The sequence below is a fragment of the Pseudopodoces humilis genome, chromosome 32, assembly GCF_049639895.1.
Source record: "Pseudopodoces humilis isolate 2021_Gansu_Grassland_sample_001 chromosome 32, ASM4963989v1, whole genome shotgun sequence".
Taxonomy (NCBI): Eukaryota; Metazoa; Chordata; class Aves; order Passeriformes; family Paridae; genus Pseudopodoces; species Pseudopodoces humilis.
Window position 1 is genome coordinate 2,100,632 of NC_142231.1, and position 68,328 is coordinate 2,168,959.

The 68,328-nt window shown below is 48.1% G+C and overlaps 5 protein-coding genes across 5 annotated transcripts; all 5 read right to left on the reverse strand.

The window, feature by feature from the left end:
• Positions 1 to 3,691: 3,691 nt before the first annotated feature.
• On the reverse strand, positions 3,692 to 8,328 carry LOC102108244 (keratin, type II cytoskeletal 75-like). The gene is made up of 9 exons (XM_005532009.3): positions 7,746 to 8,328; positions 6,582 to 6,796; positions 6,012 to 6,072; positions 5,723 to 5,818; positions 5,315 to 5,479; positions 5,013 to 5,138; positions 4,562 to 4,782; positions 4,289 to 4,320; positions 3,692 to 4,182 (listed from the first exon to the last, which is right to left on the reverse strand). The coding sequence occupies exons 1-9, from the start codon at positions 8,238 to 8,240 to the stop codon at positions 3,986 to 3,988; spliced, it is 1,608 nt and encodes a 535-aa protein (XP_005532066.1). The 5' UTR covers positions 8,241 to 8,328; the 3' UTR covers positions 3,692 to 3,985.
• Positions 8,329 to 15,201: 6,873 nt separating this feature from the next.
• LOC102108422 (keratin, type II cytoskeletal 6A-like) lies at positions 15,202 to 21,775 on the reverse strand. Its single transcript, XM_005532010.3, has 9 exons — positions 21,124 to 21,775; positions 20,344 to 20,558; positions 18,649 to 18,709; positions 17,954 to 18,049; positions 17,539 to 17,703; positions 17,029 to 17,154; positions 16,604 to 16,824; positions 16,274 to 16,308; positions 15,202 to 16,101 (listed from the first exon to the last, which is right to left on the reverse strand). Exons 1-9 carry the CDS (start codon positions 21,691 to 21,693, stop codon positions 15,797 to 15,799), a joined length of 1,794 nt encoding a protein of 597 aa, XP_005532067.1. The 5' UTR covers positions 21,694 to 21,775; the 3' UTR covers positions 15,202 to 15,796.
• Positions 21,776 to 26,359: 4,584 nt separating this feature from the next.
• On the reverse strand, positions 26,360 to 32,932 carry LOC102107991 (keratin, type II cytoskeletal 75-like). The gene is made up of 10 exons (XM_088068727.1): positions 32,626 to 32,932; positions 32,198 to 32,394; positions 31,156 to 31,376; positions 30,268 to 30,328; positions 29,654 to 29,749; positions 29,383 to 29,547; positions 29,141 to 29,266; positions 28,652 to 28,872; positions 28,505 to 28,539; positions 26,360 to 28,087 (listed from the first exon to the last, which is right to left on the reverse strand). Exons 1-10 carry the CDS (start codon positions 32,930 to 32,932, stop codon positions 27,603 to 27,605), a joined length of 1,914 nt encoding a protein of 637 aa, XP_087924853.1. The 3' UTR covers positions 26,360 to 27,602.
• Positions 32,933 to 37,169: 4,237 nt separating this feature from the next.
• On the reverse strand, positions 37,170 to 44,380 carry LOC102108180 (keratin, type II cytoskeletal 4-like). The gene is made up of 9 exons (XM_005532078.3): positions 43,789 to 44,380; positions 42,474 to 42,688; positions 41,367 to 41,427; positions 40,997 to 41,092; positions 40,045 to 40,209; positions 39,516 to 39,641; positions 38,719 to 38,939; positions 38,334 to 38,362; positions 37,170 to 38,219 (listed from the first exon to the last, which is right to left on the reverse strand). The coding sequence occupies exons 1-9, from the start codon at positions 44,332 to 44,334 to the stop codon at positions 37,807 to 37,809; spliced, it is 1,872 nt and encodes a 623-aa protein (XP_005532135.2). The 5' UTR covers positions 44,335 to 44,380; the 3' UTR covers positions 37,170 to 37,806.
• Positions 44,381 to 58,687: 14,307 nt separating this feature from the next.
• Positions 58,688 to 64,870, reverse strand: LOC102108361 (keratin, type II cytoskeletal 73-like). Its single transcript, XM_014260588.2, has 9 exons — positions 64,358 to 64,870; positions 63,149 to 63,363; positions 62,740 to 62,800; positions 62,024 to 62,119; positions 61,281 to 61,445; positions 61,076 to 61,201; positions 60,613 to 60,833; positions 60,324 to 60,352; positions 58,688 to 59,854 (listed from the first exon to the last, which is right to left on the reverse strand). Exons 1-9 carry the CDS (start codon positions 64,817 to 64,819, stop codon positions 59,379 to 59,381), a joined length of 1,851 nt encoding a protein of 616 aa, XP_014116063.1. The 5' UTR covers positions 64,820 to 64,870; the 3' UTR covers positions 58,688 to 59,378.
• Positions 64,871 to 68,328: the final 3,458 nt, after the last annotated feature.

Genomic DNA, 68,328 nt, shown 5'->3' on the forward strand with positions numbered 1-68,328 from the left:
GAAAGAGGTGATGGAGGGAGGGCGAGGATGGTAATGGAGAAGTCTTGGAGCACCAGACACCAAAAATCAGCTGGGGAGTGGGAAGGATGTGGAGGGAATTGTATGAACAGTGTTCTCAGACCTTTTCTTTCTGTGAAAACTGTCTACATTCCACACAAGCGTAGGGTTGGAAGAGACCTTCCAGCATGACCTAGTCCAGCTGCCAGCCCAGCACCACCATGACCACCCTAAACCATGTCCCCAAACGTGCCAAATCACCCTGATTTGGACTGACAACAGATGGTGAAATATCAGAACCTGCCCCAGAAGGGAATTTCCATCATCTGTGATGCCACAAATGTTGACTCGGCAATTTCTCAGGGCTTCGCCTGCAAAGATTTTTGATCTGTGTCCTGACTCATGGGATGACCTTGTCTCTACATGGTGTTACCAGGCTCCCCTCCCCATGCCTGTTGTCTTTCCCCTCTGATATCCGTTACTCACCAGGAAGTTCAGTGCTTACGACATTGCTCACAGACACCTCTCTTCACTTCTATTCCCTGTGGCTTCCAGGGAAAGCCAAGCAGGTCATTTCCCTGGTGAAGGACATGGTGTCTCAGCTCTGGCACACAGGGAATTATCCTAGAGCAGGCAATATGCTCCCAAGTCTCTCCCGGTGCCTTGTTTGGATGCCCAGGGGTGGGCATGCTTTTCCCAGCTCCTGCAGCCTCTGGGGTTTGTCACAATTTGTCTCTGCTGTGAGTGCCCAAGCTGAGCACCCACCCCTTGGAGGAGGTGCAACCCTCCCACAGAGCATTCCTGGGAATCCATGGCTTTCCCCATCCATGTCCAGGCACTGGGATATGCCGCAGGTTTTGCAGGTGCATCTTTCAAGAGTTTGTCCTGGTACATGTGGCAGCCAGACAGAAAAGTGAGTGTGATCAGAAGGTCTCAGGGGGGAAATGGGCAGTTTCCCATCGTATCTTTTTGCCTTTCATCCAAGCTTTTTTATTTTTATTTCTATTTTTCTCTCTCTCTTCTTGTTGCATTTGCATTACACACCATGGAATGACAATAACTGTCTTGGGAGTGTTCCAGCTCCTTTGTGTTACAACAAACAACTGTTTTTAAGAGAGAGGAGCTCCTGTGACTGAGCCTCAGGCTGTCCTAAGGAACTCTGTAAAATCCTTATGGGCACCAACCTGCAATCAGCTCCCTCCACACACTGCAAATCCAGGCCCCTGAGTGCCAGCACCATCCATGTCATTATGACTAAGGCTTTAATCTTGGCTGGGCTAGAATTAATGGGGATCATCTTCTCCTACTGAAATACCAGCCCTAGGTCATGGCTGCAATCTGTCAGGATGCAGGAGGTGACAGCCTGGTGACCAGGGCCTTACTCTTGAGCAAGGACAGCTATAGGTTGGTTAGGTATCCAGAAGTGTGATGCCCGGGAAGAACAAATATTCTGTCCTTGGCATTTCCCAGGTTGGATGAAAGGCTTTGCTCTCTATGCTATGACCCAGGTGTGGATGCAGTGGGCGGCATGTTCTGATATCCCTGTTGGACGTGGGACCAAGTGTTGGTGTCACAGATGATGGAAATTCCCTTCTGGGGCAGGTTCTGATATTTCACCATCTGTTGTCAGTCCAAATCAGGGTGATTTGGCACATTTGGGGACATGGTTTAGGGTGGTCATGGTGGTGCTGGACTAGGCAGCTGGAAGATCTCTTCCAACCCTGATGCTTGTGTGGAATGTGGACAGTTTTCACAGAAAGAAAAGGTCTGAGAACACTGTTCATACAATTCCCTCCACATCCTTCCCACTCCCCAGCTGATTTTTGGTGTCTGGTGCTCCGAGACTCCTGCTAATGCCCCATGTATTGACCTTTCACAACGTTAGGGGCTGGAGCATGTCGAGAGATGGGAATGGAACTGGGGAAGGGGTTGGAGCACCAGGGAAAGGTCTGGAGAGCTCCTGAAGGAGCTGGGATGGATCAGCCTGGAGAAAAGGAGTTTTTGGGGAATTCCCTGACAGGAGCGGGCAGCCAGGGGAAAGTCAGGCTCTGATCCAAAAGAAAACAGGACAAGAGGAAGCAGCCTCAGGCTGTGCCAATGAAAGCTTAGGTTGAACATCAGGAGGAATTTCTCCATGGGCATTGGAAGGGGCTGCCCAGGGAGGTGGTGGAGTCCCCCTTCTGGAGGTGTCCAAGGAAGAACTGGACAAGACACTTGGTGCTCTGGGCTGGGTTGCAAGATGGGGATTGTGCACAGGTTGGATTCAATGGCCTGGGAGGGCTTTTCCAACCTCAAGGGTTCTGGGATTTTATGATCCCAAATCCTCATCATTAGAGAGGGTGTGTTTGGACATCAGCAGAAGGAAAGCCATTGGCTGACCTGGTCCATGCTGCTGTTCTGAGGGAGGATATTGCTCCTTCCCTGGAGGCTGCTGAGAGTGGTGGTGGAGCAGGAGTGGGGACCCACAGCAGATCCACAACCAAGCCTGCAAGATTTCAGGAAGGAGATTTCCTCACGGATACACAGGGCATCCTAGAAAATGATGGGAAACTACTGGTCCTGAAGGAAACCCCGAATCCAGTCTGTCATTCTAGCACTGCCAATTCCCTTCTATTTCCCCAAATCTGTGAATATTTTCCTAAGAGGGCTTCTCTATTCATTACTTGAACCTCTTAAAATCCAGGGAGTGAGGGCTCGAATGTTTTTTCCGTTCACATCTGTTCATTCAAGTGACCTTCCAGCAGTGAGATCTGTCACTGCAGATGTTTCTCTGCTTTTACTTCTCCATTAATTTCTCCCAATTAGTCAGAACCACATCTGAAATCCCTATGCCTCCTCTGGTTTTTCTCTTACCTTCTCAAAACAAGACCTTGTCTCCAACATATCCTAAAAACCCAAAGAAATGCTGGATCTTGAAGACTTTCACTTCTCAGCAGCGAAATAAATCCCTTTCTTGGGATTTATTTATAGTTTTTTTATAGTTACTGGGTCAGTGACATTTAATTGAGTGTAGGACCATATCTGGATCATAATTCCTGTTGACCCAATTGTGGACCTGATCCTGCCCCTCTGTATGGTTAGAGTAGAGGGAACACCAGCACCAGGACCCAAACTGAGCACCTTAGCCAAGGAGGGCTCTCAACATCTCAGATGTTGGCACTGCTGGCTCCAAGGTGTGGGTGAGACCAGGGATTTGGGTTAGATGATTCACCTATCAAGGCCAGGGTGGTTGCTCTGGCTCCCCTGGGAATTAATTCCCTCTTGTTTGAGGTTTGTGCAAGTACATCAGACATCTGGCACTGGGATCCCACCCCCAGGATCCAGGCTCTTGGATGCTTGATGGGCTGGGAGCTGCAATTAAACTCAGACCTTTTCCTCTATGCCTAACTCCTGCCTTAGCGTGTCTTGGTGTTTGGCTTCCAGGTGTTTTCCCTGAACAGTGGGGAGGGAATGCTGAAATCAACACTAAGCCTCCCTTTGAGGCTCTGCTGCACTGGGGTGTTCTGGCTGCTGACAATGAAATTCTGAGTGAAATTCTGAGTAAATTTGAGTGAGGAGCAAAAATCTGAGCTTGGTCAAGACCTGAGGGAAAGTTCTTGTTACCTGTGTTTGCATTTGCTCTTGCACCTCTTTAATTAAAAGGACCACAAAATAGAATAAATTACATGTGCATTTTTATTAGACAAACCCCAGAAAGTGAAGAGAGATGAACAGTCATGGGACATATTTTATATACAAAATCCGGCCAAAAAATTGCTGAGCTGGAGCAAGCGAGCTGCAAATTTAACCCAGTGAGATTCAGGTTCCAGGGCTGAGCCCAACAGGATGTGTGCGAGACAACACAGCTGAGAGAGAGTTCCTAAAGTAGGGCTCCTGTAGGACAGGACTTGGGGTGCAGGTGGCCCTGGTTGTGCTTGACCCCACCATGCCCCAGTAAAGGACCAGTTTCGGTGCTTTGTGGTGCATGGTGGTGACTGGAAGGAGAATTTTAGCTCCTGTAACTTCTTCTGGTGGAGGAGCTGGAGACAAACTTCATGCTAGAGCTGCTGCCAGCTCCGAGGGTGGTGCTGCTCATCCCGGGAATGCTCCCACAGTTGAAGCTGTTCCCCAAATTGCAGATCCCCCCTCCCATGCTGAGGTTGCTCCCTCCTCCGTATCCTGTTCCCACTGTTGTTCTGGTGACAGCTGCAAGGAGGAGAAGGAAATGTTTTAGTATCTCTAGGCATTGGCTTCTTGGTGCAGAGACACAGGAATTTTTAAATAAGGTAATTTTTATATTTTAGAAACTTACAGATATTCACTGGGACCCCATCTCCAGCCAGCCTGTTCAGGGATGGAACACAAGGAAGAGGATTAGAAATCTGTTGATATTGGGAGGGGACAATAAGGTACATTTCCCAGAGGCCTTTGGGGAGAAAAATAAAATCACAGCACAATTTGCAGATTTTTGTTTTTTGCATTATCTGGGACAATCTCCCTGGTCTGTGCCCCTATTTAGCATTTCAGAAATGCTGAGCTTCTCCTGTGCCATTCTCAGCCCCAGGGCTAGATGTTTCCCACCCACCTGCACTCCTCGCCCTCCAGCAGCTTCCTGTAGGTTGCAATCTCAATGTCCAGGGCCAGCTTGACATTCATGAGCTCCTGGTATTCCCGGAGCTGCCGAGCCAGGTCAGCCTTGGCCTGTTGCAAAGCGTCCTCCAGCTCGGCCAGTTTGGCTCTGGCATCCTTGAGGGTCAGCTCCCCGCGCTCCTCAGCCTCGGCAATGGCAGCTTTCAGGTTTGCACACTACGGAACACAAAGGTCTACTCAAAGTCCCCACCCCAGACTCAGGTTGTTCTTGCAATCACAAGGCTTTATCCCAGCGCCATCAGCTCCACCAGCTTTAGTGACAGTTTTCTTTTTGAATGAAAAAGAGTCAAACTGAGCTGAACTGCCCAGGTTGCTCCAACCTTGTCCTTCCTCTCCCTGCAAGTCTGGAGGTAAATTAGTTAAAAGTGGGGTTTGCTGCCCTTTACCTGTTTTTTCACGCTGTCAATCTCAGATCGGAGCCGCTGGACGTGGCGGTTGAGCTCCGAGATCTCCTGCTTGGTGTTCCGGAGGTCGTCCCCATGCCTACCAGCCGTGGCCTGCAGCTCCTCGTACTGTCACAGAGAGCAACAACCAGTCAAGGAAAAATACACCATTTTTGGAGTTACCAGGGGCCTGAAAATCCCTCCTCAAGCCCAGATCAGCAGCTGGGAAGGTTTTTTCAGAAGAGTCAGTCTTTATCTGTTCCAGACAAGATAAAGAGATGTAATGGAAACCTCAGATCCTTCACCTTGGTCTGGTACCAGGACTCAGCCTCAGCGCGGCTCCGGTTGGCAATGTCCTCATACTGTGCCTTGACCTCAGAGATGATGCTGTCCAGGTCCAGGTTCCTGTTGTTGTCCATGGTGAGAACCACAGAGGTGTCAGAGATCTGGGTCTGCATCTGGGACAGCTCCTGCAAAGAGCACAGGGAATGAGGTAATTCCCTTGGGAGATGCCTTTTCACCCTTCCAGGTGAGCTGCAGACCTGGGAGAGGTTGTTACAGATTGTTATCTGGACAGCTCAGGTGTTGGTGCAACTCTACAGTGGGGAAGGATTTAGCATCTCCCGGGGGAAGGAATTAGAGGCTCTCAGAGGAATGGAGGGAGAGAAGCTCTTCACCGAGGGCCAAGATGTTTTGAAGCTGGTTGTACTCACTGCTTCATAAAGTGCTCTCAGGAAATTAATTTCTTCACTCAGTGCATCTGCCCTGGCTTGGAGTTCCACCTTGTTCATGTAGGAAGCATCTACATCCTGGGGGATGAGAGATTTTCTGGTGGTTTACACCCCTATCAGTAAATTAGGACCACACATTATGGTAACAGTCTAGGAAGGAAACCATAAGAAAACTAAAGGGGTTGGAATTGTAATGGGTGGATTTGTGACTGAGTGGGTGATCAGAGCTCTACAGTGAGCCATCTCACAGTGTCCTGGAATTTGCTCTCACCTTCTTGAGAGTCACAAATTCATTCTCTGCAATGGTCCTTCTGTTGATCTCATCTTCATACCTAAAGAAGGATAGCACAGGGAGTAATTGTTTGGGCAGGTAACAGGGAGATTTGAGTTTCCTGGAATGAATTTCCTTCAGAGCATTTTGCATACAATGCTCTTTTCCTTTAGTGAGAGACCAGGAGATGAACCAGTTAAAACAAGTACCTCAAAATAATTTTAACAAATCCTTTATTTTTTTACTTTTTCTTGGCCATTAGTCATCCTCCTTCTGCTGTTTTAAACAAATGAAGTGTGCTGCCCTGAAACTTTCAGACCTACTGTGTAATTTTTCCCTCTCAGCAGGTAATTTAGTTAATAAGTCTTTGATCATGCTCCAAAGTATTCCCTAAATGTTGGTGTACTTGGATCTGTTACTAGGTTACTGAGAAAATCTCTCCTTGAGAAAATGTCATTGCTGGGAATTCCAGGATCCCAGACTCTCCTGGACTGCCCATTTGGTTTAACAATGTTGAGAGGAGAAAGGCTGCACCTGCCCAGGTGAGTAGAGCATTAGCTTGAGACTTACTTCTTCTTGAAGTCCTCGACCAGGTACTGGGTGTTGACAAGTTCTCCCTCCAGCCTCCCCTTGTCGCTCAGCAGTGAGTTCAGTTGCACCCGTAGGTTGTTGATGTAGGTCTCGAAAAGCGGCTCCAGATTGTTCCTCACTGTTTTCATTCCCTGCTCCTGCAGCAAACTCCACTTGGTTTCCAGCACTTTGTTTTGTTGCTCAAGGAATCGGACCTGGAAGGAGAAATATCCTGAAGAGGCTTTGAAAGAACAGACTGGAGAGAATTTCTCTGCAAAATGGGAGGGTCTCAGAACTGGCTGAGAGGGTGAAGTGTTCCTTCCAGCTGGTTTTCAGAGCCAAATTCTCAACTGTTGGGAAATTTGACTGCAAGGACCCTGTTCAGTGTTACAAACTGTGGAACAACCCTTGATTTTCTGCCTTCCCATTCATTGTTTAAATTGAGACCAGGTACAGGGATTTTGTGTTAAAAATGTGAGCAAAATCAGATAAGGAGCAAAACAGGGCTTGCTCTCTAATTAAAATATCACTGTTAAGGTGCTGCTCCTCCTTCCCTTCAGTAGAGCTCCCCTACCTCACTAAACGTCAAAAATATTTCAGCATTTTCCTTGAAACCAAGGAGGAGCAGTTTGATCAGAGCAGGAGCTGAGCAGATGTTCTTGTGCATCAGTGAAATACGGTGGACAGACAGATTTGGATCAGATTTTGATATTTTGAACTAAAAATCCAAACATTTTGGTAACAGATTTAAATGCCTTTGAGGGAATTCAAGAATTGAGAAGCTGCTTCTTCCTTGTGCCAATTTCTTGGTAATTTTAGGTGGGTTTCTGGAATTCATTTAATCATCTACAAAGCTGTTCCCAAGGCTCCTGAAATGCTCACTGGAGGAGCCTTAAGTCTCCAAAAGGGTGGGATTGTCCTCTGGAGATTTCTTTCCCCACAGCCTGTGATATGTGGAGCAGCAAATGAGGAGGAACTCAAACACTGGATGATTAATTCATGGCAACCGCTATGGAACAGGTGCCATTCCCTGGAGCTTCCAGGGCATCTTCCAGTCTCATTCCTCACTTCTGTTCCTCCTTGATCAGCTTTTGCCTTCATCAAGCAGAAAAGAAAACTGTCCCTGTCAAAAAAATCAGGTATTTAGGAAAGCTCAGATCTCACCTTGTCAATGAAGGAGGCAAATTTGTTGTTGAGGGTTTTGATTTGTTCCTTCTCCTCTTTTCGGATTCTTTGGATGTTGGGGTCAATCTCCAAGTTGAGCGGTTTCAGGAGGCTCTGATTGATGGAGACTTCGTGGATGCCCCCAGCTGGGAATCCAGGGCCACCCCCAAAGGCCCCATATCCATAGCCAAGATTGGCTGGAACACCAAAGCCGCCCCCGTACATGCTCCCGGCGCCACCACCAAACCCTGCAGAGCCATAGAAGCTGCCACCCCTTCCAGCCACGGAGATCTTCTTGCAACCACCAACATTGTAGAGGCTTTTGCTTCCAAAGCCACCCCCAACCCTGGCAAAGCCACTGCCAGCATTGCAGCTGCCCAGGCGGGTGATGGAGCAGGAGCTGAAGCTGGTCCGGCAGGTGTTGGGGACCACGGCTGAAGCAGCACTGAAGCCACTTCTCCCCCTCTGAATCCTCACAGTGGACTGGCGAGACATTGCTGGGGCTTTTTGGATTGAGGCAGATGCTGAAGCTAGAATAAAGGAGCAAAGGTGCTGGCCTGGAGCAAGGAGTAGGAGGGGAAGGAGAGAGGTGAACCTGTGCTCACAAGGGCTGGGGAGAGCCCTTTTATGCATGTATGAGCCTGGGATGGGTTGGATGAGGTGGATCATCTTTCTGATGAATTAGGCTTGGCATGTCCAACAGCATTCTGGAGAGTGAACTCACTCTGCACACACGCCCTGCTAAAATAATACAGCCCAGGTTCTCAGCAACAGGGAATTGTTTGGGAATAACTGTCGCCGGTCTTTGTAGACAGCCAGACTCGTCCCCATTTCAAAGCTGGAAAGTGCTGATGAGTCACGTTGGGCACTGGCAGCAAAACACCGCTCAAGTGCCTGTCAGTCAACACCTCTGTCACTGGAAAACTTCATCCCTCGGGATTGCTTTCGCCCCTTCTTTTGTTCACAAGCAGGGCTTGGGAAAGTTTAAATCCTTTTGCTTTAGGAGCGGGACCAGTGCCAGTTCCACAGCCAGCCCTGCAGTCAATTGTTTTATCCTGGGGTTTTGGGATATCTCTGTGATACGATTCTTGTGAAATTTGCCCAGAGAGGTTGTGGACTCCCCATCTCTGGAAGTGTCCAAGGCTGGGTTTAATGGTACTTGGAGCAAGCTGGTCTATGGCAGGTGTCCCTGTCCGTCAGACTAGATGATCTTAAAGGTCCCTTCCAACCCAAACCCTCTTGTGATTCTGTGGACACGCAGTCCCCTCGGAGCCACCACAGAAATCAGCAGATACAGTTTTGCTCCCCATCCCTAAGAAGCTCAGGTCCCTCTGGAAATCTTGCTGGAAATCCTGCTTCTCCAGGCTTATTCCACTGTCTTAAAGAATATATTTATGTGAATAAAAATGGAATATTTTGACAAGATCTTTTTGTTCCTATGTGGATTTTACAGCTGCCACTGAGCTCTGTCACAAACACGTGCTGCTACCTCGGGTTTGAGGGTTTGGACTTTATTTTAGCAGGATGAAAACAAATAAGCAAACAACTAAGAAATAAATACATAGGAGGAAAGATTGTGGGAATGGGAACTGCTTTGACTCCACTGGCTCTGTGGAAATGGAGTGCTCCAGGGCTGTTCCCAATGCACACATTAAACACAATGTCATTTCTCAAGTATTTAATCAACTCCTTCAGCACATCTGGAAGTGTGATCCTGCCTGCTGAAATCCACTGGAAAGTGCTCTACAGGATTCCCTCTGCCCAGATCCACAGGACACTCTAGGACACCCTGGGTCTTTCCTTTCCCACCACAGGTAGCAGCACACCCCTTTGCATTTAACAGGTGGTTTGACTAATAATAAAAGATAAAAATGTAAAACACAATTCATTTTAAGGGACAAAAGTGCTTGTGGTGTTTTGTGTTGTTCAGGAAAATAGGATTTGTATTTAATTTATTTATACAAAAGACTGAAATTCTAAATGTATAACCCTGAGCAGCTTCCTCTTGTGCTGGCTGCAGGCCAGAGCAGCTTCTGCAGCAGCACAGGAAGAATGGAATAATGAGGAATCAATGGAATAATGAGGAATCACCACAGTGGGGGCAGTTGTGCTTCCATCTGCCCCTGCCTGGCGATGTAGCCAAGTACAGGAAACTCCCAGAAATTCTTTGTGTACCTGTTATTTCCCAGCTGTCTGAGGGACAATGTTTGCAATGGAGGTTTTAAATTCAGTGTTATTCTTAGACAAGGTTTGTCAGGTTGTTTTTGTGTTTATTGTCAGACTGAGCTTTTATTGCAAGGAAGAGCTGAATTCTGCAAGTTTTGCAGAATGAGTCTGTGTCACTGGGTCTGACTCTGCACCCCTGGGACCTGGAAGCAAACAGACTGTAAGCAAAGTCTGTGTCCAAAGGGCATTTTTAAAAAGATTATTGATCAGCCTGGAGGCTTTGCCCACCAACATACAGATATCAGGACTTGAGGTCATGAGATTCATTCCCACATGCTGGATTTCTGTCCCAGGCAGAAAGATTTCTAACTGAAAGAGGAGAAAACTGGGTTGGATATTGGGAAGAAATTCCTCCCTGTGAGCATGGCAAGGCCCTGGCACAGGTTGCCCAGAGAACCTGTAGCTTCCCCATCCCTGGAAGTGTCCAAGGCCAGGTTGGAGCAGCCTGGGATAGCGGAGGGTGTCCCTGCCCATGGCAGGGATGGAATAGGCTTTGAAGTCCTTTCCCACCCAAACGACTCCATGACTGTAAGATACTCAAAAGTAGCTGGAAGTTGCTAGCCCATGGTTCCTTCGGGAATTGCTCTCTCAGCTCTCTCCATCTGCCCTAACTCTGAGTACCTGAAAGGAGTTTTATTCCAATTTTTCCAGTAGAGATCAGCACCAAAGAGCAGATCCTCCCTCCCTAGGGAGATGCACAATGTGGGGAGTTTGGGTGTGCAGGGCAGAGCCCCCCCAGTTCTCCCAGTGGGATGTGTCAGTGCTTTCCTTTTTACAAAGGCTCCCTTTACATCTGAAACTTGTCTTTTTTTGGCTAAGGAATCTACCAAGTGCGTTGGAGCCCATAGTTAATAACAGTAGTAATAATGCAGATCCTCCAAGCAACTGAGAAGGAATTAATTTCTTTCCATTCCACATTCTGCCAGGGTGGAGGTAATGTGGTTGTCACTCATCCAGAAGGAATTTCAGAGGTAATTACAAAAGGCAGAACTGGGAGCACAAGGAGCTGTAGCTACAGGTTTGGGATATGAGCTGATGGAAAGGGGGGTCCCCACCCTGCTCTGTTGATGAAACACAGGGTTTCCAGGTAGCTCCTGGGAGAGTGTCTCCCATGATCCTGCAGCTCCAGACATGGAATGAATTTGCTGCTCTGGTACAGGAGCCTCCTAATACAGAGGTTCCAGAGGATGGTGCTGGAGCTTACCCACCGCTCAGGAGTTCTTCCTCCTGATCCTACCTCAGCAGCTGTGTCTGGGCAGGTCCCTCTGGGCCAGAGCTCCCCCGGTGTGAGAGAGGCTGGGCGGGTTCTGGAGCTCACTTCCCTGCCCCTCATCGTTTCTTCCCACCAGGATGAATAGTCTCTGCAAGGCCAGAGCAAGAGGCAGGAGAACATTTTACAAATGCTGTAAACCTGGGAGTAAAGTCTTGGCTGAATTTGCATCTGGCACCATGCTACTGTCAAGGTAAAAACCTCTCCTTTGAGAATAGGGAGTTCTGCCTCTGTCAGGGCAATATATGCAATTCCAGCCCCTTTAGTGAGAAATCTGAGCCATTTTTCTGTGGTTTAGTGAAAAGGGATGCCTCCAACAGCTTTTCATCACCTCCTTTCCATCTCTCTGCTCCGCCACTCCTGTCCAGAATCCACTTTGGAATCCTTCATCTGATGCAACTTCTCAGACTGAAATTTTTGGATGTTCCTCTCTGTGTTTTGTTTGCAAAAATAACCATATTTGTAAATCAAGAGCATGTCAAAGTACCTTGAGTTGGTTCACCTATGCTACCTAATCTCAGTTTAATTATCAGCAAAGTCAAGACTGTAATTTAGGTTAACTGTTTAAATTAAAGCCTTTGGGTTAATCTTGGGCTTCCAAACTAAATTCAAGCCCGACTCATTTTGGGCATAATTTACGATTTCATCCCATATTAATGAAGACCAGCAAGAGTGAGGTTTTTCCACAGGAGATCACTGAACTCACAGCATCCCTGTGCTGTGGGGCCAGGCCCCTCTGAGACCTCCTGGGTGGGAGACGAGAGTCCATGAATCCCATTTCCTGAAGGGATGAATTAGGATGAGCTCCTCAAAAAGTTTTCCCATAGGTGTTGCCCTGTGCTGGGTCCTTTGAGCCTGTTCCCAGCAGTGTCTGGAGGCCAGTCAGCTCCAGCTCCTGGGTGACTTTGAAGTGTAGGTGTGACCTGCTTTCCCCAGATAATTGTTTTCCGTGCCAGCACGGAGACTCTTGTCCAGTCCAGGCTTTGTGAAGAGATTCACCTCCATCACTGCTGCCTTGCACACACCTGGGAGGGCTTGCTCTCTCTGGAGTTTGTTGCATCTTGAAGGACCCTCAGACTTCTGGAGGGGTCTGGTACCTCCTTTCTCCTGTTCTGGTGCCTGGATGGTGGCACCTTAAGGAACCTGGGTCCTCCACATCTCCTTGTAATGCCTTTGGGGTATCCCCTGCTCCAGGCTGGGCTGCTGGGGCTGTGACCCTGCCTGAAAACATGAACTCCAAAGGCTGAAGGTGGTCACAGGGTATTTGTCTTATCCCATCCTTTCTTCTGGCCCTGGGACATGTCTTTTCTCCCAGTAAAGAGCACAGAGCCCTGGACATGGTGTTTTTGGGGAGTCCCACAGTTTTGGTGAGCTCTGTGCACATTCCACATCCCTCAGCTCCATCCTGCTCCTGGCTTGGCTTTCCTTCCAAAGATCCATAGGAGTTTAATTTCTCTCTGTTAAAACAAAGCTGGATTGGCACAGGGAGCTGGGAAGATAAACAAGGATTATCCATGTGTCCTGGAAATTGGATACAATCACAGGGCAGCAATTCCAGGGGACCTCATGTTTATTTGCCACTTTTCTGTCCTCAGGGATTGGTTCCATTCCTGACCACCAACTGCTTTGGGCAGCAGAATATTGCTCCAAGTGAGCAGATGCCAGGTGGGAATATTGTTCCACTCTGGATTTTCTGCATCATGTGTTGCCTTCCCTGCAGGCATTTTGTGTCTTGTTTCATTCACAGCCTGTGCAAATAAACAATTAGCAAATTAAAATAATTTTCTTTGATGGAAATTCTGCTTTTAAGTCAAAAAAACTGCCAGGTTTCATTTTGGAATTGTTAATGGAAGTTGGTTCAGTTTTTGGACAGGATCATTCCTATAGGAAACGTTGAAATTAAATGTTGGGTTTCAGAAAATGTTTCACCCTGTGTTTTGGCGGCAGTTAAAATCACATGTCATGTTTGACTTGAGTGTGTTAAATTTTCCAGGTCTCTGCAAATCAGGAGGATGGAGGTTGAATACAGCTTTTTGCATCTACACTGAAAACTCACAAAGATGTGCCAGGATGGACTCTTAGAACACTTCACTGGAAGGAGAAAACAACAGAGCTGCTCCGGGCTTTTTTGGCTGTATCCTCACCCTCACCTGCAGGTGACAGACCCAGCACTGGCTCACGGAGACTCAGGAGCTGTTCTGCGGCCATGGGGATGGGTAAGGATTTGGCAAAGATGTTTCATAGAGGGTTCATTGGTGGTGGACTCATGTGTTGATGTGGCCGATGGTCCAGTGTGTTTGTGCAACTTGGGTTAAAAATCAAAAACCATCAGATTTGACATTTTCAGTAATAAACCCCAACAAATTTGGCTGCTCTGGCTCCAGCCACCACCTCGGCTCTGGGAGCTCATCCCCATTCCCTCAAATCAGTCTAAGAAACAAGGCTAGATGCTTGAAAAGTGGGTAAAACTCTTCATTGAATGGAGCTGAACCATTCACCCCCCATAAAACCTCTTGTGGTGCAAAGGGGCTGCCCCAGCTTTCCCAAGACATTGTTCCATGGCCCTTTCCAGGCGCCGGAGTGGAGCCTCGGGATGTCCATCCCACCATAGGACCATTGGGCGGGACCATTGCTTTCCCTGCTCTGGGTCCCCACCTGCTGGAGATGCTAGGTTGGCTTGGCCGGGACTCTCGTACCTGCACCAGGTGATGGATGAGGAGGTCTCATTGCTGTGGGAGCTCAAAGGCTTTTCCCCGGAAAGCTGCTCTGGAATGTTGCACGAGGGGCTTTTTCTGGCAGACCCAGCTAATGCCCCCTCTCCTCTCCACACCCAGCTGGAGGTTGCAGGGATTGAGGGATGGGTTGATGGATGCTGACCATCTCCTCTTGGGACCAGCATTCCCAAAGTGTGGATTCTTCCTCATCTGCCCCTTTTCTGCCCTGGCTCTTTACTTGCCTGTGGTTCTTGTCCTGCCGTTGGGGCTGGATTCCCACCTTGTGTGGTGCTGCTCCATTCCTGCCAGGATCCACACCTGGTGCTGTCAGGGAGAGGGATCAGGAGACACCTGTGGAGCCACCGGAGTGAGCCCAGGACTGGTATGGGATCTCAGCTGAAACCAGGCAGGTCATGGAAAGCTCCTGGGCAGCTTGGTGGGATTTAGGAGAGTGAAGTGCTGGGGGCATCTTGGAAGACCTCAGGTTCACTCCAAATGAGACCCCGAAACTGCCCTTGCAGAGGAGCAGCCAGGATGTTTCATGGGATATTTGTGTGTCTCGGGAAACCTCAGTGTGCAAACAGTTGTCTGTGTGCAGATTTTGGGTGCCTTGCCCTGTTCCTGCCCCTGCAGCTGCTCTTCCCAATCAGGGCAATGTCCACCTTCTCCACCCCCTTCCTGCTGTGTGCCAGTCTTGCTGTGCTGATGCCAGAGGTGGGTACTCTGATGTACCATTTACTCCAGCTTGTACAAACTAATGGCTGAGCCATGCCCTGCATGAGCCAGCCCATGAAACCCAAATAAACCTTTGGGAATCACCTTCCTTTTCCCCACTTCCCTATACTTCCTTCGTCCTTCAGTGACAGACAGAAAGGGCAGGTAACCACCACAGTGGGATTCATCCAGCTTTTGGCTCAGATCTGAGGCAGCTTTTCCTTCCTGTGCCTCAGTTCTCCATCCATAGAATCATGGGATACTTTGGGTTGGAAGGAACCTTAAAGTCCATCCAGTTCCACCTACATGCCATGGGCAGGCGCACCTTCCACAGACCAGGTTGCTCATCCCACCCTCCTTTCCATTTGTCCCAACTTGTCCTAGAGCCCAAGTCCTAAAACTGAGTTTTGTTTCCTCAAGGAGCCAATCCTGTCTCAGGAACTGCCCTCAGGTCATCCCCAGTGCAGCAGGGACACGGCACAGACCAATACCCGCAGCAGGAGAAGGGAAGAAAAGCCAAAACCCAACAGAGTTTAAAAATGACAAATGCTCTTTTATTGGACCTTACAGTAGGTTAGGCATGGAAGTGAGGAGGCTGCAGCCATGAGGATGAGTAGTTAGAAATCTTATACACACAAAGCAAAAACCTTTCCCACAAGTGCTGGAGAAAACAGGAGGGGCTGGAAGAAATCTTTAATTGCAGACAAAACCTTTGGAGGTTGTAACGTGCTGGGAAGCAGAGGCTTTTAGAGCTTCTTGGAGGTGTTTCCACTGCTGAGGACCTGGGACTGTGGTTCCACAAGGCTGTGATTCACCCTTGGAATGGGATGAATGAAATGCTTTTCCCTCTTCCACATTAGTGCTTCCCTTTCCCTTTAAAGGCCTGACTTTGAAGAGAGACCAAGGGCTTGCTGACAGAGGGGCACCGTGGGGTCCAGACCCAGCCAGTTACCTGTTACAACCTGCGCTTCTGCCAAAGGTGCTCCAGATTCTCATGGAGGGGTCCTGGTCCCCCCCACTGCCCCAGAGGTGAAAGATGGAGGAAGGAGAGGCTCTAGCGCAGCTATTTACACCATGATCTGCAGGGCAGGAGGCCAGCATTGCTGATGGTCATGTGCTTGCCAGCCTTATCTGATGGTCTTTTTGCTGGTGGTGGTCTTGGAAACGATCCTGACACTGCCTCCCGTGCTGGAGCTGATACCCCGGCTGCTCCCAGAGCTGAAGGAGCTGCTTCCACCATAGCTGAGCCCCCCAGAGAAACCTCCACTGCCTCCTCCAAAGCCTCCACTGCCGCCAAAGCCTCCGCTGCCACCTCCGAAGCCGCTGCTGCTCATGGTGTAGCTGCTGCTGCCGCCGCCACTGCCCATGCCGAGCCCTCCGCCCAGGCAGTTCCCGCCGCTGTAGCCCATCCCACTGGAGCTGCTGACCACGGCTGAGAATGAACCAGGAACACCCATGTGAGGGGACAGCTGGACCCCCGAGGTGGGGGAGACCTGCAGTGTCACCCCCTAGGTGAAGGGTGGGTGGGAAGAGGTGGAAGGGGGGCAGATAAAAAGAGGTGGAAGGACAAGAATATGAAGAGGTGGAAGGGAGGTGATACTCACAGACACTGACAGCTCCAACTCCTTCTCCAGCCAGCCTGTTGGGAAAAGGGAAAATGAGCAATAATTGCCAAAACCTTGTCCATGGGACCATCTAATTAGGCCTGCATGGCCTTCAGTAGGGTGGGGTGTGTTTGTATTACAGGTGAAAGGTGACAGTGATAATTTTTATCAGTATCAGGGGCCAAGAGCTGGAGAAAAAAAACTTTGCCTACAAAGTTTACAATTTCAAGCATCCCTCTGTCTGCCCTGGTGCTCCAGACCCTTGGGAAGAGTGTTTGACACCAAGGAGATGGTCCCTGGTCAGCACACAGCATATCTACGTGTCCTCACCTGCTCTCCTCGCCCTCCAGCAGCTTCCTGTACGTTGCGATCTCAATGTCCAGGGCCAGCTTGACATTCATGAGCTCCTGGTATTCCCGGAGCTGCCGGGCCAGGTCAGCCTTGGCTTTCTGCAGGGCATCCTCCAGCTCAGTCAGCTTGGCCTTGGCGTCCTTGAGGGCCATCTCCCCACGCTCCTCAGCCTCGGCAATGGCTGCTTGGAGATTGGCACACTGGGAGTGGGGAGAACAGGCAATTGTTACATTTGGGCTCCTCAAACCACTCTCCTGAGTGTTGCTGGGGGGTTGTGGACACTGGCTGGTGGCTCCCAGGATGGCACTGAGGGCTCCTGATGGAACCTAGCTCTTCCTGCTGTGCCTGACCACCATCACCTCCCACCCACCTCCTCCTGCTCTGCAAGAGTATCCCCCTCCTACCTGTTTCTTCACGCTGTCAATCTCATTTCGCAGCCTCTGGACCATCCGGTTGATCTCTGAAATCTCAATCTTGGTGTTCCTCAGGTCATCCCCATGTCTCCCAGCAGAGACCTGGAGCTCCTCATACTGGCACAGGGAAAGGAGGAGAGCACTGGTGAGCACTGGGAGCTCAGAGAAGGGTGAAGGGACTTCAGGGAGAAAAGTGCAGGTCTGGATGAGGGTTAAGGGGTGGGAGACAAGATTCCTCTGAAATCTGCCCATGGAATAACACTACTTGTCCTTAGGTCTCAATATGTGCTGGGAAAGCAGTGCCTGATGACACAGGAGACGTGGGCATTGTGACCTACAAGAACCTAGAAGGGGAAGTATTTAAGGCCAGTTCTATCAGTGACTCTGTGAGTCCAAGGTCAAAACTTTTGAGCATTTTGTCCCTGTCTCCCTTCAGGTTATGGGAAATAATTTCTGATCTATTCTGACCATGGAAATCAGTCTGTCACCTGAGTTACCCACCTTATTCTGGTACCAAGCCTCAGCCTCGGCCCGACTCCGGTTGGCGATGTCCTCGTACTGTGCCTTGACCTCGGCGATGATGCTGTTGAGGTCTAGGTTCCGGTTGTTGTCCATGGACAGGACCACGGAGGTATCGGACACTTGCTGCTGCATCTGGGACAACTCCTGTAGAAGATGCAAAAAGTGAAGTTAATGGTCTGGTGTCCATGGTGGAAACCACAGAGATGAGGTGATCTGGGAGTCCTCCCCGCCAAGCTGTTTTCTTGCATTTCCCCTGCTCCATCTCCATTTTGTAACTTATTTCTGCATTATCATTTCCAAAAGGCTGGGACCACTATCTCCTCTGCTCCCATAGAGCCCTGGGTGTGGGGTCTATGGGGCAGGACCTTGGGGGTGGTCTCCAGGAGCCACTCACCGCCTCATACAGAGTTCTCAGGAAGTTGATTTCTTCTGCCAGTGCATCAGCCTTGCCCTGGAGCTCAACCTTGTTCATGTAAGCACCATCCACATCCTAAAGAGAAGATACCAATCGTTTCTGATGAAATCAGAACCCAAAGGGGCTTCAGGACACCAATGGGACCATGTCTGCTTCTGGGTCTATTATTCATAGAATCATGGAATGATTTGGGTTGGAAGGGACCTGAAAGCTCATCCAACTCCCACCCCTCCTGTGGGCAGAGATGCCTTCCACAGACCATATTGCCTTGGACTCTTCCATGGATGGGGTAGCAACAGCTTCGCTGGGAAACCTGTGCCACTGCCAGCAGTTCCTTAGGCTCATTTTTATGTCCCTGTGATCAAGGTAATTTTTAAGGTAATGTTGGACATTGACTGTGAGCCAGAACCAGGTTTTTGGGCAGAAGGCAAAGCTGTGACTCACAAAGAGACTGAGCTGAGCTGAGACACAAGAGACCAGAAAACAGGGCAGCTCTATCGGCACAGAGAAGGTTGGGCCCATTCCTGGCCTCAGGAGGACCCAGCCCAGGTTGTGCTGATCTCACAACCTGACCCAGCCATGAGAGTGTAGGACCCCAACTCCTACAAGCTTTGCATGAACTCTGCAAGGTGAGTTAATTCCATTTCCTGGCTCAAAATTCCCAACTCACTCACCTTCTTGAGGACCACAAACTCATTCTCAGCACCTGTGCGCCGGTTGATCTCATCTTCATATCTGCCAGGATAAAAGAGTGAGGGGGTTTAGGTGGAATGAAGAGGTGGGAGCACCCCATTCCCAAATCATCAGTTGTGGCTCATGGATATATTGTGTACTCCCTCATGTTTATCCAGAGCAGACACAGAGCAAATATTACTGTCTTTGAACTGTGGGACTCCGTGGTGTGAGTAGTCCCAGTTAAATTAATATATTTTAATCACTGCCCATAAAGTCAAGCTCATACATAAATGTGCAGATTCAGAGCCTGTTTTGGCAGGAAGCAGGAGCAACCATTCCCGGTGACCTTTGCTCCAAGCAAAGTTATGCAAAAGACTTTCAACAAAGCTGCACTGCAATGCCTACAAATGTATAATAAAGCAGTCATTGATATTTGATATTGTAATAATACTAATGGCTCTGAAGAACCCACTGCAGCATTTAATTAAAACAAAAAACTCCATGCTTGTGCAAGAGAGGATCATTACAGCTTTGACAGTGGTTCTGTGGGACTTTTTATGGCTCTGAGCAACATCCTGTCATCAGATAATCAGGGCAGGGCTTAGCTAGAAAGTAGACTAAACATGCAGGCTCTTGAGACAAAGACCTGTCTTTCAAAGGCAGGTTCATGCCAGTCCTCTCACCAATACTGGCAGAGTTTTCCTTGCAGCCAGATCTCTGAGTGGACAAGGGAAGAGGTGGAAATTAGCTAGTGGACTGCCAACAAACTCCAGACTAGAAATAGAATGTGTTCTCTGTCTCAGGAGATAGCTCTGAAATCCAGACTGTAGAATTCATTGTTTGGGGCCTGGCAATATTTCTAAGAGCCTAGAACGCATTTCAAGACCTCAAATGCACCCAAAACCACAGCAGAAGCTCTACCAGTCCCTCCTGTTCGATCTAAGTGTCTCCTTCCCAGCCCCTCTCCCAAAAATCTGTCTCTTCCCATGCTTAACCACCTAATATTAACATATTCCAGCCCTCCAGGGTAATTCTCAAATTTGCAGTAGGCCAGGGCTGGTTGAAGAAGGGACAGGTTGTTCTCAGCCAAATAAAAGTCAATGGCTTCACCTAAAAATCCCCTCCAAAATCCCCTCCAGGCAGCAGGTGCTGACTGATGCATACTGAGAATGATCCAGCCTCCTTCCACTGGATCCCGTGTCTCAGCAGGGGGTTAATTCCCTCCCCAGGGAAATTTTTTTGCAAAGGGCTGATCAGCTTCCAGGTGATGGGAGCTGAGTGAGCCTGAGCACTCCCAGGTCATCTGGGCCCTCTAGAAAGGCTGGAATTTCCTTCACAGAATGGGAAATGGGGGATTTTTGGAGCTGAAATTTTATTGGCTATGTTTCATTCTGGTTTTGCTTGTTTATTATCCTCACAATTTACTAAGTTTTCTGTTTCCAGGTATATTATTTCAGGAGACTCCAGGGATCAGACCATGACCTCTGTTATGCTGGAGCAGTTACCCAGGAATTCTGTGCTAAACACTGACCTTACTCATGATAAATGTAAAATAACAAGACATAATTCTGGGAAGATGTTTTATGCTGGGAAGAGGAACCTGGATCAAACACCATGTGTGCACCAGCAGGAATGAGCACCAGCCAGGGTTTTCCTAGCTGGAATGACTTACACTGCAGAATGCAATTCCTTACTTGTTCTTGAAGTCTTCTACCATGTCCTGCATGCTCCGGAGCTCAGAGTCCAGCCGGCCCCTCTCTCCCATCAGGCTGTCGAGCTGCCGCCGGAGGTTGTTGATGTAGGCTTCGAAAATGGGCTCCAGGGACTTCCTGGTAACAGTGTGACCCTGCTCTTGGAGAAGGGTCCACTTGGTCTCCAGCACCTTGTTCTGCTGCTCCAAAAAGCGTACCTGGGGAGGAACAAAACCAGGGGCATGTGTGAACAACACACAAAAAAGCTCACAACTGCCAGGAAAAGGTGGGATTACCAACAGAAAAGGTCTAGACATGTTGGGACAATAAGAGGGGAATTATCAGGAGTGTCCCAGTTTAGGGCATTGGATTCTCAAAAGTATTAGAAGCTTCTGGAGATATTTAGCAAGATTTTTTCACAAGTTTTAATCAGGCCAAACATCGGTACTTGCAACTTTAATGTTTCTCCCCCCAGTAGATGTTCAGCCCACCTTACTGGTTTAAACGGGTTCTATTCCATTGTAGAGGAGAAGATCCATCCTCCCTAGGATGGTTTTTACAGGGAAGAGAGAATTACTTTGTCAATAATATAAAGGTGCTGAAAAACTCATCCTTGCTAAGAGGAAACATAAAACAGTTCTTAGTTTTCAGCCAAGCCCATGCTGTTTGTTGGCTGGGATCAGTTCAGGCAAGTCCCTAAATCCAAATGAAGTTTCTTCCTGAAGTTTTTTCCTGAGGCAACTGATAAAGTGCAGGGCTTAATGGTTCAGATCAAACTCTCACCTTGTCGATGAAGGAGGCAAATTTGTTGTTGAGGGTCTTGATCTGCTCCCTCTCCTGTGTTCGCACCTTCTGGATTTCCGGATCAATATCCAGTTTGAGAGGTGCCAGGAGGCTCTGGTTGACAGTCACTTCATGGATGCCACCAGGTGGGCAAACAGGGAACCCAGGGCCTCCTCGGCCACCAAATCCGGGCCCTCCCAGCCCAAATCCACTTCCCAGCCCGTAGCCACCACCACTACCAGCTCCTCCTAAGCCAAAGCCAGTGCCTGCTCCACCACCATAGCCAAGACCAAAGCCGTAGCCGCCCCCGGCTCCACTCCGTAGACCTCCACCGACCGAGCTGTAGGAAATTCTTTTGCTTCCACCTAAGTTATAGAGACTTCTGCTGCCGAAGCCACCGCCAGCTCCAAAGCCTCCTCCACCTCCAGCTCTTCCTCCTCCAACTCTGGAGACAGAGACAGAGCTAAAACTGCTTCTGGTCCCACTGCTACCACCTCCTACGATAGCAGAGCCTGAGCTAAAGCCCCTCATGCCCCCTCCAGTAGATGATCTGAAAGAGATCCGGCTCATGGCTGGTTCAGTTGGGAAGACAAAGAGTAGGAGAGAGGAAAACCAAAAAAGGCTGCGCAGCAGGAAAAGAGCAGAGGGCAATGGAGACAGAAACCCCTGTAATGGGAGAGCTTGGGAGCCTCCTCTTTTATCTGCTTGGAAAACTTGGCACGGGAATTCAGAACTTGACGTGCCTTGCAGCGACTTGCCTTGTCAAACACACCTCGGCTACGGCGAGGTGCTGAAAAATGCATTGTTTGCAGGCAGGAAAGTAACGGCGAGAGGGAGCTCCCCCCTTCACCAAAGCCACCGCTCTGAGTCATGGAATTAGAATTGAATGGGACAAGGTCTACACTCAGGGGCAGGATGAAACATGATTCCCGAGACCCTGGGAGCTGCTTTCCCTCAGGCGAGTCAAGGACTTGCTCGCTTGAGCAAAGATTTTGCAAGTTGCATTTTAAGGTTTAAGACATTGCAAAGGAAAGAAAAACAGGGGCTTTTCCAAGATTTCCAGCTCTGCGACTGGCCATGCGTGTCCTGTTGTTGGCTCAGGAAAGTTTGGTCTGAAGGTGGTTTTAACGATCAGTGCTGATACTGTGATTTTTTTTTTTTTTTTAATATTCAAGTTTGGGTTTTTTTGTCCTGGATCTAAATGTTCATGGGCTTGAAGAGATGAGCTGAGTGGAAGTTGTGTCATGGCAGTATTTTCTTGGATCTTACCAAAAATCATCTCCTCTTGTTCCAGGGGAAACTGAGGAATTAGTTAACATGACTTTGAGAGATGGCAAGTAAATGCCTTTTCCAAAATTACATCAAAATAGCCTAAATAGTGTTTTCCTTAATAGAGACTTATACTATTAAAAAGCTGCTTGAAATGACTGTGCTTCTGTAGTATCTCCTTGTCAGGCTCAGGGTTCAAAAGCTCCCTGTGAAGTGGTATTTTTATCGCTTTTTCTGCCCCCCTGCTTTATATTTATCCAACAGTTTCCATGTCATTGCTGGCTCTCCAAGATGTTCTGTGGAGGGGAATTTACCCACTTTCCTTCCCACCCCCTCCTTCACTTCACTGAGATCACACAGTTGGAAAAATTTTCAAAAATAGCTTGTGCCTCTTGATGTTGCTCCTGGGTGAACCCTTGTGCAGGAGTTTTAACCCCCACAATGAGACTGGGTTGTATAAAGACGTGAGAGCTGGGGATCCTTCTCTTGGGTCCACGAAGAGCTGGACATGAGATACAGGAGAAGAAATCCCCTCATTCCCACTCAAAATAGCTCCCTGAATACTGTTCTGAACTGGATTCTGCCTACTGGCCAGGGTTGCCCACCTTGGCCAGGTGAAGTAATAGTGAAAGACAGAGAGATGAGACCCTGAGCAGCTGAACCAAAAAAATTCCCAAATTCATCTACGTGAGCAAAAAGTGCAGGAGCTCAATCCAAAAGGAGGAGCTTAAGGGGATTGGCTGCATTTCAGAGCTTGTTTGTGTTGATGTGTTTCCAACCACTGCTTTTTTTTCTGTCTGGGAACTTGAAAGAACCTGAGCAGGAGGTGTTTGGTTGGGTTTGGTTTGGTTTGGTTGGGTTTTGTCTCCTTGCAATGAGAAAACAGCAGCGCTCCCAACTCCCATCTCCTTTGAGCAGTCCTGATTCCAATAGTGAGTCACCACGGGTGCGATTGGAGCCAATCCCTGGATGGGCTGATCCAAGAGCCCTCCCGCGGGTGGGGAGGTGGCTGCGCTGTAGCAAGGGGGTGCTCTCACCCCAGTAGTAGAGATGTGGGAATATCCTGCACACTGGAAATGGAGCGTTTTTCCTGGGAAAAACCCTCGCTCCATGCATACCCAGCGACCCCCTATTTCACCATGGCAGGAACCTCAGCCATGAGACCTCTAGGCACTAAAAATAAACACAGTGATACTGAAAATAAATAAACTCTCTTCCAAGCATGGCAGATCCATGGAGATTTGCTTTCCTATGCCTGCCCATGTGAACTGGCACAACTGTGCCAGGAGCCTGTGGATGGGGTCCAGGCAGGGAACTTGCCTTTGACTCCCAAATCACTTATGCAAAGTCACACCTGGGAACAGGAGCACAGGTTTTAATTAAAGCACAGGGAAAGGATTCATGTGGAAGGGAGTCATTACTTCCCCAGCTCTTCTAGGAAAGCCTGTTGCTGCAGACAATGACAATTAAGTGGAATTTTACAAAGGATTTGGAAGAGCAAAGTAAATGATGATTTAGGCACCAAAACAAGGAAAATTCTTGTGGAATCTCTCAGTCCCTCACACTTTCCTTTCTTGGTTTGTGTCACTCACATGCAGTGTCCCACTGAAGGTGTTCAGGGCTTCAGGGAGACTGTGCTGGCCTCTCAGGCGGGACACTTCCCTGTGGAGAGGCAGGGCATGTCATGGGGGGTTGCTTGGGGGGTGAGAACACTGCAGAGAAGGGAAGGAGGAACAGGGCTCCTGTCTGCAGGAGCTCAGCTGCCTCTGAGCTCAATTTGCTCTTTTTTCAGAAGGGACTGGAAAAAAGATGCTAAAAACGCTCCAGGTTGGTTAAGGCTGGGTTGTCATGAGCTGTGTTAAATCCTCGCACCCAACCTGTACAATTTTGGCGAGATCAGAAATCGAGGTGACTCAGAGGTTTTTTTTAAACTTTCACTGTTTTTTTGGCCTGTTTGCAACATCCTCTGGACAGCAGGGACTGAGGAGTCTTGGTGGGTGACAGGTTGACCATGAGCCATCGTCCCTGCAGCCAGAAGTAATGGAATTCCCCATGGGAATTCCCTGGGATGCCTCGGGAAGAGCGTGTCCAGCAGGTCAGGGGAAATACCCTGTCCCTCTACTTGGTCCTGGTGGGGCCATATCTGGAGTGTTGTGTTCTACTCTACAGTTCCAGAAGGACAAGGAGCTCCTGGAGAGGGTCCAATGGAAGCCACAAAGGTGATGAGAGGTCTGGAGCATCTCTTTAATGAGGAGAAATGGCAGGAGCTGGGTGTGGTCAGTCTGGAGAAGAGGGGACTGAGAGGTAATCCCAACAATCATAGGAATATCCAAATATCCATAAAAATATCTCATTTGAGAAGGTCTCTCATCAATCCATGTGAACATCTCCAAGGGGTGGCAAGAGGATGATGTCAAACTGTTCAGTGGTGCCCAGTGACAGGACAAGGATCCCAGAATTCCTGAGGTGGGAAAAGTCCTCTAGGATCATCGAGTCAAATCTGTGCCCAATTCCCACCTTTTCACCAACCCAGAGCACTGAGTGTCACATCCAGTCATTCCCTGCACACCTTTAGGGATGCTGATTTCACCACCTCCTGGGCAGGGAGAAGTCATAGCCATAAAACTAAAACACAAGAAATTCCACCTCAACATGAGGAAGAACTTCGTTCCATAGAGGTGGCAGAGTCCTGGAAGAGCTGCCCTATGGGAGGGCATAGATTGTCCCTCTCTGGAGATATTCCAAGCCCACCTGGACACCCTCCAGTGTTACCTGCTCCAGGTGTCTGTGCTTTGGCAGGGGGTTGGACTGTATGAGCTCCAGAGGGCCTTTCCAGCCCCAGCTATCCTGGGATTCTGGGATTCTGAGTCCAGTTTTGCCCCTGGTTTTGGTGTTTCACTGAAGTTCCTTTGATTTCCTAGGCAAAGGGGATGAGATATTGCTGTGTGTTGGTGCATCTGGGTTTGAGCGAGGTTTTGCTGAAGTGCCTCCTTTGAACTTGCCAGGACACGCTGGCGTGTGTGTTCCTGCTCCTTCCCATGTTCCTGCTCCAAGTTCTGCCTGGAGTTATGCAGGACCAGGATGTTGCAAGGTCAGGGCAGAGCAAAGCATCTGAGCCTTTGAAAGTCAATAAGGGCTTTGCAATAATGTTTGGCTGAGGGCTTTTTCTCCACTTTTTCTTGGTTTTATTCTCCTTTTGCAATGCCTGACTGAAATATCTGGATCAATGCTGTTGTTGTGCTCCAGCACCCATCCCCAACCCAGATCTTCCAGATAAAGCCTCCTCAAGAGCCTTGCAGAAACTTGGGTTTGCTCTGGCTTTTTAAGAAAGCAAAAATTAAATCATGAGGTTTTTTTCTGGCTGCCCCAAACCTTCCCTTCTATCCCCCAAACCTTCCCTTCTATCAAAGAAAAGCTTTTGGATTAACCCAAATAAGTTAAGAAATGAATGGTGATTATTTATCTTGTCACTTATGGATAAATCTCCAGCCTCCTTCTTTTCCTCCTCTTCCTCCTTCAGTTTTCTCCAATTCTTCAATTAATTTTGGGACAACCGATTTCAAGATTTTCATTATAATTTAATCAGAATTTCAAAGCTTTTCCCTGGAAGTAAAACAAATACACGTCCAGCTCATTCTGATGAAGGTTGTGAGTATTTTGTACTGCTGGTTCTGGTTTAGAATAAAAATATAAATAAAAAGAACAAATAAGTTACAATCTGGTTTTATTGGACATGTTCCAAATAGTGAGAGGAAGGGAAACATGGCGACGCATCACTATTACAGAAGTATAAAAAGCTGCAATTTTCTTTTTTAATGGTACTTTCCAAAAATAAAAAGACACTGTGGAAGGCTAAAGGGGTAAATTCCATCAGAAAAGGGCAAAATAGATTTGGGACACTGGAGTTCCTTAGGAATCCTGTTCTCAACTGTGTCATTTCTCACACACTGGTCTGGAACCTGCTGCACTTCCCAGTTTCCCAAAGGTCTTTCTTTTGGCAGAGAAAACCACACAGAGAGGAGGTGCTGGAATTCCCCCACGAGCTGTGTGGACATGACCCTTCAGGCAGCTTTTCCAGTGTGATTTCACAGTCTCAGACTTTCTCCACCTGCTGCGACTAAGGCTGTGGGGAAAGACTTGGAATGCTGGAGGGTTTGGGAATTTTTGAGGACATTCCAGCAAAACCTTGTATGGGACAGGACAGAAACCCCATTTAACAGCAAGCACTGATCTTGCTTTTGAAGGACTCATTGTATCAGACATTATTTAGAATTTTAAAATCCTATAATTTAGAAAATAAGCCCTTTTTTATAGGTTTTGGACCAATCACTGGTGAATCCTCTGACAAAAAACCACTGCCGAGATTATGTGTTAGGGCTGCTGTGGGCAAACTCATTTAAGAAGAGAAAGGACAGGAATGGGAGAGTGATTGTAGAAAAGCTTATTGATAAGCTTGTGACACATTGAATTCTCATCTGTGGGTGGAGGGAGCTCAGGCTGCTGCTTGAACATTAGAATCCAAATCTCTGATCAGGCTCAAGTGCCTGAGCTGACTCAGCAGCAAAACTTGGAAATATCTGGAAGAATCATATATTTCAAAACTTGGCTGTGAATGGAAGAAAGAGAGGTTTTCCACTTCACCAGAGTGACTCAGAATGAAGGATATTTTAAGAGGGACATTACAAGCCATTGTCTGGGATCTTAGAGTAGCCTCCAGGGGTACTTCTAGATAGCAGAAAAATAACACAGACCTCTGATGCAGATGAACTTCTCTTGTGAAGGAGCAAGTTGGGCTCATTCCAACAGTGAAGGCAAAGCAGAGTGAGTTGAACACACATTTCCAGCCCATCCCTGGGCTTCTGGGGGCCAGAATTGAGGTAAAACTTTTCCTGCTATTTGCTCTGTTTTAGCTGATAGCTGTGGGTGGCCACAATCACAAACTGCTTGGTCTTATTAAAAACAAACAAATGGAAAACCAAACCAATTCCCCATTCAGAACAATCACTTAGGCCCATGTTTTCCTTTAACTCCTGTTCCAGGGACTTGGAGAGCTTTGGTAACTGTGTGTTCCACTGCTTTTCTTGACCTGAGATCCAAATGTGTGAGAACTACGGAGCAGGAGCAGGGCAGGGGCAGCTGGAGGGGTGGAGGTTGGGGGAGAATGGTGGGCAGGAGGAACAGAGGAACCATGGGAGGGTCTGGGCTTGGCTTCACTCAGACTCTGTGGCATTCTTCAGGCTTTGGCTTTTTATGCTCTTTTTGCTGGAGGAGGTTTTAGAGACGATTTTCACACCTGGGTTGGTGCCTTTTGCACTTCCAGAGCTGAAATTCCCTCCGCTGGTGCTCAGGGTGCTGCTGCCACCTCCTGCATGGCTGTAGCTGCCAGCAGTGCCCAGACCACTCCCTCCTCCAAATCCACCTCCATGACCACCTCCAGCCCCGAGTCCAAGTCCTCCTCCGCTTCCAAAGCTGTAGCCTCCTCCTCCTCCACTGCCAGCTCCAAGACTGAAGCTGCTCCCACCAACTCCTCCAAGGCCAAAACCACTTTCAGCACCTCCTCCAAGACCAAAGCTGCTCCCACCACCTCCTCCGAGGCTGAAACCACTTCCGCCTCCTCCTCCACTCAGGCTCAGTCCACCAAATCCTCCTCCTAAGCCAGCTCCACCAGCAATGCTGGAGCTGGAGCTGATGACTGCTGCAAGGAAAAGCAACCAAAAGATTGAACATCTGCATGGCAGTCATGGAATCATGGGATGGGCTGGGCTGGAAGGGGCCATAAAAGTCATCCCATCTCGGCCCCTGCCATGGGCAGGGACTCCTTCCATTACCCCAGATTGCTCCAAGCCCCATCCAACCTGGCCCTGGGCACTTCCAGGGATGGGGCAGCCATAGCTTCTCTGGGGAGTCACCCAGTTCCAGGAAGCATCATCATCATCATTATCAGAACCTTGACCCACAGGACTTAAACCCAACTTCCACCCCCTGCGCAAGCCCCTAATGACAGTGAAGGGCTCCAAAAGTCTTATGTGGGGCCAAACTTCCCTTTTCCCAAGGTTTCTCCCAGGCCTTGCTCCCAAAGCCAGACTTTGGGGTCCAGAACTGCGATACTTACAATAGCTGATGGGGTTCAGTCCCTCCCCGCTGAGCCTGTTGTGGGTTAAGAAGAGATTGGAAGAAAATTATGGAGACAGGCAGCGGGACCAACCTCTGATGGGAAGTGTGATAGTCACTATTATCCTCACAAAGATTTTGCTCCTACCTGCTCTCCTCGCCCTCCAGCAGCTTCCTGTAGGTTGCGATCTCAATGTCCAGGGCCAGCTTGACGTTCATGAGCTCCTGGTATTCCCGGAGCTGCCGAGCCATGTCAGCCTTGGCTTTCTGCAGGGCATCCTCCAGGTCAATCATCTTTGCCTTCGCGTCCTTGAGGGCCATCTCCCCACGCTCCTCAGAGTCTCCGATGGCCGTCTGCAGGGTGGCACACTGCAAGGGATGGGGGGCTTGGAAAGCTGCTCTTCCCTTTAGGTGAACTGGGATGTTCATGGAAAATGTACCAGCTGAGCTAACATGGCTGGAGTTGAAATGCCAGGCTGGCAAGGACTTAATAGTTAAATTTTACAGTGTGAAGTCCTTTCCAGGAGGGATTTCAACACCTTCAGTGAGGCTGGAAAAGCCCCTGATCAGCAAAGCTGAGCTGCAGTGTTGATGGACAATAGAATGGGGCTCTGTTAGCTCCTTTTGCCATTCCTACCTGGTTCCTTGTGTTCTCTATCTCGGAGCGGATCCTTTGGATGAGCCGGTTGAGCTCTGAGATCTCACCCTTTGTGTTGCGCAGGTCATCACCGTGTTTCCCAGCTGTGGCCTGCAGCTCCTCAAACTGAGGAGGAAGATGTAACCTGAACTGTCTGAGGTGTCTGGCTGGACAAGACATGGTTCAAACAGCCCCTCTTAAGGAGAGCAGGGATTTCCTGTGGAAATGATGGGTCAGCTCACCTTGGTTTGGTACCAAGCCTCGGCCTCAGCCCGGCTCCGGTTGGCGATGTCCTCGTACTGAGCTTTGACCTCTGCAATGATGCTGCTCAGGTCCAGGTCCCGGTTGTTGTCCATGGACAGGATGACGGCAGTGTCGGACACTTGGGCGCTGAGCTGAGCCAGCTCCTGTGGGTAGCACATGGGAACTGCACTTACCTCTCCCAACCCTCAGAGTGGTAGCAGTCCCCAGCCAAGGATAACAGCAGGACAGGAATCAGGGATTTGTCTGTACCGCCTCATAGAGGGCTCGAAGGAAGTTGAGCTCATCACTCAGGGCGTCCACCTTGGCCTCCAGCTCCACCTTGTTCATGTAAGCAGCATCCACATCCTGGAAAAGAGCAGTTGTGGGGACACCTGTGGCACCTGGATCCTCTTCTCAGCCAGGAAGAAGTCCTTTGGCACAGCCAAGGAATGGCCAAGCCTGGAGATGAGGCTGTCCCTTTCCCTGCTGCCTGGTAGAGAAGCTGTGCTTGGCACATCTGGCTGGAAGAGCACCAAAAGGGCATCTCGTGCTCTGGAAAAGTGCTGTGTGTAATTTGAAAGTGGATAAGGAGGGAGGTCCTGGCTCTTTGGTACCTGGGATTCCCAGCATGACTGATCCCCTTTGTCTCTACATGGCTTGTTTTGCACCTCTGTGTGTTGTGGGACAGGAGTGGGAGGAGATTTTGCTTCCCTCCTACAAGCCACTCCATTCCTTTCCCACAATACCATGATCAAATGATGATTTAAAGCCCTTCTAAAGGATGAGGATGCAGCTCCATGAGATCTCCCATCCCTCAGGATATTCCCAGTCCATGATATGGTTGGGGTTGGCTCAGTATCTGCAGCACCTCCTGTCTCACCCACCTTCTTGAGCACCACAAATTCATTCTCTGCTGCCGTACGCCGGTTGATTTCCTCTTCGTATCTGCAGGGATAAAGGGAAAGAGGTGCTGGATCAGACCTCAGGAAGCAGAACAGGTGTCCAGGTAGGACTGCAAGATGATCTGGACTGTGGGTGGCATCTCCAAATCAGCCTCCTGGGAGCTGTCCAGCTCGAAAGTGTGAGATTCTCATTTCTCTAAAGGTGCAAAGGACATTTTTGACTTAATGCAGATAGAACAAGGAAGGTAAAGCTGGTTTGGAGGATTTTCCTTTTCAAGAGCCATTTCAAGGTGCTGTGTCTTGGCAGAATCTCCAGTTTTTGATGGGAAAAATGTCGATGGACCCTTTTTGGTGCTGTTGAGGAAAATGGGTCCTGCAGGGAGAGATACCTCTGAGCAAGAAGTCTTGGAAGTGATTAGTGATGCTCTATGTTATGGGTCGGACCACAAACCAGAGACACTTTTTCCCCTTTCCTGGAGAAATTTCCATTAATACTTCTGACTGGATGTTTGACTTTCAGAAATCAAAATTTTTGAGATGAATCATAGAATCTCAGAACTATAGAATCATAGAATCATAGATAAGTAGAATTATAGAATCATAGAATCCTAGAATTATAAAATTATGGAATCATAAATTCAGCTGAGTTGGAAGGGACCCATGAGGATCATTGAATCCAACTCCTGGCCCTGCACAGGACACCCCACCAATCCCATCCTGTGCCTGAGAGCATTGTCCAAACATTCCTGGAGCTCTGGTAGCCATAGGGCCATTCCCTGGGGAGTCTGTTCAGTATCTGGTCACCCTCAGGGTGAAAACTCCTGCTGCTCAATATTCAGCTGAACAATTTACACCCTCTTTCACACTCACTTGTTCTTGAAGTCCTCCACGAGGTCCTGCATGTTCTTCAGCTCCCCATCCATGCGTCCCCGCTCATTGAGCAGGTTGGCCAACTGCCGCCGCAGGTTGTTGATATAGGCCTCGAAAAGTGGGTCCAGGTTGTTCTTGCCAGAGTTGTTTTTTTGGCCCTGCTCCTGCAGAAGAGTCCATTTGGTCTCCAGCACCTTGTTCTGCTGCTCCAGGAAGCGAACCTGAGTATTGGGAAGCAGAAGAGACTTAGGCAGAAGATACCTGTGAGCTGACAGCCAGTATTCAATAACTGAGTGATACATGGCAGGAGCCAAGGATTCCCAAACTAAGAGTTTCCAAGCTGGGAATATCCAGTGGATTATCCAGGGCTGTGTTAGCCCAGCCTGTAACTGAGCAAATCCACCCTCAGTGGACAGTTCTCTTCAGAGGCAATTTAATTTAGGAAGCCAGAGAGTGATAGTAAGAAGTTCAGCTCTTTCTTCTCCAGACAGTAAAGTTCTTCTTTCACACCCTATGGTATTTCTTTCTTTGTAAGATATTTATCTTTCTTCATTAAAGCCATGGTCTGAATACTAACGCTAAAAGGCTTAATTGCCTTTCCTTTTGCTCACTCATACAACATATTTATCCAATTAAAAGCCAAGGATGGACTTGAGTGGTTGAGTCAATTGAGTCAGTACAAAAATGATTTAATCTTGCAGGCAATAAACAACAAAGACCAACACATCTGCTGTTGCACATTGCCCAGAGAGAGAGCTGGGTTGAGCCAGTAGACCTGGACCCAAAACTGACTTACTCCATTTCAACTAATCTGTGTTATTTCTCAGGCACAAAACCTGGATCTAGTCACATTACTACAATTTTCTTGTTTTGTTTTCTCCCCTGTAAACATTCACAAGGGTGTTACTGTTTGAGGGAATTAACGAAGACATGCAGGGAGGAAATGAGTGAAAGACTGGAGATCTCTGAAGTCGTATTTTTGTACTTACTAGATCCTCACTCGCCCTCTACCACAGATGCACAGCACCCAACGAAGTCTCACCTTGTCAATGAAAGAAGCAAATTTGTTGTTGAGGGTCTTGATTTGCTCCTTCTCATCTTTCCGCACCTGTTGGATGTTTGGATCTATCTCCAGGTTCAGTGGTGCCAGGAGACTCTGGTTCACAGTCACTTCTTGAATTGTACCCACTCCAGGTGGGCCACCAGAAAATCCCACTGGGTTCCTGCCACCACCCAGCCCTGCAGGGAATCCTCCCAGCCCCCCCAGTCCACCAAAGCCAAACCCTCCGCCACTCCCATGCCCACCACTATAGCCAAGCCCACCAGCAGCACCACCAAAGCCAAATCCACCACCTGCACCACCAAGCCCCAGCCCAAGCCCACCACCAGCTCCACCACCACCAAATCCACCTCCTCCACCACCAAGCCCCAGCCCAAGCCCACCACCAGCTCCACCACTGCCAAACCCACAGCCACCCACTCCACTGCCACCTCCCAGAGCAGAGCCACCAGTAGCTCCGCCTCCAAAAGCAGCTCGGAAGCTGCTTCCAACCCCGATGGAAATCCTCTTGCTACCACCAAGGTTGTAAAGGCTCCTGCTGCCAAAACCTCCACCACCGCCAGAACTTCTGCTGCCACCTCCTCCAATGAGCCTCCCAAAGCCACCTCCTCCTCCTCCCGATCGTGCCACAGACACAGAGCTAAAGCCAGCCCTGTTGCTGCTTGGAATTATGGCTGAGGCAGCACTGTAGGATCGGCCTCCACCTCCTGCCCTCATGCTGAGCGTTCGGTTCATCACAACAGCAGAGAAGGGCCCTGCACAGCCAGAGAGACTCCACAGCTCCCTGAGGAAAGGGAATACGGGTACCCTTTTTATACCTCAGGGATCTGGGCTTGGTTGCATGGAAGTCCAGTGATCAATTTAGTGCCTTCATGGTTTTGACATGCCAGGAGGCAGCTGTCTCACTGAGACTTGTTAAATCCTGATTGCACCCAAACACACCTCCTGGGGCTGGATCCACTCAGCCGGAAGAGTTATCTAACACCCAGATTTCTGGCAGGGAGAGCTCAGCCTGATGCAAAACTTCTGTCTCCTCACAGAGATGGGTTCTTTTATTTTGTATTATTTTGCCTAACCCTCGAAGTGTCCAAGGCCAGGCTGGGAGGGACTTGGAGCAACCTGGATTAATGCAAGGTGTTCCTGCCCATGGAGGTGGGGGGATGGAATGAGATGGTCTTTGACATTCCTTCCAACCCAAACCATTCTGGGATTCCATATTTTATAATTCCCTCACTGTGAAAGAAAATAATTTTAAAATAATATAAAGCCAGAAATAATGTCTTGCATTTCCAATTCTACTTAAAAGATGAAGCACATCAACACAGAGATCAGTGAAGAGTCCTCTGGACTAACTCCAAAGTGAAAGACAGTGAAAACAAAATGTTTGAATCTGAACAAAAATAATTACTGGGGTTTCTTCACCTGAAGGAAGAAGGCAGCTTGATGTTCATGAAACCTGACATCCCTTTTGAGGTTCTAATTTATCCAGTCTGCTGTTCCTACTCTCTGGGCAGGGACATCTCTTTGGGATGACTTGACAAAGAGGTCCTGATCAAGTTTTCCTCTTTCCCCTTTCCATATGTAAATATCACCTCAAATTATTCCCATTTATATTCATTATTTAGCCTATGGCAAGTTTTCTAGGCTTTTCCTTTGGATGTTTGCATTTCCAGAGTACAACTCCATTCCATGCAGAGGCTGTGTTATCTCCAGCTAGCTGATGATGTGATTGACGTATTTTCATCTTGACCTAAAAAACATTTAAAAAAAAAAAGAGGGGCAGATTTTCTGAAAAACTCTCTGGCCAGCTCTGTGGAATGATGCCATTTTCCCACTTTAGGATGTTGTCAGTCCTGAGTTTCTGGCTCTCTCTAGCTCTGATTTCTTTTAAAGACCTTTGAACCTTCCATCCAAAACACTCCAAAAGCAGATTTAACCAGGATGAAAAATACTCCCACAAATTCTCCTTATTTTACTTCCTGGAGTCCTTGGGAAAAAATGATCAAATTCAACAGAGTGTGGTGACATTTTCTGGCATGTCAGACTTTGCTGAACTGCAGTGTTGAGAGTATTTTATCCCTCGCATGTCAGAGCTCAGCTGGTTTTTGGCATGGGGCTGCCCTGGTGGCTTGGCCTGCACTCTGCAGGACTGGACCTTAAACAGGACTCTACTTGCCCTTCAAAACACATCCCTGTGTCCCAGTGCTACAAAGCCATTAAGGAGCTAAAATTCCACTGGCATCTCTGGAAGAACAATTAAACAGGTGCTACGAATACAGAAGACCAAATATCTTATTATCCCTGAAGAAATGCTGTCAGGCAGGCTCAAATGGGAGAGTTGGGGCACTGAAAGAGAATTTCCCTTTGCAGTGAGAAATTATTCCCACATGGTGCAGGTCAGCTTGTTTCTTTTTGGAAAATGTGGGTATGAATCTGGAATGTAATTTGAAATTCATAAACATCCATTGCCTTGATGATTTGCATAAAATTCAAAGCCAGGGTGTGATGGGAAAATTAGATTTTGTCTTCATGGTTCCTTGACCCCAGTAAAGGCAACTTGTCCTGAAGCTGAAAAACGGGTTCAGATCAGATATTAGAGCTGAGTGAATGTAATGGGATTAAAGGTGGGGCTGCCAAGAAGAAAGAAGGAATTGTCACTTTAGGCTCCCATACTGTTCTCCCCTTGGCTTGTTATCCACCGGGTATGTGAGCGATGCAAAGGCCACCTGAAAAACACTCCCTTTCCTTCTCGGGGTGGCTGGTGGTGTGGAGGAGCCTAGGGTTTGGGCTCCAAACACAGAGGCAGATGTGGCATTTTCATCTGTCTGTTTGGATCAACTCTGCCAGGCTCTGGATTCAAGCTGAAAGAGGGGAAAGTTGAAGTTAAATATATGGAAGAAATTCCTTCTATGAGGGTACAGAGGCCCTAGAATGGATTTCCCAGAGAAGCTGTGGCTGCCCCATCCCTCCAAGTGTCCAAGGCCAGGCTGGACAGGGCTTGGAGCAGCCTGGGATAGTGGGAGGTGTCCCTGGCCATGGCAAGGGGTGGAATGAGATGGTTTATAAGATCCCTTGTAACCCAACCATTCCATGAATCCATAGTTTTAGACTATCAATTTACAAAAGGGTCTATCAAGACTGACACTGTGCAGGATTTGACCTCCATCCACCCCAAACCCACATTCCCGGCATTTTTCTCTCCAAAATATCCTGATCTACATGAACATCTTCACGCAGGCAGCAGCAAACGTGGGTTTTGCACTAGTTGGAAGTTGAGGACAGGGATGATTAAAGGTTTTCTCCCAGAAGTACAAGAGCTGCCAGACTGCTTTTATCCCCTGGGGTGTTTGCCTGGTGTTTGGTGTTCAGGTATTGCTTTGCAGGGAGATGATCAACATAAATTATGAGCTGTTGGGGCACTGGAAGCTTCTTGTTTGGGGTGTTTCTGCTTGGTATTTACATAGAAATGAGATGGAGCCCGAGTCGTGTTCATGGAGCAGAAAAGATGAAGACAACATTTCCAAAAACATCTTTAGTTGGGTGAGTTTTGCTTTCTCACCAAAGGCTGACCCACTTGGCTTTCACCACCCCTCAGCCACTGTAGCATTTATTAAAATAGAATTAGTGCTCTGCTTCCTGTTGATCACATCCAATATACCATGAGGGGAGCTGGAATGCCTGATGCTGGGAGAACAGCAGAGGCTGGAACTCATACTGTGGTGTGTTCATCCCCACCCTGCCAGTGAGGACAGACCAAGTCTTGGATGGGGGCTGAGCTCATTTTCCAGCCCTGAAGAGGTTGAGGGAAAGAAGCCATGAGTCAGCAGGGAAGTCTTGGAAGTGGAGTGGGACATGGGGGAATAAATTACAGCCCCTGGTTTTTGGTGAGCCTTTCATGGGCAGATGAACCTGCCCACACCTTGTTCCAGGCTGGACAAGGACATGGGGATTTCTCCAATGGTGATGCAGAGATGGCTCAGGGGCTGTTGGCTGTGCCATGGGGAGCTGTGGGAAGGGAGGAGCGGCAGGGCTGGTTGGTTTTCCCGTGATTGCCGCTGTGCATCCAGCTGGGTTGAGTTGTCACCATGGCAATGTCCTCCCAAGTTGTAGAGACCAGTGGGTGACTGTCCAGGAGAACTGGGAGCCCTGCAGAACTCCAGAAGCATTGGGACAACACTCAAGCGTCTGGTGGGATTTTTGGGGTGTCCTGTGCAGGGCCAGGAGTGGGATTCACTGATCCTTGTGGGTCCCTTCCCACCCAGGATATTCCGTGATTCTATGACACTCATACAGAAAAAGGAGAGGACTGTGTGATTTCTCCTAAATCCCAGTTTCCTAAGATTGTGTGTGTGTGTGAGAGAGGGAGAGAGAGGGGGTTTTTTCTCCCTGGAAGGGATGATGGAGGGACATGTCCAGCCACATCTCCAGACCCTGCTCTTTGTGTGAGTTCACATATTTTAAGGAATGTGAGGATTAGGAAGAAGCCCCGGGTGCTACATTTTGGGAAACTGAATTTTCCTCTTTCTTCTAAAATCAGCCTACTCTTGTGAGAGGACTTCATGGGTGTGGTGTGGGATTATTTTCCTGTTACTGCCTGAGCTGGTTCTCACTGATTTCTTTAAACAAGGGTCTGGCTGCCTTTTTGTTCTGTCTCCAGAGATCCCAGATGCTGTGAGAGATCCCAAGCAAACTGCATGTCCCACAGATGGTTAAGTAGCCTGCTTTCCAGACTTCCTTGCGGCCACAGTAATCAGTGGATGGAATAAAGGTATGCAAAGGTGCTTCAGGAAGGAGAGCAGACAAAAACTTCTTGAAGCTCCAAACTCCACCCATTGGGAGATTCAGGTTTGAGGAAATTTCTATGATTTGCAATATCAGGTAGGGAAATAAAGCCCAGGCAGTGCAGCATGAATTATGCATGGAGTTTATTGAAGGTACAGCTGAAAGTCTGGAGTAAGCGAAGGGTAATAACTCTGTTCACTTACACATTAAAAGCTTTAACTCCGTCTATTGCACACAGGACAAACAACGCATGCATTTAACTACAGAAATATAAGGTGCTCGTTGGGGTGTAATTAAAATCTGCTCTACCAAACGCAGTGTAGCAACCTGGGCCAATTTACATAAGCATTCCCAACACTCTTGTAAACAGGAAAAATTGGATTTTCTGCTGTCATTAAAGATGTTAAATTACAGCTGCAGCTTTGTCTTGGACAATTAAATTGCGGCTTCTCTCTCTGAAGTTGGAATGACCAAATTTTTCATCTTTTTGCAATAGCTGCATTACGGAAAGAAAGTCTCTGCTGGAAAGGGGTCAAGCAGGGCAGGGTGATTGAAAAGCCAGGATGATGTGTGGAGACAGGAATGCTCTCTGAAATGAAAATCTCACCTGGCTGAGGGGGGCAGGGGAGGGTTTCCCCCAAGAAAGACATCAAGGAGAGGGTGGATTTTGTTTGGCAAAGGGTTTAGGCAGAGCGATGTCCTAGCGCATGGTTGTGTGATCCCTGTGGCTGCCAGAGGGAGGGGGAATACTGTTTTATTGCAGAAATGCTGATTATTATAAAATCTGCCTTGTCAGGCCTCACTGGTCTCTACCGGCTCGTCCTGACCACGCGTACGGCTGTGCTGAACCTGTTCCCACAGACCCCCGGGGGCCCGGGGATGAGCACGGGCCCGGCCCCGCACTGCTCCACCCCCGCGCACACCACGTTGCCCAGGTTGCCCAGGTTGCCCAGGCTGCCCAAGTTGCCCATCCCGGGGGCGCACTGAACCCCATCCACCCCCGTGAGTACTTCCCTCCCCACGCAGCCAACCGCGCTTCTGGCCCCGAATCCTGCCCCGACCTTGGGGACACAATCCACGCTCCGTGTGCTGAACCCGGCGTTGCCGAAGGACGAGACCATGCCCAGCCCCGCGCCGGCCCCTCCGGTCTTGACGGTGCATTTGCCTCCGATTCCAGACAAGGATCTGCACTCCCCGACCGTGCCCCCGCCGCTGACCACGGCTGCAGGAGAAAAACATGCTCGGTCACGCCCAGAGCAGCGAAAACTCGGCTTAAAAGGAGCGTAACAAGCTTTAAAGGCTTGTAAGGAAATTAAGCGGGGGTTCATTAACTCACCTACGCTCACGGGGTTGCCGGTGCATATCCTGTCAAGGAAAGAAACGTCTCAGAGATGTATTTAGGGACATACTCCTCAAATTCACAGCAAATAGAGCCCAGCCACTGCCCCCTTAGAAACCTGACATGTCCTTTGGCTCTTTAGGTGCACCTGCTGAGAGATGCTTGCTCAAATTGCCCACCAAAGCATTGCAGGGTTGGATCCCTAATTCCATGGTCACACTAATATTCCATCCTCTTTTTGGATGAGAGTGTGATTCCCTCTGCATCCAGTGGGAGGGGAAAGGGATCCTGCTCCCCTCTGCAGCCCTGAGTGCAGCATTTCTTTCTCCTCCTGTTGTCTTTTGCTGACCATCCTTACAAGGTGCATCCAGGCTGCTCCTACCTGCTCTCTTCTCCCTCCAGCAGTGTCCTGTAAGTGGCAATCTCAATGTCCAGGGCCAGCTTGACATTGAGCAGCTCCTGGTAGTCCCTGAGCAGACAGGCCATCTTGTCCTTGGCCTGCTGCAGAGCTGTCTGCAGATCAATCAGCTTCTGTCGGGCATCCTTGAGGGCGCAGTCTCCCCGTTGCTCGGCATCACAGATGGCTGTCTGCAGGGCTGAGATCTGGGGGCAGCCACAAGAGGACATTCCCACAAAGCTTCAGTAAAGTGAAGCCCACCCAGTCCCATCTCCTGCCACGGGCAGGGACACCTTCCACTAGCCCAAGCTGCTTCAAGCCACATCCAACCTGGCCTTGAACACTTCCAGGCATAATTTCTCTGGGCAAGAGGGCAGCCAAGGGTAATATTAAGGGGTATCTCCACAGCATTGCTCATATGACCCCTTATTTCTCAGCCATGAAGTGCCAGAGAGCCAAGATTTAGGTTGGATTTGTGGTGGCCAAGCTATTTGGGATGAATGGGATGGGATCTGTTAGCTGCAACCTGGTGGGATGTTGGCTGTATCCTGGTGGGAGCCCAGAGCAAACACTGATTCTGGTACCTGCAAACCAACGCACTTCTTATTTGCCAAGTGAAAAATAAATCTGCTTTTTTGTGTGCATGAACAGCAGATTAGAAGTTAAGATAGATGTAATCTGGGGTAGGGGGTTCTTTTCAGCTCCACAGAGTAGGAGCTGGTAGGACAATGCTCTCTGATGGAGGAGCTGCCCTCCCATATGGATCCATCCCTTGGTCCTACCTGTTTCTTCACGTTGTCTGACTCACACTGCAGCTTCTGGATCATCCTGTTGAGCTCAGCAATCTCACTCTGGTTGTTCCTCAGGTCATCACAGAACTTGCCTCGGCTGCTGTGGAGTTCCTCCAGCTGTTGCACAGGAAGAGAATGATGTCAGTGCACCCAAATCGCCCCTTCCCAGGGCCCCCTACCTTCCTGGGAAGATGGAAATCTCTGGAGCTGGTGGTCCCCAGGGCACCACCCAGACATGGCCTCAACCTGGACAAGATGAGAGTCTCAGGTGAGTCCTGGACTTGCTGATCTTGGAGGTCAGGGTGCATGAAGGGGATACCTCTGGACACTGATCTGCTCTGCTTGTATCAAAATGTCTCAAACCACACTTTTAAGGTTGGTTTGGGTTTGGGTTTTTTTTGGTACGACTTTCTTAAGCAAACTGAAGTTAATACACAATGTGAGGTGCATTAAAGTTGCATCATGGAGGACAGGAATGGTCTCAGAAATGGTCTGTCATGGAAATTCATGGAATACTCACCCTGGTTTGGTAGAAAGCCTCCACCTCGGCCTTGCTTTTCTGGGCGATCTCCTCGTAGCAGCACTCCACGCTTTTGATGATGCCCTCCATGTCCAGGTCCCGGCTGTTGTCCATTTGCACGATGACAGAGGTGTCACACAGCTGACAGTCCAGCTGAGCCCTCTCCTGCAGGACCAGAGCATTAGTTCGATTCCCTCAACCAGCCCCAGCCAGGCCAGCAGCAGCCCCAGCAAGGAGGGTCTGGCTGGAGGAGGTTCTCCCCTGAACTCCCAACACAGGGTTCTCCAGTTGGGCAACTCATGTCCAGCAAGACCTGGCAGCTGGGACCTGTTTCTGTGGTAGAACATGGGATGGCTGCGTGCAGTTCCCTAAGGAAGAGCGGGCAATCCTGGTGGAGCAACCCACTCCTGCATTACGGGCTGTGCCAGTGCTTTTCTGGACTGGGAATCCCTTGGGTGTGAGTTCTTTGGGCTCCACTGACCCCTGCTGAGGGTGTTTAGCTCAAAAAGGTGTCAGTGCAAAGTGTCCCCTGTGTAAAAACTTCTGGTTTTACACACCTGTCAAAAAAACCCTGTTAAAAACTTTTGGAATTTTAGACAGAAGTGTTATTTGCATAAAAATATTTTGACTAATATAAAAAAAAAACAAGTGCTAGAAGTATTTGGGCAACCCAGGGGTGGTTTGGATTAGACTTTGAGAGGTTTTCATGCAAAAGATCTCTCCCCTTGTGGGCAGCAATACAGGAGACAACCAAGAACCCCTTTGCCTTCCCAAAGTAGGTAGATGTAGATTTAGAGGTATCAAATACATCTAAAAGGCATAGAGTTCTGGGCTGCAATTCCAGGATTTTCAGAAAAGACACCTTTCCCTGTACTCTAGGTGTAAGACTTGGGTGGGGAGGGCAGGAGGTGATGCCTCACCCCAGGGAGCAGATTGGGCCAGGAGCTCTTACCTCAGCATAGATGCACTTCAGGAACTCTAGCTGCTGCCGCAGGAGACCCACCCTCACCTCCAGCTCCTCCTTGGTCAGGTAGAGACAGTCCACATCCTGGTGAGATACCAGAAATTTGGTGAAAAGAGGTGAAAGAATGACTGTGACAAATACCAGGTTTTCTTTGGATTTGGAGGAAACCCTACTAAATCCACCCCTTAGCAGGATGTGGGTTTGGGCTGCATGTGATGAAAACCTCAGAGAGGCCCTTCAGATTCCTTGGGTTGCCTGATTTTTGGGGCATCAGGCTGTGTCATGGTGTCAGGACTCCCCACTTTTCCCACTGACCTCACACCTGGTGTTTGTCTACCCTCAGCTGGTCCTGACTCACCTTCTTGAGTACCACAAACTCATTCTCTGCTGCTGTGCGCTTGTTGATCTCATCTTCATACCTGCGGAGGAAAGCGGAGTAGGGGAATGCTGAGCCCTGGGGTCCACATTTCCATCACCCAACCATCCAGTGCAGACCATGGGAAACGAGATTTCACTTTGCACCTCATTTTTTATCATTATTTTTGATTTGTTGCTGTTTCTTACCCCTTCACTGGGCTTTACTCAGCAGTTTTAGCCATGCCAGTGGTTTGGGTGGCTGGAGTCACAGGACACAAAATCCAGCCAAACCACCAGAAATGCAAAGCTGGAGGGTTGGATTGCTGCTTCCAGCCCTTCTGCTTTGTGAGATGTTTTTCCAGAGCATCTAGGACTCTGCTCAGAGTGTTTATGGGGAGACTGTGGCCAAAATGCCTCAGGGGAAGGTCAGGAGCTTGAGCAACCTGTGAAACTCCAGGGTGCAGTGAGGAGCATAGTCAGGGCATAATGACTCAGTAATTGGGACCTGCAAGAACTTTCACAAGATGCTGATTCTGAGTTGGACCTGCTCGGTGGTGGCTCAGCAAGAAAAAACACCTGAGATGATGAACTCTGGTGAAGGTTGATCCAGTGACCTGGTTTGTGGCTTAGCAGGGCACACAGGGAGATACTAAGAAATATCTACACCTTAAATTAAAAAAAAGTAAACAATTCTCATATTCCCTCTGGAAAGAGAGAATGAATCCCAACATGATGTGGGTAAAGAGGGGGGTGGAGAAAATTGGCTGAGGGTTTTGTTTGTTTTGTGGGAATAGATGGCATTGGGGAAGATGCAGGCGCAGGTGATCAGGGAGATTTGATATGTCAAACCACCAGGGTGTGCAGGAGGCAAAGTGGTTTCCTATCCTGCTCCCTAAGGAAACTGGGCTTGAAAACATCTCCCAGTCCATCAGCAGCATCTCCAGTGCAGCACTGGATGCCCAGTGCAGGAAATTTGCCCAGTACTGTGGTGACTTGCCCCGTGCCCCAGTTTGTTGATCCATACAGTGCAATTTCCTTAGATTCACACTCAGGAACACCACCCAGGCCAGCAACATCTAAGTCTGCAGCTTCCCTGTGTGTAACTTACTTGCACTTGAACTCCTGAACCAGATCCCGCAGGCACCGCTCCTCGTTCTCCAGCCGCTCACGCTCCCCCATCACACACTCCAACTGCTTCCTCAGGTTGCAGATGAAGTTCTCAAACACAGGCTCCAAGTTTCTCCGGGATGCTGGGAGCACATACTGCTGCAGCAGCTCCCACTTGGTGGTCAGCACCTTGTTCTGCTGTTCCAGCAGCCGCACCTGGGCAGGGAAGAGATGGGAGAGTCAGACTCTCCTGTCCCAGGATTTCTGCACTTCCCAAACGGAAAAGTGAAAATCAAATCAGAATTACAAATGGTCGGGTGCTGCTGTCTCAGGGGCCTGAGTAGGACCAGCATCTTCTCTGAGCTAAACTGGTCCTACTCAGGACTCGAATCTCAGGCTGAGCAGCATCAGTGCCTTCACTCTGTGTTGCGGCCAAGCCACCTCCCCTCCTCCTCCAGAACCAGATCCTCGGCCTTCTGATGGGCCCAGGGTAGTAACAAGTCTTGCTCAGCACTAAAAGCTCCATCCAAGACTTCATTTGGATGTATCTGATTTAAACTCCAGTTGTGGATACTTATCATGTCTTTCCACTTCTAGATTAAAGGGCTGTCTAGGAGCTTGATAGGTCATGAATAAGTCATTTTACAAATGGGAAGAAGCAGGAGTTGCTGCTTCTGAGTGGATTCAGTTTTTCCAGTTGCAGAGAACAACTCTCCAGGAAAATCAAGATCAGATCAGACAGAGCAGATTTTCTTTGCTGTTTGAAAAATTCTTTCCCATAACAGGTCTCTAAACAGTCATGAAAACCCTTAAATGTAGGCAAGAAAATAATGATAAATTACATCCTTTTAGGAAATCTCGAAATAATTTTTTTCACAGAGTGAAGGGACAGAGAAATTAAAATAGTTCCTCCCATTTTTAGTTAAATTCATCCTTCCACATCACCCTCATGAAACACATACTATTTTAAGAATGCAGGAGTACTTTGGAGTTTATAGATTTGTGAGAGCAATATCAGATTATACATTTGAAATAAATTTTCTGTCCTTCTGTGTCTTCATCTCATCACTCACATGTTTGGATTTACTACATCCCCTGGAGCTCTTTAGCAGGTTGTTGACCATCCAAAGGTACAACACTGGTAATACTGTCTTGGTTCAAGGCTTAAATCCAGAGGGTCTCCAGGCCAGGACCACCATGGTTCATCAGAAATGTTAAAATACCAAGGCACCAAGAGAAATAGCTCCCCATGTTGTCTCTGGGGACATGCACCCTTCGGAGCTGAGGGACATGGGGCAGAGAAAGTGGGGTCTCACCTTGTCAATGAAACAGGCAAACTGGTTGTTGAGATTCTTGATCTGCTCCTTCTCGTGGGTCCGCACTTGGCACTCCTCAGGATCCACGCCTACGCACAGGGGCTTGAGGAGCTCTGGGTGGATGCTGACGCCGCGAATCCCCTCGGACCTCCCTCCGCCGAGGCCAATGCTGATGCCACCGCCGTAGCCCCCCATGGCCACACCATCCCCGAGGCCTCTGTAGCTGCCCAGACCCCCAAAGCTCGCACAGTTCCCAAAGCCCACAACGGTGCCAAAGCGGCCCCCGCCATAAGCAACACCGCAGCGCCCAACGCTGGCACCGCCGTAGACGCCACTGCGGCAGCTCCCACCGAAGGAAATTCTTTGCCCTCTGCCCAGATCACAGACACTGCGGCTGCTGAAGCCACCGATCCCACACCTCCGTCCCACGGGCTGGCACACAGAGGCCGAGCTGCTGTTGGCCCTGCCCAGGCCGCAGACGGCAGACGCTGAGGAAAATCCTCGTCTTCCCAGGATGGAGCCAGAGGTGTAGCACTGTCGGCTCATGGTGGCTGGGTTGGGCGGGCAGTGACGGCGATGCAGAGGAGCAAGAGACGAGCAGCTACTGGAAGAAGGAGATCTCCTTTAACTCCTCTGAGGCAGAGCCCTTCTCCTTATATACATTTCAGGAGGTGCCTCAGATGCAAAAATTTAATTTATCCACTGGGTTTGGTCTGCCTGGCAGCAAGGAATGGCTTCCAACATTTTAAACCCACAGCAAACACTTCTATCTCATATGAAATAATGTGGAAATTAAAATAAACTGCTTTGCTTGCAAGCTTCAGTTTCAGGACTTATATTTTACTTAATTAATCTGCTTCCTTATTGTGTAATTATAGTTTAGCAAAATAATTCAAGGGGTTTTTATTCATGGCTTGTTTACGGTTTGGTTTCGCCACAGCGTTTAATTATGTTTCAGGACCTCCTGCAAAATGTCGTGGGGATGCCGCCCCTTTCAGGGTCCATGGCCAGCTCCAGGCGAGCTCTTGAGCAATGACTGCTGGTGACAGGGAGAGGGAAGGCGGATCCATCCCGGCTCAGCACTGACGTTGTTGGGAGCATTCTTGTAAGCATTTATTCCTTCTTCTTGTCGGGATGGCTGTGGCTCTTGGAGAGAATTTGGATGCTGACCAGCAGGATGGGGTTGGTGGTTTCCGTACTGATGGAGCAGGAACCATGTCAGATGGTGCTGAGGATGAGTTTGGTCATAGGGAGGATGCTCTGGGAAACGGAGAGTTCACAGGATCATGGAGTCATGGAATGATCTGGCTTGGAAAGGACCTTAAAGCTCATCTTATTCCACTCTCTGCCATGAGCAGGGACACCTTCCACTACCCCAGGTTGTTCTAAGCTTCATCCAACTTGGCCTTGGTCACTTCCAGGGAAGGAGCAACCACAGCTTCTCTGGGCAACCTGTGCTGGGCCCAAGGGGACTTCCACTGCCCCTTAGAATACCTGAAATTGAGGATAAGACATTTCTGGGAAATGACAGTGATTTATTACTGAGTTGTGTGCCCAGGGAAGGTGCTAAATTTGGAACATGGGCGTGATGGGACTGAGGCACACAGCAGATTCACAGGAACAGGAGAAGTAGCAAAGAAGGGAAGTGTTACAAACAAGTTGAAAAATATCAGCTGGAGTGAAGGTTTTGTCTGGTCATCCCTTGACACATCTTTTTGACATTAAATCCCTCCAGTAGTATCTGGTAATGAGAAGACATCATACCTTCTTAATTAAAATTCTTAAAAATATTTCTGAATTTGCTTGGAAACAAATAAAGCTACTTTTTGCCTTAGAGAGGGGGTCTAATCACAGAAACACAAAGGATTGCAGAGCTTGCCCTGAGAAATCTTTACATCTTTACTGGGGTTCTAGGTGGACTCAGTGCCATTTTCAATGTGAAATGCAGTGTCCTGAATTAAATGTCAGGAAAAGGAATCAGGATATTTAAAATATTTCCTGGAAGGGTCTTTCCTTTTTTTAAACAGATCTGATAATACGTTGAAATGAAAATAAATACTATACTTAATTATAATCATGTAGCAGTTCCAGTGTAGTTATGTTGGTCTGAGCACATTGGGATGCACATCTTGCAGTGAGGTATACTTCCACAGAATCATGGAATCATGGAATGGTTTGTGTTGGAAGGCACCATAAAACTCATTCCAACCCCATGTTGTGGCCAGAAACACCTTTCACCATCCCAGATTATTCTCATTCGCAGATAGTTGGAGAAATCAAATGAGCTTTTCGGCACCGCATCCTTTGTGTCACTTTGAGGTAACCCAACCACCAGGACCTCTTGCATGCAAGTGAAAAGAGAAGAAATATTTTGGAAATTAGTTTTATTTTGAGCCAATCCCTGGAGAAGACACTGGATGTGTGGTCTGAAGCCAAATGTGGAGCACTGCCTGGGGACAGGGCGTTCACAGATAGGACAAAGCATCATTGAGCCCTTAGGGAGGTCCAGACATGACCTTCATGAACTTTCTTAGGTTGGTACAACCACAGGCAAGCCAAAAACAGGGAGAAGCTATGATCTAGTCCTGCTTTCTGTGTGGCCCAGCCCTGCATAGCTGCGGGATCAGGAGCAGCCACTGCTCCGAGCTCTGCTGCCCAGCAGGACCACAGAGAGACTGCATCTCCTCTTCATGCCAAGAAACACACTGCCCTTTTCCCCAGAGGACAACAACTTTCCAGTTTTTCCAGATGTGAGAAATCTGCATCTGGCTGGGGTCAGGTCCCAGTTATCCCCTGTATCTCTACTCAGCCACCATGGACTGCCTTGTGCCACATGGGTGGCACACATTTCAGGGCTGCAGAGACTCCAAATCCCTGGGGTTTTTTTTGGAAAACTGGGAAAATGCTGATCATGGGACAATCACCCTCCACCAGCTGCAAGCCCTGTGATCTTCTTGTGTATGAAGAGTAGTGGGGCTGTTCCTCCACAACAAACCTGATCTTCAACCTCTTGCTCCTACTCCTGTCCCTAAGAAGTGGCTTTTCCAGGTGCCCAGCCTAGCACATCAGAGGAAGTTAGTCCAGGGCAGCGCCTGTGGTTTGGAGCTGCTGAGCTTTCACAAAGCCGGTTCGGAGTCACGTGGTGGAGGTTCCACCAACTTCAAAGCAGGAAGGATTCCGATGGGATTTGGGCTTCCCGGGAGAAGGGTTTCAATGGCTTTCATGCACAGGTCATCTTCCTTGACATCTTTTCACATGTCCACATTTTGTCCTGGCTGGTTGTGGGTGAGATGGTGTTGGCAGAGAGGGACCAACCTTCCTCTTTCCAAGGAGGATACGAAACAGCTTCTCTCAGGGATTCATCTTTGATCTAAACCTACAGCTTCCATCCATTTTTACAGGGGAAACCCCTGAGCTGCTTGGCCATAAACATTCCTTGAGCTGTGGTGGCTTTCATGAGACTTTAACACCTTTGAGATTTACATGTGCCCAGATAAATTCATTCTGGTTAAGCACCTACTAAACTGGGACCTGCAAAGCCACCCCTGCAGACAGGGAGAGCCTGGGGGCTTTTCCAACCTCTTGTTGGGATTCTGACAGGAAAAAACATCCAACAGCCTCCCGAGTCTGCTTTGTCCCAGTGAGAAAAGCACTTTTTAAGACTCTCTCCTCAAAAAGCAGGGCTGTCAGGGCCTGGTGGTAGTGGTGCACTCCCTCCCTCCCTGCAGGCTGGGCAGTTTTTGTGGCTCCCTGCGGAAGGGACACAGTCACCATTAAAAGGGTTAATGAGGCCCCTGGGACACCTCCCACTGGTTTTGCTGGTCCTGCTCTCCGAAGGTGGCTGTTACCCATCTCTTAAATGCAGCTTGATTTGGCTCCCACATCAAAGCAGACAGGGATTAGTGGGGAGTGGGGTATAGGTTGTGGTCTGAAACTGGGAACCAGTAACATTTCTCCACAGCTGCTCTTCACCCTCACCCTGGGTTGTCCCCATCCATTTATGCTGCTTTGGGGCAAGGAGATGGAAAAGATAATTCCTGAGGTTCCCTCCAGGCTGTTTCATGATTCCTGCCCATATGTTCTGCTTGCATTTGAGGTGTTCTCAGGTATGACCTTCCCAAAACTTCTCCCTTCCTTCTGCTGGACTGTGGGTGACCTGTGTGGTCCCATCACCAGTGTTGGGATGTTGTGACAGTCTGCTCAGAGAACAAAACGAGCTAATAGGATCCACCTGTGTGCCCTGGCAGCCAGGAGGGACAACACCTCCTGAGGGCACCAGGCCCAGCCCAGCCAGGCCAGGGAGGGGGATTGTCCTTGCTCTGGGCTGAGGGAGCCTCACCTCTATTTGGGGGGCAGGTTTGGGTGCCACAATGTAAGCAAGACCTAAAGATTTGGAGAGGGTCCAAAGGAGGGACATGGGGATGGAGAAGGGTCTGGAGGGGCCACATGAAGTCAGCCTGGAGGAGACTGAGGGAAGACTTGTCAGGGTCTGCATCTTCATCTCAGGAGGCAGCTCCAATCTCTGCTCTCTGTGAGCAGGGACAGGACCCAGGGAACAGCTGGAGCTGTGTCAGGAGGGCTAGGTTGGATATTGGGAAAAGATTCTGCCTGCAGAGGGTCGTCAGACACTGAACAAGTTCCCTAGGGAATGGTCATGGGCCCAAGGCTGCCAGAGCTCCAGGAGCCTTTGGACAGCACTGTCAGGTACATGACTTTTGAGATTTTTTTGGCATGTCTTGTACAGGGTCACGAGCTGGACCGATGATTTGGGTGTGTCCTTTCCAACTCAGGATATTCCATGGTTCTATAAAATGTCCTTCCTCAAGATGATGTCTCTTGCGAGGAACATATGCAAGAGACAAAGAGGGTTTGTACCGACCATCACAAGTCCACCCCTTTCTTTGTAACATTCCTCCTTTGCATAGGAATTTGTAAGGCATTTTGACATCATCCGGACAACTTTGTGTCAGCACTCAGGGCTAAGGGACCACAGGGGCTCTAAGTAATGGGGTGGGATCAGAGTGGTGGTGTCAAGATGAAAGCAGAGCAGCCAGGAAGGAGCACTGGAGGGAGTCACCCTGTGGAAAAAGAACCTCCCCCCAGGAGCACAAGGTGTCCACTGGAAGAGTTTTTTGGGGAAATGTTGGCAAAAAATCTCCCATGGGGAGTGCACCAGATTTGGAGGCGGGAAATAAGGGTGCGCTGCTTCACAGGATAGTTGTCTCATCTCTTCTATGGTACAGATGGTTTTAATCAGAAAACTTGTTTCTTCATGCACAGAGCCAACTGGGGACTCCAGAGATGCCTTCTGGCATGTGAAAGGGGAGAGTGTGGGAGGAGGGAAATTCAGCCTCAGAATTTCAACTAGTTCCCATTGATATGTCTGGAAATCTGTCTGTGTGTCACACCAGTGTCTGCAGTAACACAGGGAGGAGCTGCTCAGTGAGCAGGTGCTTGATGTAACAGAGTAAATTTAGCAAACTTTTGTTTTAGAGTTTTCTTTAAAGCAAAAGTGAGGTGGAGGTGATGCAGAAACATTTCATGCTGTTTGCTGGCAGCAGAGCAGAGAATGCTGAGATTTTATCAGCAAAACAATCTCTGTGCTGAATTTAAAAGTGAGGAAGGACAAGGAGAGACATTGGTTAGAGAGCAAAGCCGCTCACAGGCCATCTAAAAACAACACAGCAGGTGAGATCACCAATAAATAAAAACACTTCCAGCATGGGAGTCCTTTACCTAAATTCAGCTGCCTAAAAACCAGGCACCAAGTTGAAGAGAGAGACCATGAAGAGCCGATGAGGAGCTTGGGATCATCAAGGAAAAGATTGTTTTCTAAATCAACCATTGCAGGACAGCCTGAAGACAGGAGTCAGCAGGGCCTGGGAAGGGTGATCCTAGAGCAGAAGTTCGTATCTGTCCACAGCTGCCTCAGCAAAATAAAGAGACAAATTCGAAGCAGGAGAAATAACAATGGTGTGGTGAGCACCTATTCATTAAAATTCCCAGATGGACACACAGATTAAGGAGATGACAGAAGGCTGAGCTTCTGGAGGATGTACCTATTACCTTGATGAATGGTTGGAGTCACTTTTGTGATTCATTTTGTCACCAACAGGCAGAAAACCTTGGTGTGTCAGCCCAGCAGTGGCAGCTCACTGTGTGTGCTGTGTGCGATGGTTTCTCCACTGAAATAAGTGGAGATAAAGGCAGGATTTGTCCTGGAGGAGTTGGCAACCACCTCCATTTCAGGTCTAATACTCAGGAACATCTGCTCCAATGTTCCCTAAAGCCCCAGTGCTTTGGAGCAGCCGGATGGAACACTGGGCTCCACACTCTATTTCCCTGGCTCAGCAAAGCCTGCAGGGTTGGAACCTCCATTTCCAGAGATTAGCACCCTGAATTGCCACAAAACCACATGTTCCTGGAGATAGGGCAAAGCAACAGTCGTGGCACCTGTGGAGTTATGATCCCTCCCCCAGCTGAACAAGGTCATGGAATCAAAGAACCACAGGATGGTTTGGGCTGGAAGGGACCTGAAAGCTCATCTCGTTCTTCCCCCTGCCAAGAGCAGTGACACCTTCCACTATCCCAGGTTCCTCCAAGCCTTGTCCAGCCTGGCCTTGGATGCTTGCAGGGAGGGGGCAGCCACCACTTCCTTCAGAGGTGTAAAGTCTCACTTTGATTTTATTGTTTCTGATGGGCATTCCTTCACTGCTTGACCTAAATCTCCTGTTTTGGGAAACTCTTCCATCCATGGCCAGAGATGAACCCATACTAGCTTTGAAATCCAGCTAGGCCCCTCTCAACATCCATTGGCACTAGACTTGGGAACCTGGGCTGCAAGAAAACCCAGCACTGAATGACTGGAAAAGAAAGCCAAGAAACAGCACAGAGAAATGGGAATGGAAAACCCTCCTGTGAGTCCTTTCCTGGGCTGAGACCACAGCATGGGCAGCAGGCGAGGGGAAGTGGGTGAGTTCTGCCACTGTGCCCTGCTCAGGTGAGACCTCACCTGCAGAGCTACCCCAGCCCTGGGGACAGACAGGATGTGGAGCTGCTGGAGAGAGTCCAGGGGAGGCCATGCAGATGATCAAAGGAATGGAGCAGCTGCTGTGAGAAAAGGCTGAGAGAATTTGGATTGTTCAGCCTGGAGAAGAGAAGGCTCTGGGGTGACCTAATTGTGGTTTTCCAGTGCTTGAAGGAGACAAGAAGAAACATATAGAGAGACTATTTCTAAGGCCCTGGAGTGCCAGGACAAGGGGGAATGGCTTCCCACTGAAAGAAAGTAGTCTTAGATTAGGTATCAGGAAAAAATTCTTCCCTGTGAGGGTGGGGAGGCCCTGGCACAGGTTGCCCAGAGAAATTGTGGCAGCCCCATGCCTGGAAGTGTCCAAGGCCAGGCTGGACAAGGCTTGGAGCAGCCTGGGATAGTGGAAGGTGTCCCTGCCCATGGCAGGGATGGCATTAGATGCTTTCACATTCCTTCCAACCCAACCCATTCCATGAATCTCTATTCCCTGCCAACAGGACTCTCTGGCCATGCTTTATTGGAGAATCAAAGAAAGCCCATTAGCTAAACCTACACCTTTCTGGGCAAACTGTGCTGAGTGGGATCTTAGAAATTCACATTTTCATTTCTAGCCCAGCACCTGGATGATCGAAAGTGATTCAGGCATCCTCTTCCCCTTTGGCTTGGCAGGATAGACACACTGGGGACACTCACTGGTGGAACTCCAGGGCAATTTCTCAGAGCAACAAACACACATTGATGTTTGGCCTTGTTATTCCCTTTGTTCTCGTTATTATGTGGTTGAATTTTCTTCCTTAATATCCCATGGGGAAATACACCTGCTGGGCACTGTGTGTGATCCCAGGGAGTGTGAAGCACCTGCGTCTCTTGTTCCCCATGCAAAATGGTTTGCATGTGGAAATCTCAATGATCCAATGCCAGCTTGGTGTTCAAGGCATCCCAATAATTGCACCCCTAGTATTCCAAGCTCCTCCTTGGCTTCATCTGGAGATCATTTCATGGTTTTTTTCCCTCCTGGGCATTTTTGCAATGCTGTCACTGCTCAGCTTAACCTTCCTGATCCCGTCTGCAGCCAGACTGCTCCCAAAGGACAGACGGGAGGCTTTACTTTCCCTTTAATTACTGAGCACGACAACTGTGGCTTCCTCATCCTCATTTCATTAAGGACTGACAAACGCCCTGGGCAGTCCCCAAAACGTCACTGCCCCTTTGAGCAACTCCTTTCAAGTCACTCCAAGAGTTCATGATAAAGGGGAGTAGTTGCTTCTGAGATTGCTACTGGGTTTGGCATAAGTATCTGTCAAGCCGCGGGGTTTAGCACCTCCTTCTCACCCAAACCCTCATCACTGTCACACACAGAACTCTGCAGGGCAGGCTGTTGCCCCTCACTCTGAATCCAGAGGTCTTGGATGCAGAGTTCACTCCTTTGCCCTGAATCCTCATTCTTTGACCCCAAAACTGAACAAGAACCTTAAAGTCTGAAAGGTTTTATCCTTTCCCTTCTTTCTCCTTTATTCACACAGTAACTGCCAATCTAATTTTTGTTGCACAAAACAGCTCATGTCAAGGCAGCTGGCAGAAGTCCTGTTTAATTCCTTATCCCAGGTCAACATCTGGGCTCCTCCAGAGTTGGAAGTGCTCTTGTGCAATAATATTGTAGCTGATTCCTCCTTCCTTTACAGTTCAAAGCTTTGGAGCCTGTTCTGGGCTGTGCCATGGAATTTCTGACAGGGTCTTCATCCCAAAAATTGTCAATTTTCACATCAATGGAGGTGTCACAAACTTTGTGCCTAAAGGTTGTAGAAAAGCTGCCATCAGGAGTGAATCCCCCTCATTTGCATCTCTTTTGGGGAAATGCAGAACTAATTATCTAATGGGAGTCTCCATCCTGCAGCTACAGCCCAGAATGAGGTGATTGACCACAGAAGAAAACACGTGAAGCCTCCCTTAATCTTGGAAATGAGTACCTCCCCCTCCTGAGCTGGGCTATGGCCAGTGAGCTGGGTGGAGCTGGGTGGAGACAGAGGATTCCCCACCTGAACCATGAAGAATATTGGCGGTAGTTTTGTTCCCATATAGAACCAGCCCATAAACGCTGGTGGGTAACACAGCCCAGCTCTGTCACTGCCAAACTAGGCTGTGCTGAACACAAGGGTGTTTCAAGGAGAAAAGCAAATCCAACCTGCATTTCCCTATGGACAGAAAGGGAGGGATTTCTGCTCTTCAAACACATCTCAGTAATCCCAGCTCTCACCTCCCCCAGCTCACCCTGCCCCACAGCACTCTTGCAGCACTGTCCAGCTCCCAGAGCCAGTGCAGGACCAGTGACACTGTTTCACACTTGGCTGCTTTGCATGGTTGGTTGGGGCTTGGGTTCCTTTATTTTCTTTGGAGCAGATTTGTGTAGGGTGTTGTCTGTGGTCAGGAGCTTCCTCAAGCCACCTCAATGACACAGACCTGGAAAAAATGGAGAGGAACAATCACAGAATCACAGAATATTCTCATTTGGAAGGGACTCAAAAGGATCACCAAGTCCAACTTTTACAAAGATAAATCTGCTCATCTGTGCTCTGGGAAGAGCAAATCTCCTGAGAAGGTTTCATGGTTGTAGAAAAGAAACCTTGAACCCCTTAAGATTAGGTCAGAGTTTACCCATATGTTTGGTTTGTCTGCCAAAGAAATAGGTCCAATGTTCCCCATGTTCTAGGGCTGAAGAATCAAAAAAAATTGTGATTTCCACTAAAACCACCTTAAAAGGGAAGCTGTGTTAAGCAGAGAAGAGAAAAGCCCTGCATGATCACACTTGGCTTTATCCAAGGAGGTGGAGAATCCTCCCCACACACTAAGCCTGGACCACAGGCTTGGAATATCTCTGTCCTGCCCTGATCCACCCCATCACAAATCAGATCTCTGACCAAACCCTCCCCCCTCCCTCCCTTTAGTAACACTGACCACATCACAGGGAACAACTTGCTTTGGAATAAAGCATGGATTGTTGAGCCATCTGACTGCAAGGAATGAGTGTTGGCAGGAGGAACTAATTAAGGGCTAATTTCTTACCTATCTATCCACAATCTGCTCTATTGCAAGTTCTTTGGATCTTGTTTGTTCTGACTTTTGTGGGGCTGCAGGGCTGAATATCCAACCTTGGATTTCCCATCAGTGCAGCTAGAAGTCCCTCCACCTTGGTGTGCTGGAACTAGTAACAATGGAGTAATGGGTGTAGTAAATTATGTGTTTGGTAATTAATAGAAAGTAATGTCTGAGGAGCAGAGACATCTCATTTGGGGTCAGAAAGGGGAAATAAAACCACTGGACTTCCCAGGAGCTGGAAATAGACTGATAATTGGATAGCCAAAAACAAAGAAGCCCAGATAATTCCTAATAGTCATTGCCTGGGTAAAAGATGCCATAAATCTGCATCTGCTTCACAGAATCTCAGAATCACTGAGGCTGGAAAAGCCTTCCAGGATCATCGAGTCCAACCTGTGACTCATCCCCACCTTGTCACCCACACCAGAGCTATGAATGCCATGTCCAGTCATTCTTTGGACACTCCAGGGATGGGAACTTGCCAGTCACCTTCTGTCCTCCAGGAACTTCCGAGACATTTAAACCTTTTTGTTAACACTAAAATCAAAAGCTGAAATGGCACAGGTTGATTTGGTTTAAAGTGGGATATTCCAAACCAAATCATTGTGGTGTGACTGGGGACTTCCCAATTTGACTCTGTAAGGAATCCACCATGGAGTAAAGCAAAAATCCCACTCCTACCTTGTCAGTAAAGAAGGCAGATTTGCTCCTGAGATTTCTTAATCTCTCTCACAGTCCCTGGTGATTCATCCCCAGATCTCTGCTTGTAGTCCGGCTATTTAATTGTTTGCAGAATGAGAGCAACTGGGATCACCATGACCACAACTCTCTGCTGCCTGAACCCTAAATCTTTGCACTTCCCAGATTCTGAGATTGTTAAAGCCAAGCCTAAGGCACAGAAGTCCTCCCTTTGTGTTCCTCTGGCCTCCTCCTGATGTGCTCCACCACCACCATCTTCATAGAGGCCAAAGAGGGTTCCTGTTCCAGGAAATCTGATCCAAGTTTTGATGTTGCTGTTGATTCAAAGGCTTCATGAGTTTGGGTTTCCCTTTTCTGCTGCTTCTGAGCTAAAAGTCTTGAAAAACTTGTCAGTCAATGCTGAAGTGCAGCGGTTCAGCATCTTTATCTTATTCCAGGTCAGGAGAGAAGAAAGGGGCAGAGAGGCCAAGGAAAGAGCCTGTCTAGTGGCAGACTTAAGAAAATACTCCTTATCTTAGATTTCTTATCCAGTTTGGATGGAAAAAATGTCTCTTGAATCTACCCAGTTTTGTTTGGCTTGTGGTGGTTGGTGTCAGCTTTTGACATAATAAAACATTTTGGTAACTCTTACACACAGGGAATAATGAGCAAGTGGAAAAGCTTAAATTACAGCCTTGGAAAACATTTCCTTCTTCCTTTCATTCTGATGGGGTTAATTACCATTACTATTTAGTAGGATGGGTGTTTTTTCTGCTGTGGCTGTGGTTGTGCTGCTGTTCCTGCCTTGTGCTGTAGGGACACACTGTGGCCAGGACTTCTGAGAGATGACTTGATGAGAGATGATTTTGGGAGATGATTTTCTAGGAGATGATTTTCTCTCTGTTCCTGTCAGAGTCCCACCTCTTCCTCCTCTTCCTCCATTCCAGTCTTGCTGCATTCAGTGCAAAGAGATGATGTAGGAGAAGAAGAATCCCATTGGAAGATCTTAAAGCCCATCCCATTCCAGGTTGCTCTAAGCCCTGTCCAACCTGGCCTTGGAACTTTCAGGGATGGGCAGCCACAGCTTCTCTCAGCATCCTGTGCCAGGCCTGACCTGCACCTTTCTAGGCTATAAATTAAGCTCAGGTTGGGTGAGTTGGTGCCATAAATCTCTCTTCTTTTAAAGATTCTTGGCAGAATTGTCCCACCCTGCTCAGGATGGTTGAACTGGAAGATGCTTGTTAGGAAGGGGAGGGGGAAGATGTCTGATGCAGGAGCAGAGTCTCCCCTGTCCTCATGCTGCTCTTCTGGTAGCACACATTTGGTTTTTGGAGGGGAACTCTCTGAGGGGTCCATGTGTCCCCTGAATGATGGAAGAGACCTCAACTGTGCACTCAGCCTGCATGGTTTTGCTTCTTCCTATTCTCTTCTTCATCTCCTCAGCCATGGTAGGCTTTGGTTTGGTGTCCTGGGTTTGGTTGGGATGATTTAATTCATTCAGCAAAATTGTTCATTTTATTCAATTAGTCAACCAAACCCAAGACATTTCATGCTAATAGAATAAAATTCCTGAAATGGTATTTCTAATTGGTATTTCTAATCTTTTTTCTCTTTTTTCTTTTTTTTTTTTTTTTTTTTCCTAGAACTGCATGGAGACATTGCTCCAGTATCAAAATGTTTTCTTTGATTATTTTTAATTGACAGAAATTCCAGTTCCCCAACTTCTAATGAGTATTTGAACTTCTTGCTATTGGAAAGAAGGGGGAAAATAGTCAAAATACTCCTTAAGACTAAAAAGGAAATAAAAATAATAAAGTCAAAACAATCCCTGATATTAAAACACAAAATAAATATTGGGAAGGCAGGCAGCAATCCCTTGCCAGGAAAGAAGTTTGAGCTTGTTTTACAGCTTTAATGAATGGTTTGAAAAACATTTGAGATTAACCTTTTCCCTTTTCTCCCATGATAAAGTTTTTAAGACCTGTAGCCAGAGAGAGGAAAATAAATGCAGTCTTCATTTCCCTCTTTGGTTTGCTAATATTATAGCTCAGAATATTTGGGTGTTGACTCCAGGAGGAGGAGGAAAGGAGCTGCCCTTGTTTTGGGTGAGGCAGGATCATCTCCCTTTCTTCTCTCTATTATTCAGACCACTAAAATTAGTTATTCCTCTGAAATTAGGCAGTCACCTCCTGCTTCCTCAGTCAGGAACGGGAGGAGTCACCCTTGGTAATGGTCCAAATATTTCAGGCTCCTGTCTGAGCTCAGCCCAAGGCCCCACAGGGACAGCTCAGGCTTGAATCCTCTCTCACCTGGGGTTGCCTTGGCATCTGTCTTTAATAATCAGAGGGGGAAAAGCTCTGGAAACCCTGCAGCTTGCCAGGCCCCCGCCCCTCTGAGCTGGGAATACCATGCAAAGCCAGTTCTTGTTTTTCCAGGCCATAAAGGCAGAGAAGGTGGGGGAAGAGCAATGGGTCAGGTCAATCAGGTGAGGACCAAACCCCGACTCCAAAGCAGGGCTTCATCCCCCTCTTCTTCCTCAAGAAACCATCTTTTTAGCAAAACCCGACAGAAAGTGACCTCGGCACAAAGCCAAGCGGAATCATGCCAGGTACGGATTGTGAAGGGATTGCCAGGCCTCCACAGACACAAGACCCAGATTTGGAGCTGCAGTGTTTCATGGACACTTGGCCAAGGCTGATTGACTTCCAGACACCACACGAGGAATCCATGATGTTCACACAATTAAAGGAAGCTGCCTGATGTGAGGGACTCCTATTTCCAAATTCCATTTGCAAGTGGTGAATAAAGCAAGCTCAAATACAGAATTCCCTACTGAGGTGGTCTCCATCCCACCTACTTGGAGCTGATTAAAAATGAAACTGCTGAGCTGGGATTCCTCATTGAAGAGAGGGCACAGGTGGAGGACAAGTGTCCACCTCACCCCACCAGGGTCTGACATGCAGCTGGTCAGAGCTGGATGAAGCATTTTCCACTCTCAGCATAGAAATGACATCCCCTGCCCTTCCCCAAAGGTGTTGATCTTCTGCCCCACCTCACCCTTTAATTGTCCCCTTTTTTTCAGGCTGCAATTAGAATTTTGCCTGTGAGAGTGTGGAGATTACTGGGGCTGTGTGACCTGTAATTCTTCCTGGGCTGGAGACAGGAAGAAATTCCCTGTGATAATAATGTCTGCAAGTCTGGCGGGGAGAGGCAGGGAGGATTCCTGGGAACTTGCAGGCGCCTGGCATGGGACACCCATATTTGAGTTAATCCTCCTGCCTGGGGCTGCCTCCAGAGCCAGGACAGATCCCATTGGTGCAGACGGCCTCAAGTTCAATGCATTTCATGCTAAGTTAGGCACCTGTGTTTGACCAGATGAATCACCCTGTGAAAATGTCATTTTTTCCATTAAATAAATCCCCAGCTGAGCGCAACATGGGAGACTCCAAAACCAGGGCAAAGTCGATTCCACCCCATTATGGCCAAGAGATCTTGTTGCCTTTTAAGTCAGTTCAAATAACACTTGATCATCCCCAAACCCACTAAAGCAAAGTTTTTGTGTCTGAAACATGATTCTGGTCCCACACCCCTGATCACCAGTCCTATGATTCCTGAAGGGCAGTGCTGAATTCATCTTCACTCAACTGCTCTTACATGAAAGGATCAAACAAATACTTTGTTTGGAGATTGCAACAGGCTGGAAAACACCACCGTGTGGTGCTCAAGATTATTTTGGAGGTTTCTGGAAATCTTTGACATCAATTGTTAATTGGTCTGTAAAATATCTTATGTGATATGCTATGAAGAGATAAATAAACCAGAGTAACCCCCAGTGACACCTGAGCCCCACCATGTCCCAAACTGCCTACAGAGAATGCAAAGGTCTCTTTGGTTCTTACTTCTCCCCAGAGAATTTTTTCACCTATTTTGTAGTTTCTTTAAATACCATCTACAGAAAAATTGAGAGACAAAAGATGTCCTTTCAAAGCAGTTTATTGAGGACAGTGAGAAGCTGGGAAGTTTGAGCAGTCAGTGTGAACAGCTTTATTCATGCTGTACAAGGTGTCAACTTGGACAATTTATGCACCAGTAATTTCCCTTAGCATTTTGGGGGGATGGAAAAGGAAAGGGGGTGATCTCTTCTGAAAATCATCATGCCTTGAGCCAGCCACCCCAACATGCAGAAGCAAACGAAAGTACTATGTGTTCATCCATAAGCAAATTCCACACACAAAAAAAAGAGCTGATGGCTGTGGAGTAACCAGCAGGTGCTTTGAAAATTGCCTTGTTTCAGATTTAAGCATAAATTTGTAGCACAGGGTTTTCTTGGACCAAAAATGATAGGATAAAAATAAAGGGAGTCTGCTCTTTGCAGCATCTCCTGGGAAAATTAAGCAGTTAAATCCTCATTCTCTTTTCTGAAATGCTTTGAGAGGAGCTGGAAGTAAAAAGAGGGATCTTGGAGGGGGGAATATTGTTAATTAATATGCTCATTATGGGAAAAGACAGAGGGGGAAGCAACACAACAAACAAACCCTTAAAGCTGTGATAACCTAAAGTAAGGATTCAGAAATCCCACTGTGCTGAGCACCTGCAGAATAAGTTTCTAGAGGGGTCTGTAGGCTTTGGGAGTCTGAAAAACACATTTTGAGGGGATAAATCTGGGGCTAATAAATGTGGGAATGGGTTTGGTGATAAATGTTGCTACTAATGGGCAGAGGAATCACTCTGCATCCTCTTGGCACAGGGCTGGCGCGTCTCAGCGCTGCTGTCCAGGAGCTACGTGGCCCTATGGGACCACACAGGGGTCTCTGACAACCCCAAAATTCCCCACCACACCACTGTTGCACCCCATGACCTCAGGGCTGCTGGACACAACAACGGGGGGCCCCGCCAGCTGCCGGATGACGCAGCCCTGGTTCCCAAAGCTGAGCACTCCTCCAGCCTGGCAGGGTCCCATCCTGGCATTCAGGCCCCCATTTCCAGTGCTGACCACGGTGCGAGCTGGGTACCCTCCGCTGCGGGAGCTGAAACCCCCGGCTTTGCAGCTGACCCCTCCAGCCTGGCAGAACATCTCTGGGATGCACTGCTTGGCCACGGAGCTGAGGACTCTCTTGGGGTGGATTCCGGCACTCCGGGAACTGAATCCACCGTTCTGGGAGCTGTGTCTCCCAGCTCGTCTGCCCAGGGAGCCGTAGCCACACACAGCCCCATTGGCCATCATCCCACAGTCATCGGGGATGTTGTAGCCACTGCTGACCACAGCTGCAACAGAGGCCATGGGAGTCAGCAGTTAGGGAGGAAAACTGGAAGACTTTCACTAGGCAAGTTGTTTCTTGAATGACAGAACCAACCAAACCTGATTTCTTCCAGATTTGTCCAACATGTCTGAGCCCCTGCTCCTTTCTACTCCTCCCCCGTGTCCCAACACATCCACTCATGGATCCTCCCCCTTCCCATGTTGTTGGTGCCTCCCAGGTTCAGTACATATCCCATGGCCCCCAGGACATCTCCCTGTTGCCTCCAAGGGTATAAAAGGGTCTTGAGTTTGATCTTCTCCACTCACCCCAAAAGCTGATTTTTTTTAAATTTAAAGCTATTTGATATTTCTGGGGCTAATCATTTCAGAATTGGAAAAGGGAGGCAGAGGGACCTGGGACAGACAGATAATGCTCCCAAAGGTATCTTTCCTAGAACAAGAAATCTTCATGGCTGAAAATGTGCAGTTACTTACACACACTCACAGGGTTCCCCACACATATCCTGTGGGGAAAAAAAAGAGAAACACATGTTACTCACAACTTCCAGCCACAGTCCAGACCCCTTAGTCCTTTGTTGTAACATGCCTCACTATCCCTAGGAAAGGAACTGTTTTTGCTGGCACCCATGTGGCCTCCATGGTCTCCAGGCACCACCCCAGGTCCAGTTTCTGTGAGCCTGGGGAGATCTTGGAGCTGTAGAGTTCACTTGGGAGCCGGAACTGCCGTGGCCTCAGATACACAGGAGGGAAATGTGTCACCCACCTGCTCTCTTCTCCCTCCAGCAGAGTCTTGTAAGTGGCAATCTCAATGTCCAGGGCCAGCTTGATGTTGAGCAGCTCCTGATAGTCCCGCAGCATGCAGGCCAGCTCATCCTTGGCCTTTTGCAGAGCGTTCTGCAGCTCAATGTGCTTTTCCCGGGCATCTTTGAGGGCACAATCCCCACGCTGCTCAACGTCACAAATGGAGGTTTGCAGGCAGGAGACCTGTCAGGGGAGGGCAACAGTGCAGGTGTCTGCAAAGCTTCTTAGCCTAGTTCTTGGACACTTGGTTTGGATAAATCTGCTCTTCCAATTGCAAAAAGGAAAAACCCACCAACATCCCATCCCTCTCCACCCACTTTTCACTTTCTAACCAGGACCTAGATCAGATCTCAAGTCTTCTAAAGATAAATGCCTCACCTTGCCCTGTGTCTGAGCTGTCCTACTTCTCTGGAAACATCTCCTACCTGCTTCTTGACACTCTCCAGCTCACACTGCAGTTTCTGAATCATCCGGGTCAGCTCTGAAATCTCACACTTGTTGCTCTGCAGGTCATGGCAGTATTTCCCTCTCTTATCCTGCAGCTCCTGAAACTGGAACCAAGAAACAAGACAACCATCACTTTTGACGTGTGACATTGCCAGGCACAGACCCAGCTGATCTCTTACTCACCCTGGTCTGGTAGAAAGCATCAACTTCTTCTTTGCTCTTCTGAGCAATCTCCTGGTACCAGCATTCAACGTTCTTGATGATGCTTTCCATGTCCAGGTCTCGGTTGTTGTCCATCTTGACAATGACTGAGGTGTCGCAGAGCTGGCGATCAACCTGGGCCCTTTCCTGCGGGTTGGGAAGGGCTTAGACAGTTCTTTTCAACTCTCGAGCTCTGCAGGGAGGGAAGGGCTGGGACACAGAGTGGCTGAGGGATAGAACAATTCTTCAAGAAATGTCCCTCGGGATGGCTCTGCAGAAAATCCTGCAGCAGGATGAGTTGCCACCTGTGACTGCTGACCTACATGCAGCAATTCTGTCCACATCAAGGGCAAGGAATTGGAGTGACTTAACCCTTGGTATCCTCTCATCTCCTGCTGCCTGAGTGATTTAATGACAGGACTGGGAGTTGCTTCAGCTCTAATCAGGCAGCTGCAATCTGGAGGAACGAGACGGACACATCTTTTCTCCAGGGTAGGGTTAGGACACAGCCAATTCCTACCTGGAGCTGCATGAAGGAAAGGGGAACCACCCTATCTTCAGCATAATCGTGTTAATTTTATATCAACTTTGTACTTCCACATTTTTAATTATTCAGGGCTTTGTATGTGACACATCCCAGAGGAGTTTCAAGCAGCAGAAATTTGGAGCACCTGAAGGATGAGACAAGGACCACCAAAGTCCCGGGATGTACCAGAGGAACTCACCTCCTCAAACACACATTTCAGCAGCTCCAGCTGTCTCCTTAAAAGATCCACCTTCACCTCCAGCTCTTCCTTGTTCAAGAAGATACAGTCTGCATCCTGCAAGAGGAGAGATACATACATTCCAGCTCAAACCTGGCTGTAAATGTTGGAGAAACACAGGGAGGCAACAGAAACAAGACAGAAATGTGTCTCAAGATTCCAAGAGAAAAAAGGTGTAGGAGAGCGAGTCAGGATATCTTGGTGCCTCCTGAAGGAAAACAAACCATTCCAACATGACTTACAGGAATTAGTTGATTTATCACTTAGGACACAGCTACAAACCCACAACTGACTAATGAGTATTTAAGCAAAAATTTTTAATATTCTTCAAATGATTCCTGCTTTTCTGATGTCCAAGAATAAAGGATGTGGAGAGACAGGCAGAAGTAACCTGGTGTTCTGGTGTGACCTGTCCTGCTTGGTCCCCCTCCCACACTTCACAAATGTTTTTGAGGCAACAGAACTGGTGCTGTAGTGCTGATGATGTAAACTTTGAGGAGACATTATTTTTACTTTCTGCTTGCCTGTTTTTCCAGCCCTGTGCCTATTTCTAAGTCTCCCTCCAAGTCATCGTAACACTTTTGTGTATTTTTGTTAATAATTAACTATTCAGACAAGTTTTACCCCAAATAAACCTACTACCAGGTATAACGATTCATGTTGTTGGAGTGTCTCACCTTTTTGAGTGCCACAAACTCATTCTCCACAGTTGTGCGCCTGTTGATTTCCTCTTCATACCTGTTGGAAAAGGAGGAGAAAAGGGCTGAGAAAAGAAAAATGCTTGGACACTCAGACATCAACCATCAGGTATAAATGACAATAACCTCAGATATAAATGGCAACTCTTTCTTGCTGGGACTGCCACTGGGCACTGCCAGATCAGTGTCTGGAGACCAACATTAAACCATCCGAAGATCAGAAGCTTCTTCATGAGCAACAACAGCATTACCAATGCAAAGAGCTTGCCAGTGAGACAGAATAATGTGGCATTCCCAGAGGGGGCATGCCACATGTCTGGGACAAGTTGCCTGAGATAAACCAGAAAAGCAAAACACTACCAGATGGAGGAGCCCAGAAGGTCCTTACTTGCACTTGAACTCCTCCACCAGCTGGCTTGTGGCACATTCTTCACTGCCCAGTTTCTGCTTTTCACAAAGCAAACAGTCCAGGCGCTTCCGCAAGTCACAGATGTAATTCTCGAAGTACAGTTCCAGGTTTTTCCCTTTTTTTGGCAGCACGTATTGCTGCAGGAGGCCCCACTTGGTCTCCAGCACTTTGTTCTGCTGTTCCAGGAATCGAACCTGAAGGCAAAAGATAGAAATTCTTCAAATAAAAAGGTGAAGGCAGGGACTCAACACTTGTTTAACTCTCTGCTCTGAACCACAGGTGCAGGAATGGCATTTTCAGGAAGTGAGAGATGCTAGACCACCATGATCTGAAAATTTTCTGCCCTTATTAAATCTTTATGCCACAAATCTGAATTATTTTTAAATCTAGAATTCAGACATCTAAATTATTTAGAAATCTAAATTTCTAAATAAAAATCTAATGTTGTGTGTACAGTATTTATAAATCAAAGAGTCCCATGTCTACATTATTTAGAAATTCAGGAGCCTGGTGTCTAAATCTGCATTTCTTAATATGTATTAGGAACAAAACTCCTCCAGAAGGTGCCTCTGATGTATTTTAGGATAAAATTGAGTCCCCAGATAGTGAAACTGCTTTGTTGCTGTTTTTTCTACAAAGGGATCCTTGGGTGACAGATCAGATTTGATCTCTACATGTCTGGATCAAGATTAACCACCTTTTCCTTCAGGAAAGCTTTTGGAACTGTCACCGTATTTACAGTCAAAGAGAGGAGGCAATTATTTGAATTATTTAACACAGGACAGAAAGATGAACCTGTCAGGGCTGTAGCTTCCACCTGGGCTGCACCAAGAAATAAAATTTGAACTGAGACTATTCAAGAGGAGACACCTGCAAGAAAGGCCAGTGCAACCATGGCCATGACTCAAAGGCCATGGAATGCCAGAACAGGGCTGAAATGAGCCCCATTAAAAAGATCTCTGTCTGGACCAACATGTTCTTAGTATTATTATTAGTTATTAAAAATTATTAGAATTATCTTAAACTTCTCTGTGGAAAGCTGGACCCCTGTGTGGACCCAGCTCAGTGATTCATGGCAGAGCTTGACTGGGGCTTTGGAGGTGGTCGGTGGACTCATGGTATAAGATGGGTTTGGGAAGGGGTTGGTCAGGTTTTTTTTTCCTTGAGTAAGAGCACATCTGGACTCACCTTGTCAATGAAACAGGCAAACTGCGTGTTGAGGGTCTTGATCTGCTCCTTCTCTTGGCAGCGTATCTCATGTTCCAGCGGGTCCACGCCAACGCAGAGTGGCTTCAGCAGCCGCTCATCAATACAAATCCCTTGGATGCCGTCGGCCTTGCGCTCAGGGTACCCCCGCACAATGCTGTATCCCCGGGGGCTGCACAGGCCAATCCTTCCTCCTCCAATGTTCCCATAGCCCATGCCTCCGAACCCCATCTCCCCAAAGCAGCCGGTGCCGCAGCTCCCATTGACATAGGAGATCCTCCTGCTCCCGCCCAGGTTGCAAACACTCCTGCTGCTGTAGGCGCCAGCCCCACACCGCACAGGTGGGCTGGCAGATGCGGCATAGCTGCGACCACAGATCTCCGAGGCTGAACTGAAGCCTCTTCGTCCCAGGACAGATCTCACCGTCGGTGCCTGCCTGCTCATCGTGGCTTATTTGAAGGTGGAATAGCAAAGTTATGGGGCTGCTCTGGTGCAGGATCGGAGCAGGGATCCCACTGGAGTGACACAGGGATGCTGTCCCTTATATATATTTTGGGAAGCTGGCCTTGATAGGATCAGGATGTTAATTTAAGTACTTAAGGGTTTGGTTTGCCTGGCAGCAATAAATGCTCCTCAAAATGCAAACCAGCCCAGCAAATAGTAACTACTGAGGAAATAAAAAGGAATCTAAAAGTGCTCTGTTTGCAAGTTGCCTTCGAATACATTACGGTTTGAAATACTCCCCTAACTTAGTGCTAATTATAGTTTAGGAACATTTTTAAAGGAACTCTTTGTGATTTGTTTGCAGTGTGTCGTTTGGGGTTTTGTGTCTCATAGGGCTGCGTGTGACGGGATGTTTTGAGGGCTTGCACTTTATGGGGGGTAATTTCACAATTTTGGGTGCAGAAAAGTAACTCAAAGGAAAAATTGAAGAAGCAAGTCAGCTGTAGAACAACAAACACTTTGGAAGTTGTGTCATAATAGATAATTTCTGTGTCTGAAACACCAGTAAATTCACTGAGTTTAAGGTCTGGATTTGTATGCAAGGACTCAAAATATCTCGCAGTTACATGCACAGAATCACAGAATTCTGGGAATTCTGGGAATGTGCAGAATTTCAAGATGACCTTCCCTGAAACACCAGTGAAACAAATCAGGTTTCATCCAGGATCTGTGACATATTTCTTTTTGCTCACAGAAATATGTTTGTGGCATCAGTGACAGTTTTTTCTAGAATTATCCTGCAAGTTCTTATTTCTGACAGTCAATTCTTTGGCTTTCACTATTCTGGAGCTTCTCCCAGGGCTGGGTGTCAGAGCCCTTTCAGATTCATCTCCTGGAAGTCTCTATGGGGAACAAAAAAGGAACAATAGTCTGTTCCAGCTTGGTGAGATCCACTCCATTCAGCAAGTGATGGCTGAATTTGGGTGACTTTGCCAGACATGTCCTTGAGACTCCACGGGGAGACAGCTCCAAGGCAAGGAGTCCTTGGGGCCATGCTCAGGGAAATGGGGGTAATTTGCTCTCCGCAGGGGCTGGGCTTTCTGCACCAACAGAAGAAGTCTTAATGAGTGGGTTAGGCTGGACAACAAGGAAGGCTCTGACTCACACTAGGGAGATGAATCCCTCTCTCTCCTAATCACCAGCCCAAAGAGGTGAGGCAGGAAACTTCTCCAGGCCTTCTCCAACCTGGCAGTTGCAAAGTCAAAACAAAAGGGCTCTTTCAGCTCTTTGCAGATGAAGTGTTTGGGAGAAAAAAAAGGGCATTATAGTTCAAACAGCTGAACACCCTTGGTCCTTCCTTTTGAAGGAAGTAATGCTTGGAGAAATCTCCAAATTATACAATGGGATGGCAGCTGGAGACACCCAGGTTCTGTGCTCCCTCATCCTCATTAACATACTCCAAAAACATTTTCCAAGAGTCAGGACCATAAAAATTATGCCAAACCTCCTCCAAACATGCAACTTTCTAATATCAAATGGTTGAAAAGAAGATGCACATGGAAACTGCGGGATGTGACTGCAGCTCCCGGATCCCCAAAGCCATTAATTGAACCTGTAATTGCAACTTCCGTGAGTTTGAGGGGCTGGTGGTATAAATTACTTGTGTAAACTGCTACTTTTGCTGTACCCAAAAGGGATAATTCCAGATATTTACAATGTTCAGATTACACCTTTGTTTGTAGTAGTTCAGGCTTACTGTGTAAACTGGGCTGCCAGTACAATTGGAAATATCAGATTAAACAAATATGAAAGGCTTCAAGCTGCAGTTTGGAACTTCCATGGTCCTTGAAGTTCCAAACAGATTTATCAGAAGCAAAATGCTGGTCTGACTCCAAAGAAGAGCAGTTGCTTGGTACCCTGTGGAAGAAAGCAGGCTCATCAGTCAGACTGAAGATGTGCCCTTTTCCTGCTCTCCACTGCATTATACTAGTCGGATGTGTGGGAGACACTTGGAATGCAGCATAGGCTGCAATTAAACATCTGTGAAACAGATGTGCTGCAGCAGCCTCAGTTCTCAAACTTGCCAGAGCCACTGGGTTCCTGAGAGGGAAGAGATTTTGGGTAAAGTTGCTCAGCAATGGGTAAAATTTGTGTGTTGGCCAAATTCCATCTGTTTCTTCTGGATTCCAGTGGGAAAGCAGCTTCATTCAATGTCTTTTAGGTCTTTCCAAAGAGTGCATAAGGTGCATAAGACCTCAAGAATAACCAATTTGTTTTTGTGAATATGGACATGGGAAAGGGGAGAGCACTCTGAAGAAAAACCTGCAGCTTTTTGACTCAAAAGAAAAAAAAAAAAAAAGAAGAGGGGAAGGAGCGAGGAAACCAAAAAGGAAAATATTTTGATGCAGGGTTGGATGAATCATTTTGACAACTTGCAATCGCTTCCTTTGTCAGCATTTCACTCCCTGAATGCCCTGCCAAAAAAGGAATTCATTAGAAGAACAGTGGCGTTCACTAATTTGTTTGTTGCCTCTGGAGATGAATCCAGATGAGCTCTCAGAAGGTATTTTATGTGATAGTCTCAAAGGGCTCTGTTATTATCCTTAGTCATTGAGAGCTCTTCACATTCAGGTTGGACAATGGCAGGAACCTGCCTGTGCTACCAGCATTTGATCCATGTAAGATTTGGTTGAAACATGGATTTTTACAGTTTCTTGGACTGTGCAGACTCTTGTCCAACTCATTCATGACATGTTGCAGGATTGATTTCATTAGTGCAGCCTCTTGTATCCTAAAGCCAAAGTTATCCAAGGCAATTCAGTCTGGTCATGTGTTTTATCTCTCATTAACATCCCCCTAATCCATGTGAGAAGTCAAAGCTGGGATTTTCCAGAGATATTCTTCATAAAATTCATTAAACACTGGGTCTGGGTGCACTTTCCTCCCGCCTTCAGCCATCAAACTGGCCACAGGTTCTAATTTCCTCTTTGAGACTCCCTCTCTGGCTCATGGAAGGAGATCTGACATCTCCAGACGGTGATTCATCACCTCCCAAAATAGGCAGTGGAGGCAGGTGGGAGGAATCCACCTCTGCAGCTCCTTCCTTCTGTTCTTCCTGGAGACCAGAGACGTCTAGACAACCAGACACTGGCCCCGGCGCCCGCTTGGGAAGGTTGAGGGAGGTGAAATGAGTCCCACCCTTTGGGCACTAAATTTCTTCAGTACCTTTGAAGTCCTAATGAGAGCCCTAACAACCCAAACTCCTGGATCTACTCAGCTTCTGGTGCCACATTGCCCGATCCTGTGATTGGAGGCATCAAAGCTGAGGCTCCCAACAAAGCAAAGGTTTAGTTTGATCTTCCTCCTGTTGTGATCTTCCTTCTGTTGTTTTCAGTGGAAATGAATGTAGGATGTATGGGAATCCTGGATCATGATGGTGTCCCACTGCCTGGCACAGAAAAAGCATTATAAAAGGTGAGAAAAGTACCTCAGTTGTTAAAAGGTTACAG

Coding starts and splice junctions, on each gene's coding strand:
- LOC102108244 (XM_005532009.3), bottom strand. CDS start 8,240: ATGTCTCGCCAGTCCACTGTGAGGATTCAGAGGGGGAGAAGTGGCTTC. Junction 6,073..6,581: donor GTCGAGGACTTCAAGAAGAA/GTAAGTCTCAAG, acceptor ATCCTTCTTTAG/GTATGAAGATGAGATCAACA. Junction 5,819..6,011: donor AATTTGTGACTCTCAAGAAG/GTGAGAGCAAAT, acceptor CTCATCCCCCAG/GATGTAGATGCTTCCTACAT.
- LOC102108422 (XM_005532010.3), bottom strand. CDS start 21,693: ATGAGCCGGATCTCTTTCAGATCATCTACTGGAGGGGGCATGAGGGGC. Junction 18,710..20,343: donor GTAGAAGACTTCAAGAACAA/GTAAGGAATTGC, acceptor TTATCCTGGCAG/ATATGAAGATGAGATCAACC. Junction 16,309..16,603: donor CTGGAGGGCGAGGAGAGCAG/GTGAGGACACGT, acceptor TTTTCCCAACAG/GCTGGCTGGAGAAGGAGTTG.
- LOC102107991 (XM_088068727.1), bottom strand. CDS start 32,932: ATGAGGGCAGGAGGTGGAGGCCGATCCTACAGTGCTGCCTCAGCCATA. Junction 29,750..30,267: donor AATTTGTGGTGCTCAAGAAG/GTGGGTGAGACA, acceptor GCTCTTTTCCAG/GATGTGGATGCTGCTTACAT. Junction 29,267..29,382: donor AGGCTTGGTACCAAACCAAG/GTGAGCTGACCC, acceptor CTTCCTCCTCAG/TTTGAGGAGCTGCAGGCCAC.
- LOC102108180 (XM_005532078.3), bottom strand. CDS start 44,334: ATGAGCCGACAGTGCTACACCTCTGGCTCCATCCTGGGAAGACGAGGA. Junction 38,940..39,515: donor CAGACAACGTGAAGAAACAG/GTAGGACCAAGG, acceptor GGCTGCCCCCAG/ATCTCAGCCCTGCAGACAGC. Junction 38,363..38,718: donor CTGGAGGGAGAAGAGAGCAG/GTAGGAGCAGCC, acceptor TTTCCTTGACAG/GATATGCACCGGCAACCCCG.
- LOC102108361 (XM_014260588.2), bottom strand. CDS start 64,819: ATGAGCAGGCAGGCACCGACGGTGAGATCTGTCCTGGGACGAAGAGGC. Junction 63,364..64,357: donor TTGCCTGTTTCATTGACAAG/GTGAGTCCAGAT, acceptor TTTTGCCTTCAG/GTTCGATTCCTGGAACAGCA. Junction 62,120..62,739: donor AGTTTGTGGCACTCAAAAAG/GTGAGACACTCC, acceptor CTCCTCTTGCAG/GATGCAGACTGTATCTTCTT.